The sequence below is a fragment of the Pseudophryne corroboree genome, unplaced genomic scaffold, assembly GCF_028390025.1.
Source record: "Pseudophryne corroboree isolate aPseCor3 unplaced genomic scaffold, aPseCor3.hap2 scaffold_1054, whole genome shotgun sequence".
NCBI lineage: Eukaryota > Metazoa > Chordata > Amphibia > Anura > Myobatrachidae > Pseudophryne > Pseudophryne corroboree.
The window spans coordinates 1-70,964 of record NW_026967681.1 but is presented as its reverse complement, the minus strand read 5'-3'; the positions used below and the strand labels follow the sequence as shown (position 1 = coordinate 70,964).

Below are 70,964 nucleotides of genomic sequence, written 5' to 3'. Positions count from 1 at the left end.
CCACATGAGAAAGCAGCAAGGATGCAGTGGCGTTAATGTTTCCTGGTGTCAACTTGTATTATTTCAGTAGACATTGAAATGAGGATGCATCTTGCTGCCTTTCCAATGAAGCAAGTTTAATTTAGTAATAGGTGAAAAACCATCCTTACAAAGGTGTTAATCAGAGACTTGGCTTTGTGGACACTTTTCAGAGAACAAATTTGTTAGCTTAAAAATAAAGCCAGAAAATTAAGAGCTGTTTAATCACTCAATTGGATTTTTCTGCCAGCATATTTTTTTTCTCTGCAACCCACTGCTAAATTGTGCTTCCTAGCTGTTTTTAATAAAATCACTGAATCAAATCTAACTCTGATTACATCAGAGAAGGCCAGGTACCCTACACAATAAGAGGGGGCTTGAAATTTTGACTTGTCTACTTAAATATCACCAAAATCTGATCACAAGGTCAATTACGTCCCTGGGTGGGATTGAACCACCAACCTTTTGGTTAATAGCCGAACACACTAACCGATTGCGCCACAGAGACACTTTGCAAAAAGTACATACTGACAAAGGCTAATAAGCATACATCTAGAACATTTCCAAGAAAAACATTAAAAAATCAATAATCTGGAGAGTTTTTGTAAGATGTTTCTTCCATCAACCAACGAATAAACACATTGGTACTTTCCCATGATGAGTGAGTGCTTCAGGATCTCTTGCACTTACATGTGCAGCAGAGTACTGCAATGGAAGCATGCTGGACCCATAACCCAGAGGTAGGCAGATTGAAACTATCCTTTGCTATATGCATTTTTTTTTGTTAATTTAAGTAATCAAAACTGGGATTGATATTTTTGCTCTTTTATTTTTACTTAAAGTACAATAACTTTTTACCATTTTAATTTGTTTTAATAGTATATTGACAGTATAGTTTTCTTTCAAAAATCCACTTAATTTTCTTTACCCTATTATTAAAATGGTAATTGACAAAAAAAACTACATTGTCACCAGAAGAGCAATACAAAATGTACAAGTGATATATTAAAATCATCTTTCCTGCTTGAATTTCAATGATGCATTGGGGCAACAATTTTGTGAGAAACATCTTCACCCTTAAATAAAGATTTTCGTAATTCCTTACCTGTGTGCTAATTAGATATCACCTTGTTTTCACATTAAACAGACTTCCACATGAGAAAGCAGCAAGGATGCAGTGGCGTTAATGTTTCCTGGTTTCAACCTGTATTATTTCAGTAGACATTGAAATGAGGATGCATCTTGCTGCCTTTCCAATGAAGCAAGTTTAATTTAGTAATAGGTGAAAAATCATCCCTACAAAGGTGTTAATCAGAGACTTGGCTTTGTGGACACTTTTCAGAGAACAAATTTGTTAGCATAAAAATAAAGCCAGAAAATGAAGAGCTGTTTAATCACGCAATTTGATTTTTTTGCCAGCATATTTCTTTTTCTCTGCAACCCACTGCTAAATTGTGCTTCCTAGATGTTTTTATAAAATCATTGAATCAAATCTAACTCTGATTACATCAGAGAAGGCCAGGTACCCTACACAATAAGAGGGGGTATGACATTTGACTTGTCTACTTAAAGATCACCAAAATCTGATAACAAGGTCAATTACGTCCCTGGGTGGGATTGAACCACCAACCTTTTGGTTAATAGCCGTACACACTAACTGATTGCGCCACAGAGACAATTTGCAAAAGTACATACTGACAAATGCTAATAAGCATTCATCTAAAACGTTTCCTAGAAAAACTTAAAAAAGTCAATAATCTGTAGAGTTTTTGTAAGATGTTTCTTCTATCAACCAACGAAGAAACACATTGATACTTTCCCATGATGAGTGAGTGCTTCAGGATCTCTTGCACTTACATGTGCAGCAGAGTACAGCAATGGAAGCATGCTGGGCCCATAACCCAGAGGTAGGCAGATTGAAACTATCCTCTGCTATATGCATTTTTTTGTTGTTAATTAAAGTAATCCAAAACTGGGATTGATATTTTGGCTCTTTTATTTTTACTTAAAGTACAATAACTTTTACCATTTTAATTTGTTTTAATAGTATATTGACAGTATTGTTTTCTTTCAAAAATCCACTTCATTTTCTTTACCCTATTATTAAAATGGTAATTGACAAAAACAAACTACATTGTCACCAGAAGAGCAATACAAAATGTACAAGTGATATATTAAAATCATCTTTCCAGCTTGAATTTCAATGATGCATTGGGGCAACGATTTTGTGAGAAACATCTTCACCCTTAAATAAAGATTTTCTTAATTCCTTACCTGTGTGCTAATTAGATATCACCTTGTTTTCACATTAAACAGACTTCCACATGAGAAAGCAGCAAGGATGCAGTGGCGTTAATGTTTCCTGGTGTCAACCTGTATTATTTCAGTAGACATTGAAATGAGGATGCATCTTGCTGCCTTTCCAATGAAGCAAGTTTAATTTAGTAATAGGTGAAAAACCATCCCTACAAAGGTGTTAATCAGAGACTTTGCTTTGTGGACACTTTTCAGAGAACAAATTTGTTAGCATAAAAATAAAGCCAGAAAATGAAGAGCTGTTTAATCACTCAATTGGATTTTTCTGCCAGCATATTTTTTTTCTCTGCAACCCACTGCTAAATTGTGCTTCCTAGCTGTTTTTAATAAAATCACTGAATCAAATCTAACTCTGATTACATCAGAGAAGGCCAGGTACCCTACACAATAAGAGGGGGCTTGAAATTTTGACTTGTCTACTTAAATATCACCAAAATCTGATCACAAGGTCAATTACGTCCCTGGGTGGGATTGAACCACCAACCTTTTGGTTAATAGCCGAACACACTAACCGATTGCGCCACAGAGACACTTTGCAAAAAGTACATACTGACAAAGGCTAATAAGCATACATCTAGAACATTTCCAAGAAAAACATTAAAAAATCAATAATCTGGAGAGTTTTTGTAAGATGTTTCTTCCATCAACCAACGAATAAACACATTGGTACTTTCCCATGATGAGTGAGTGCTTCAGGATCTCTTGCACTTACATGTGCAGCAGAGTACTGCAATGGAAGCATGCTGGACCCATAACCCAGAGGTAGGCAGATTGAAACTATCCTTTGCTATATGCATTTTTTTTTGTTAATTAAAGTAATCAAAACTGGGATTGATATTTTTGCTCTTTTATTTTTACTTAAAGTACAATAACTTTTTACCATTTTAATTTGTTTTAATAGTATATTGACAGTATAGTTTTCTTTCAAAAATCCACTTAATTTTCTTTACCCTATTATTAAAATGGTAATTGACAAAAAAAACTACATTGTCACCAGAAGAGCAATACAAAATGTACAAGTGATATATTAAAATCATCTTTCCAGCTTGAATTTCAATGATGCATTGGGGCAACAATTTTGTGAGAAACATCTTCACCCTTAAATAAAGATTTTCGTAATTCCTTACCTGTGTGCTAATTAGATATCACCTTGTTTTCACATTAAACAGACTTCCACATGAGAAAGCAGCAAGGATGCAGTGGCGTTAATGTTTCCTGGTTTCAACCTGTATTATTTCAGTAGACATTGAAATGAGGATGCATCTTGCTGCCTTTCCAATGAAGCAAGTTTAATTTAGTAATAGGTGAAAAATCATCCCTACAAAGGTGTTAATCAGAGACTTGGCTTTGTGGACACTTTTCAGAGAACAAATTTGTTAGCATAAAAATAAAGCCAGAAAATGAAGAGCTGTTTAATCACGCAATTTGATTTTTTTGCCAGCATATTTCTTTTTCTCTGCAACCCACTGCTAAATTGTGCTTCCTAGATGTTTTTATAAAATCATTGAATCAAATCTAACTCTGATTACATCAGAGAAGGCCAGGTACCCTACACAATAAGAGGGGGTATGACATTTGACTTGTCTACTTAAAGATCACCAAAATCTGATAACAAGGTCAATTACGTCCCTGGGTGGGATTGAACCACCAACCTTTTGGTTAATAGCCGTACACACTAACTGATTGCGCCACAGAGACACTTTGCAAAAGTCCATACTGACAAATGCTAATAAGCATTCATCTAAAACGTTTCCTAGAAAAACTTAAAAAAGTCAATAATCTGGAGAGTTTTTGTAAGATGTTTCTTCTATCAACCAACGAAGAAACACATTGATACTTTCCCATGATGAGTGAGTGCTTCAGGATCTCTTGCACTTACATGTGCAGCAGAGTACAGCAATGGAAGCATGCTGGGCCCATAACCCAGAGGTAGGCAGATTGAAACTATCCTCTGCTATATGCATTTTTTTTTGTTAATTAAAGTAATCCAAAACTGGGATTGATATTTTGGCTCTTTTATTTTTACTTAAAGTACAATAACTTTTACCATTTTAATTTGTTTTAATAGTATATTGACAGTATTGTTTTCTTTCAAAAATCCACTTCATTTTCTTTACCCTATTATTAAAATGGTAATTGACAAAAACAAACTACATTGTCACCAGAAGAGCAATACAAAATGTACAAGTGATATATTAAAATCATCTTTCCAGCTTGAATTTCAATGATGCATTGGGGCAACGATTTTGTGAGAAACATCTTCACCCTTAAATAAAGATTTTCTTAATTCCTTACCTGTGTGCTAATTAGATATCACCTTGTTTTCACATTAAACAGACTTCCACATGAGAAAGCAGCAAGGATGCAGTGGCGTTAATGTTTCCTGGTGTCAACCTGTATTATTTCAGTAGACATTGAAATGAGGATGCATCTTGCTGCCTTTCCAATGAAGCAAGTTTAATTTAGTAATAGGTGAAAAACCATCCCTACAAAGGTGTTAATCAGAGACTTTGCTTTGTGGACACTTTTCAGAGAACAAATTTGTTAGCATAAAAATAAAGCCAGAAAATGAAGAGCTGTTTAATCACTCAATTGGATTTTTCTGCCAGCATATTTCTTTTTCTCTGCAACCCACTGCTAAATTGTGCTTCCTAGCTGTTTTTATAAAATCACTGAATCAAATCTAACTCTGATTACATCAGAGAAGGCCAGGTACCCTACACCATAACAGGGGGTTTGAAATTTTGACTTGTCTACTTAAAGATCACCAAAATCTGATAACAATGTGAATTACGTACCTTGGTGGGATTGAACCACCAACCTTTTGGTTAATAGCCGTACACACTAACTGATTGCGCCACAGAGACACATTGCAAAATTATATACTGACAAGGGCTAATAAGCATTCATCTAAAACGTTTCCTAGAAAAACTTTAAAAAGTCAATAATCTGGAGAGTTTTTGTAAGATGTTTCTTCCATCAACCAACGAAGAAACACATTGGTACTTTCCCATGATGAGTGAGTGCTTCAGGATCTCATGCACTTACATGTGCAGCAGAGTACTGCAATGGAAGCATGCTGGGCCCATAACCCAGAGGTAGGCAGATTGAAACTATCCTCTGCTATATGCATTTTTTTTTGTTAATTAAAGTAATCCAAAACTGGGATTGATATTTTGGCTCTTTTATTTTTACTTAAAGTACAATAACTTTTACCATTTTAATTTGTTTTAATAGTATATTGACAGTATTGTTTTCTTTCAAAAATCCACTTAATTTTCTTTACCCTATTATTAAAATGGTAATTGACAAAAACAAACTACATTGTCACCAGAAGAGCAATACAAAATGTACAAGTGATATATTAAAATCATCTTTCCAGCTTGAATTTCAATGATGCATTGGGGCAACGATTTTGTGAGAAACATCTTCACCCTTAAATAAAGATTTTCTTAATTCCTTACCTGTGTGCTAATTAGATATCACCTTGTTTTCGCATTAAACAGACTTCCACATGAGAAAGCAGCAAGGATGCAGTGGCGTTAATGTTTCCTGGTGTCAACTTGTATTATTTCAGTAGACATTGAAATGAGGATGCATCTTGCTGCCTTTCCAATGAAGCAAGTTTAATTTAGTAATAGATGAAAAACCATCCCTACAAAGGTGTTAATCAGAGACTTGGCTTTGTGGACACTTTTCAGAGAACAAATTTGTTAGCATAAAAATAAAGCCAGAAAATGAAGAGCTGTTTAATCACTCAATTGGATTTTTTTTGCCAGCATATTTTTTTTCTCTGCAACCCACTGCTAAATTGTGCTTCCTAGCTGTTTTTTTATAAAATCACTGAATCAAATCTAACTCTGATTACATCAGAGAAGGCCAGGTACCCTACACAATAAGAGGGGGTTTGAAATTTTGACTTGTCTACTTAAATATCACCAAAATCTGATCACAAGGTCAAATACGTTCCTGGGTGGGATTGAACCACCAACCTTTTGGTTAATAGCCTTACACACTAACCAATTGCACCACAGAGACACTTTGCAAAAAGTACATACTGACAAAGGCTAATAAGCATTCATCAAGAACGTTTCCTAGAAAAACTTTAAAAAGTCAATAATCTGGAGAGTTTTTGTAAGATGTTTTTTCCATCAACCAATGAAGAAACACATTGGTACTTTCCCATGATGAGTGAGTGCTTCAGGATCTCTTGCACTTACATGTGCAGCAGAGTACTGCAATGGAAGCATGCTGGGCCCATAACCCAGAGATAGGCAGATTGAAACTATCCTTTGCTATATGCATTTTTTTTGTTAATTAAAGTAATCCAAAACTGGGATTGATATTTTTGCTCTTTTATTTTTACTTAAAGTACAATAACTTTTACCATTTTAATTTGTTTTAATAGTATATTGACAGTATTGTTTTCTTTCAAAAATCCACTTCATTTTCTTTACCCTATTATTAAAATGGTAATTGACAAAAACAAACTACATTGTCACCAGAAGAGCAATACAAAATGTACAAGTGATATATTAAAATCATCTTTCCAGCTTGAATTTCAATGATGCATTGGGGCAACGATTTTGTGAGAAACATCTTCACCCTTAAATAAAGATTTTCTTAATTCCTTACCTGTGTGCTAATTAGATATCACCTTGTTTTCACATTAAACAGACTTCCACATGAGAAAGCAGCAAGGATGCAGTGGCGTTAATGTTTCCTGGTGTCAACCTGTATTATTTCAGTAGACATTGAAATGAGGATGCATCTTGCTGCCTTTCCAATGAAGCAAGTTTAATTTAGTAATAGGTGAAAAACCATCCCTACAAAGGTGTTAATCAGAGACTTTGCTTTGTGGACACTTTTCAGAGAACAAATTTGTTAGCATAAAAATAAAGCCAGAAAATGAAGAGCTGTTTAATCACTCAATTGGATTTTTCTGCCAGCATATTTCTTTTTCTCTGCAACCCACTGCTAAATTGTGCTTCCTAGATGTTTTTATAAAATCATTGAATCAAATCTAACTCTGATTACATCAGAGAAGGCCAGGTACCCTACACAATAAGAGGGGGTATGACATTTGACTTGTCTACTTAAAGATCACCAAAATCTGATAACAAGGTCAATTACGTCCCTGGGTGGGATTGAACCACCAACCTTTTGGTTAATAGCCGTACACACTAACTGATTGCGCCACAGAGACACTTTGCAAAAGTACATACTGACAAATGCTAATAAGCATTCATCTAAAACGTTTCCTAGAAAAACTTAAAAAAGTCAATAATCTGGAGAGTTTTTGTAAGATGTTTCTTCTATCAACCAACGAAGAAACACATTGATACTTTCCCATGATGAGTGAGTGCTTCAGGATCTCTTGCACTTACATGTGCAGCAGAGTACAGCAATGGAAGCATGCTGGGCCCATAACCCAGAGGTAGGCAGATTGAAACTATCCTCTGCTATATGCATTTTTTTGTTGTTAATTAAAGTAATCCAAAACTGGGATTGATATTTTGGCTCTTTTATTTTTACTTAAAGTACAATAACTTTTACCATTTTAATTTGTTTTAATAGTATATTGACAGTATTGTTTTCTTTCAAAAATCCACTTCATTTTCTTTACCCTATTATTTAAATGGTAATTGACAAAAACAAACTACATTGTCACCAGAAGAGCAATACAAAATGTACAAGTGATATATTAAAATCATCTTTCCAGCTTGAATTTCAATGATGCATTGGGGCAACGATTTTGTGAGAAACATCTTCACCCTTAAATAAAGATTTTCTTAATTCCTTACCTGTGTGCTAATTAGATATCACCTTGTTTTCACATTAAACAGACTTCCACATGAGAAAGCAGCAAGGATGCAGTGGCGTTAATGTTTCCTGGTGTCAACCTGTATTATTTCAGTAGACATTGAAATGAGGATGCATCTTGCTGCCTTTCCAATGAAGCAAGTTTAATTTAGTAATAGGTGAAAAACCATCCCTACAAAGGTGTTAATCAGAGACTTTGCTTTGTGGACACTTTTCAGAGAACAAATTTGTTAGCATAAAAATAAAGCCAGAAAATGAAGAGCTGTTTAATCACTCAATTGGATTTTTCTGCCAGCATATTTTTTTTCTCTGCAACCCACTGCTAAATTGTGCTTCCTAGCTGTTTTTAATAAAATCACTGAATCAAATCTAACTCTGATTACATCAGAGAAGGCCAGGTACCCTACACAATAAGAGGGGGCTTGAAATTTTGACTTGTCTACTTAAATATCACCAAAATCTGATCACAAGGTCAATTACGTCCCTGGGTGGGATTGAACCACCAACCTTTTGGTTAATAGCCGAACACACTAACCGATTGCGCCACAGAGACACTTTGCAAAAAGTACATACTGACAAAGGCTAATAAGCATACATCTAGAACATTTCCAAGAAAAACATTAAAAAATCAATAATCTGGAGAGTTTTTGTAAGATGTTTCTTCCATCAACCAACGAATAAACACATTGGTACTTTCCCATGATGAGTGAGTGCTTCAGGATCTCTTGCACTTACATGTGCAGCAGAGTACTGCAATGGAAGCATGCTGGACCCATAACCCAGAGGTAGGCAGATTGAAACTATCCTTTGCTATATGCATTTTTTTTGTTAATTTAAGTAATCAAAACTGGGATTGATATTTTTGCTCTTTTATTTTTACTTAAAGTACAATAACTTTTTACCATTTTAATTTGTTTTAATAGTATATTGACAGTATAGTTTTCTTTCAAAAATCCACTTAATTTTCTTTACCCTATTATTAAAATGGTAATTGACAAAAAAAAACTACATTGTCACCAGAAGAGCAATACAAAATGTACAAGTGATATATTAAAATCATCTTTCCAGCTTGAATTTCAATGATGCATTGGGGCAACAATTTTGTGAGAAACATCTTCACCCTTAAATAAAGATTTTCGTAATTCCTTACCTGTGTGCTAATTAGATATCACCTTGTTTTCACATTAAACAGACTTCCACATGAGAAAGCAGCAAGGATGCAGTGGCGTTAATGTTTCCTGGTTTCAACCTGTATTATTTCAGTAGACATTGAAATGAGGATGCATCTTGCTGCCTTTCCAATGAAGCAAGTTTAATTTAGTAATAGGTGAAAAATCATCCCTACAAAGGTGTTAATCAGAGACTTGGCTTTGTGGACACTTTTCAGAGAACAAATTTGTTAGCATAAAAATAAAGCCAGAAAATGAAGAGCTGTTTAATCACGCAATTTGATTTTTTTGCCAGCATATTTCTTTTTCTCTGCAACCCACTGCTAAATTGTGCTTCCTAGATGTTTTTATAAAATCATTGAATCAAATCTAACTCTGATTACATCAGAGAAGGCCAGGTACCCTACACAATAAGAGGGGGTATGACATTTGACTTGTCTACTTAAAGATCACCAAAATCTGATAACAAGGTCAATTACGTCCCTGGGTGGGATTGAACCACCAACCTTTTGGTTAATAGCCGTACACACTAACTGATTGCGCCACAGAGACACTTTGCAAAAGTCCATACTGACAAATGCTAATAAGCATTCATCTAAAACGTTTCCTAGAAAAACTTAAAAAAGTCAATAATCTGGAGAGTTTTTGTAAGATGTTTCTTCTATCAACCAATGAAGAAACACATTGATACTTTCCCATGATGAGTGAGTGCTTCAGGATCTCTTGCACTTACATGTGCAGCAGAGTACAGCAATGGAAGCATGCTGGGCCCATAACCCAGAGGTAGGCAGATTGAAACTATCCTCTGCTATATGCATTTTTTTTTTTGTTAATTAAAGTAATCCAAAACTGGGATTGATATTTTGGCTCTTTTATTTTTACTTAAAGTACAATAACTTTTACCATTTTAATTTGTTTTAATAGTATATTGACAGTATTGTTTTCTTTCAAAAATCCACTTCATTTTCTTTACCCTATTATTAAAATGGTAATTGACAAAAACAAACTACATTGTCACCAGAAGAGCAATACAAAATGTACAAGTGATATATTAAAATCATCTTTCCAGCTTGAATTTCAATGATGCATTGGGGCAACGATTTTGTGAGAAACATCTTCACCCTTAAATAAAGATTTTCTTAATTCCTTACCTGTGTGCTAATTAGATATCACCTTGTTTTCACATTAAACAGACTTCCACATGAGAAAGCAGCAAGGATGCAGTGGCGTTAATGTTTCCTGGTGTCAACCTGTATTATTTCAGTAGACATTGAAATGAGGATGCATCTTGCTGCCTTTCCAATGAAGCAAGTTTAATTTAGTAATAGGTGAAAAACCATCCCTACAAAGGTGTTAATCAGAGACTTTGCTTTGTGGACACTTTTCAGAGAACAAATTTGTTAGCATAAAAATAAAGCCAGAAAATGAAGAGCTGTTTAATCACTCAATTGGATTTTTCTGCCAGCATATTTCTTTTTCTCTGCAACCCACTGCTAAATTGTGCTTCCTAGCTGTTTTTATAAAATCACTGAATCAAATCTAACTCTGATTACATCAGAGAAGGCCAGGTACCCTACACCATAACAGGGGGTTTGAAATTTTGACTTGTCTACTTAAAGATCACCAAAATCTGATAACAATGTCAATTACGTACCTGGGTGGGATTGAACCACCAACCTTTTGGTTAATAGCCATACACACTAACTGATTGCGCCACAGAGACACATTGCAAAAGTATATACTGACAAGGGCTAATAAGCATTCATCTAAAACGTTTCCTAGAAAAACTTTAAAAAGTCAATAATCTGGAGAGTTTTTGTAAGATGTTTCTTCCATCAACCAACGAAGAAACACATTGGTACTTTCCCATGATGAGTGAGTGCTTCAGGATCTCATGCACTTACATGTGCAGCAGAGTACTGCAATGGAAGCATGCTGGGCCCATAACCCAGAGGTAGGCAGATTGAAACTATCCTCTGCTATATGCATTTTTTTTTTGTTAATTAAAGTAATCCAAAACTGGGATTGATATTTTGGCTCTTTTATTTTTACTTAAAGTACAATAACTTTTACCATTTTAATTTGTTTTAATAGTATATTGACAGTATTGTTTTCTTTCAAAAATCCACTTAATTTTCTTTACCCTATTATTAAAATGGTAATTGACAAAAACAAACTACATTGTCACCAGAAGAGCAATACAAAATGTACAAGTGATATATTAAAATCATCTTTCCAGCTTGAATTTCAATGATGCATTGGGGCAACGATTTTGTGAGAAACATCTTCACCCTTAAATAAAGATTTTCTTAATTCCTTACCTGTGTGCTAATTAGATATCACCTTGTTTTCGCATTAAACAGACTTCCACATGAGAAAGCAGCAAGGATGCAGTGGCGTTAATGTTTCCTGGTGTCAACTTGTATTATTTCAGTAGACATTGAAATGAGGATGCATCTTGCTGCCTTTCCAATGAAGCAAGTTTAATTTAGTAATAGATGAAAAACCATCCCTACAAAGGTGTTAATCAGAGACTTGGCTTTGTGGACACTTTTCAGAGAACAAATTTGTTAGCATAAAAATAAAGCCAGAAAATGAAGAGCTGTTTAATCACTCAATTGGATTTTTTTTGCCAGCATATTTTTTTTCTCTGCAACCCACTGCTAAATTGTGCTTCCTAGCTGTTTTTTTATAAAATCACTGAATCAAATCTAACTCTGATTACATCAGAGAAGGCCAGGTACCCTACACAATAAGAGGGGGTTTGAAATTTTGACTTGTCTACTTAAATATCACCAAAATCTGATCACAAGGTCAAATACGTTCCTGGGTGGGATTGAACCACCAACCTTTTGGTTAATAGCCTTACACACTAACCAATTGCACCACAGAGACACTTTGCAAAAAGTACATACTGACAAAGGCTAATAAGCATTCATCAAGAACGTTTCCTAGAAAAACTTTAAAAAGTCAATAATCTGGAGAGTTTTTGTAAGATGTTTTTTCCATCAACCAATGAAGAAACACATTGGTACTTTCCCATGATGAGTGAGTGCTTCAGGATCTCTTGCACTTACATGTGCAGCAGAGTACAGCAATGGAAGCATGCTGGGCCCATAACCCAGAGGTAGGCAGATTGAAACTATCCTCTGCTATATGCATTTTTTTTTTGTTAATTAAAGTAATCCAAAACTGGGATTGATATTTTGGCTCTTTTATTTTTACTTAAAGTACAATAACTTTTACCATTTTAATTTGTTTTAATAGTATATTGACAGTATTGTTTTCTTTCAAAAATCCACTTCATTTTCTTTACCCTATTATTAAAATGGTAATTGACAAAAACAAACTACATTGTCACCAGAAGAGCAATACAAAATGTACAAGTGATATATTAAAATCATCTTTCCAGCTTGAATTTCAATGATGCATTGGGGCAACGATTTTGTGAGAAACATCTTCACCCTTAAATAAAGATTTTCTTAATTCCTTACCTGTGTGCTAATTAGATATCACCTTGTTTTCACATTAAACAGACTTCCACATGAGAAAGCAGCAAGGATGCAGTGGCGTTAATGTTTCCTGGTGTCAACCTGTATTATTTCAGTAGACATTGAAATGAGGATGCATCTTGCTGCCTTTCCAATGAAGCAAGTTTAATTTAGTAATAGGTGAAAAACCATCCCTACAAAGGTGTTAATCAGAGACTTTGCTTTGTGGACACTTTTCAGAGAACAAATTTGTTAGCATAAAAATAAAGCCAGAAAATGAAGAGCTGTTTAATCACTCAATTGGATTTTTCTGCCAGCATATTTCTTTTTCTCTGCAACCCACTGCTAAATTGTGCTTCCTAGCTGTTTTTATAAAATCACTGAATCAAATCTAACTCTGATTACATCAGAGAAGGCCAGGTACCCTACACCATAACAGGGGGTTTGAAATTTTGACTTGTCTACTTAAAGATCACCAAAATCTGATAACAATGTCAATTACGTACCTGGGTGGGATTGAACCACCAACCTTTTGGTTAATAGCCGTACACACTAACTGATTGCGCCACAGAGACACATTGCAAAAGTATATACTGACAAGGGCTAATAAGCATTCATCTAAAACGTTTCCTAGAAAAACTTTAAAAAGTCAATAATCTGGAGAGTTTTTGTAAGATGTTTCTTCCATCAACCAACGAAGAAACACATTGGTACTTTCCCATGATGAGTGAGTGCTTCAGGATCTCATGCACTTACATGTGCAGCAGAGTACTGCAATGGAAGCATGCTGGGCCCATAACCCAGAGGTAGGCAGATTGAAACTATCCTCTGCTATATGCATTTTTTTTTTGTTAATTAAAGTAATCCAAAACTGGGATTGATATTTTGGCTCTTTTATTTTTACTTAAAGTACAATAACTTTTACCATTTTAATTTGTTTTAATAGTATATTGACAGTATTGTTTTCTTTCAAAAATCCACTTAATTTTCTTTACCCTATTATTAAAATGGTAATTGACAAAAATAAACTACATTGTCACCAGAAGAGCAATACAAAATGTACAAGTGATATATTAAAATCATCTTTCCAGCTTGAATTTCAATGATGCATTGGGGCAACGATTTTGTGAGAAACATCTTCACCCTTAAATAAAGATTTTCTTAATTCCTTACCTGTGTGCTAATTAGATATCACCTTGTTTTCGCATTAAACAGACTTCCACATGAGAAAGCAGCAAGGATGCAGTGGCGTTAATGTTTCCTGGTGTCAACTTGTATTATTTCAGTAGACATTGAAATGAGGATGCATCTTGCTGCCTTTCCAATGAAGCAAGTTTAATTTAGTAATAGATGAAAAACCATCCCTACAAAGGTGTTAATCAGAGACTTGGCTTTGTGGACACTTTTCAGAGAACAAATTTGTTAGCATAAAAATAAAGCCAGAAAATGAAGAGCTGTTTAATCACTCAATTGGATTTTTTTTGCCAGCATATTTTTTTTCTCTGCAACCCACTGCTAAATTGTGCTTCCTAGCTGTTTTTTTATAAAATCACTGAATCAAATCTAACTCTGATTACATCAGAGAAGGCCAGGTACCCTACACAATAAGAGGGGGTTTGAAATTTTGACTTGTCTACTTAAATATCACCAAAATCTGATCACAAGGTCAAATACGTTCCTGGGTGGGATTGAACCACCAACCTTTTGGTTAATAGCCTTACACACTAACCAATTGCACCACAGAGACACTTTGCAAAAAGTACATACTGACAAAGGCTAATAAGCATTCATCAAGAACGTTTCCTAGAAAAACTTTAAAAAGTCAATAATCTGGAGAGTTTTTGTAAGATGTTTTTTCCATCAACCAATGAAGAAACACATTGGTACTTTCCCATGATGAGTGAGTGCTTCAGGATCTCTTGCACTTACATGTGCAGCAGAGTACTTCAATGGAAGCATGCTGGGCCCATAACCCAGAGATAGGCAGATTGAAACTATCCTTTGCTATATGCATTTTTTTTGTTAATTAAAGTAATCCAAAACTGGGATTGATATTTTTGCTCTTTTATTTTTACTTAAAGTACAATAACTTTTACCATTTTAATTTGTTTTAATAGTATATTGACAGTATTGTTTTCTTTCAAAAATCCACTTCATTTTCTTTACCCTATTATTAAAATGGTAATTGACAAAAACAAACTACATTGTCACCAGAAGAGCAATACAAAATGTACAAGTGATATATTAAAATCATCTTTCCAGCTTGAATTTCAATGATGCATTGGGGCAACGATTTTGTGAGAAACATCTTCACCCTTAAATAAAGATTTTCTTAATTCCTTACCTGTGTGCTAATTAGATATCACCTTGTTTTCACATTAAACAGACTTCCACATGAGAAAGCAGCAAGGATGCAGTGGCGTTAATGTTTCCTGGTGTCAACCTGTATTATTTCAGTAGACATTGAAATGAGGATGCATCTTGCTGCCTTTCCAATGAAGCAAGTTTAATTTAGTAATAGGTGAAAAACCATCCCTACAAAGGTGTTAATCAGAGACTTGGCTTTGTGGACACTTTTCAGAGAACAAATTTGTTAGCATAAAAATAAAGCTAGAAAATGAAGAGCTGTTTAATCACTCAATTGGATTTTTCTGCCAGCATATTTCTTTTTCTCTGCAACCCACTGCTAAATTGTGCTTCCTAGATGTTTTTATAAAATCATTGAATCAAATCTAACTCTGATTACATCAGAGAAGGCCAGGTACCCTACACAATAAGAGGGGGTATGACATTTGACTTGTCTACTTAAAGATCACCAAAATCTGATAACAAGGTCAATTACGTCCCTGGGTGGGATTGAACCACCAACCTTTTGGTTAATAGCCGTACACACTAACTGATTGCGCCACAGAGACACTTTGCAAAAGTACATACTGACAAATGCTAATAAGCATTCATCTAAAACGTTTCCTAGAAAAACTTAAAAAAGTCAATAATCTGGAGAGTTTTTGTAAGATGTTTCTTCTATCAACCAACGAAGAAACACATTGATACTTTCCCATGATGAGTGAGTGCTTCAGGATCTCTTGCACTTACATGTGCAGCAGAGTACAGCAATGGAAGCATGCTGGGCCCATAACCCAGAGGTAGGCAGATTGAAACTATCCTTTGCTATATGCTTTTTTTTTGTTAATTAAAGTAATCCAAAACTGGGATTGATATTTTGGCTCTTTTATTTTTACTTAAAGTACAATAACTTTTACCATTTTAATTTGTTTTAATAGTATATTGACAGTATTGTTTTCTTTCAAAAATCCACTTAATTTTCTTTACCCTATTATTAAAATGGTAATTGACAAAAACAAACTACATTGTCACCAGAAGAGCAATACAAAATGTACAAGTGATATATTAAAATCATCTTTCCAGCTTGAATTTCAATGATGCATTGGGGCAACGATTTTGTGAGAAACATCTTCACCCTTAAATAAAGATTTTCTTAATTCCTTACCTGTGTGCTAATTAGATATCACCTTGTTTTCGCATTAAACAGACTTCCACATGAGAAAGCAGCAAGGATGCAGTGGCGTTAATGTTTCCTGGTGTCAACTTGTATTATTTCAGTAGACATTGAAATGAGGATGCATCTTGCTGCCTTTCCAATGAAGCAAGTTTAATTTAGTAATAGGTGAAAAACCATCCCTACAAAGGTGTTAATCAGAGACTTGGCTTTGTGGACACTTTTCAGAGAACAAATTTGTTAGCATAAAAATAAAGCCAGAAAATGAAGAGCTGTTTAATCACTCAATTGGATTTTTTTTGCCAGCATATTTTTTTTCTCTGCAACCCACTGCTAAATTGTGCTTCCTAGCTGTTTTTTATAAAATCACTGAATCAAATCTAACTCTGATTACATCAGAGAAGGCCATGTACCCTACACCATAAGAGGGGGTTTGAAATTTTGACTTGTCTACTTAAATATCACCAAAATCTGACCACAAGTTTAATTACGTCCCTGGGTGGGATTGAACCACCAACCTTTTGGTTAATAGCCGAACTCACTAACCGATTGCGCCACAGAGACACTTTGCAAAAAGTGCATACTGACAAAGGCTAATAAGCATACATCTAGAACGTTTCCTAGAAAAACATTAAAAAATCAATAATCTGGAGAGTTTTTGTAAGATGTTTCTTCCATCAACCAACGAATAAACACATTGGTACTTTCCCATGATGAGTGAGTGCTTCAGGATCTCTTGCACTTACATGTGCAGCAGAGTACTGCAATGGAAGCATGCTGGACCCATAACCCAGAGGTAGGCAGATTGAAACTATCCTTTGCTATATGCATTTTTTTTGTTAATTTAAGTAATCAAAACTGGGATTGATATTTTTGCTCTTTTATTTTTACTTAAAGTACAATAACTTTTACCATTTTAATTTGTTTTAATAGTATATTGACAGTATAGTTTTCTTTCAAAAATCCACTTAATTTTCTTTACCCTGTTATTAAAATGGTAATTGACAAAAAAAACTACATTGTCACCAGAAGAGCAATACAAAATGTACAAGTGATATATTAAAATCATTTTTCCAGCTTGAATTTCAATGATGCATTGGGGCAACAATTTTGTGAGAAACATCTTCACCCTTAAATAAAGATTTTCGTAATTCCTTACCTGTGTGCTAATTAGATATCACCTTGTTTTCACATTAAACAGACTTCCACATGAGAAAGCAGCAAGGATGCAGTGGCGTTAATGTTTCCTGGTGTCAACCTGTATTATTTCAGTAGACATTGAAATGAGGATGCATCTTGCTGCCTTTCCAATGAAGCAAGTTTAATTTAGTAATAGGTGAAAAACCATCCCTACAAAGGTGTTAATCAGAGACTTGGCTTTGTGGACACTTTTCAGAGAACAAATTTGTTAGCATAAAAAATAAAGCAAGAAAATTAAGAGCTGTTAAATCACACAATTTGATTTTTTTGCCAGCATATTTCTTTTTCTCTGCAACCCACTGCTAAATAGTGCTTCCTAGATGTTTTTATAAAATCACTGTATCAAATCTAACTCTGATTACATCAGAGAAGGCCAGGTACCCTACACCATAACAGGGGGTATGAAATTTGACTTGTCTACTTAAAGATCACCAAAATCTGATAACAAGGTCAATTACGTCCCTGGGTGGGATTGAACCACCAACCTTTTGGTTAATAGCCGTACACACTAACTGATTGCGCCACAGAGACACTTTGCAAAAGTACATACTGACAAAGGCTAATAAGCATTCATTTAAAACGTTTCCTAGAAAAACTTAATAAAGTCAATAATCTGGAGAGTTTTTGTAAGATGTTTCTTCTATCAACCAACGAAGAAACACATTGGTACTTTCCCATGATGAGTGAGTGCTTCAGGATCTCTTGCACTTACATGTGCAGCAGAGTACAGCAATGGAAGCATGCTGGGCCCATAACACAGAGGTAGGCAGATTGAAACTATCCTCTGCTATATGCATTTTTTTGTTTGTTAATTAAAGTAATCCAAAACTGGGATTGATATTTTGTCTCTTTTATTTTTACTTAAAGTACAATAACTTTTACCATTTTAATTTGTTTTAATAGTATATTGACAGTATTGTTTTCTTTCAAAAATCCACTTCATTTTCTTTACCCTATTATTAAAATGGTAATTGACAAAAACAAACTACATTGTCACCAGAAGAGCAATACAAAATGTACAAGTGATATATTAAAATCATCTTTCCAGCTTGAATTTCAATGATGCATTGGGGCAACGATTTTGTGAGAAACATCTTCACCCTTAAATAAAGATTTTCTTAATTCCTTACCTGTGTGCTAATTAGATATCACCTTGTTTTCACATTAAACAGACTTCCACATGAGAAAGCAGCAAGGATGCAGTGGCGTTAATGTTTCCTGGTGTCAACCTGTATTATTTCAGTAGACATTGAAATGAGGATGCATCTTGCTGCCTTTCCAATGAAGCAAGTTTAATTTAGTAATAGGTGAAAAACCATCCTTACAAAGGTGTTAATCAGAGACTTGGCTTTGTGGACACCTTTCAGAGAACAAATTTGTTAGCATAAAAATAAAGCCAGAAAATAAAGAGCTGTTTAATCACTCAATTGGATTTTTCTGCCAGCATATTTTTTTTCTCTGCAACCCACTGCTAAATTGTGCTTCCTAGCTGTTTTTTTATAAAATCACTGAATCAAATCTAACTCTGATTACATCAGAGAAGGCCAGGTACCCTACACAATAAGAGGGGGTTTGAAATTTTGACTTGTCTACTTAAATATCACCAAAATCTGATCACAAGGTCAATTACGTTCCTGGGTGGGATTAAACCACCAACCTTTTGGTTAATAGCCTTACACACTAACCAATTGCACCACAGAGACACTTTGCAAAAAGTACATACTGACAAAGGCTAATAAGCATTCATCAAGAACGTTTCCTAGAAAAACTTTAAAAAGTCAATAATCTGGAGAGTTTTTGTAAGATGTTTCTTCCATCAACCAATGAAGAAACACATTGGTACTTTCCCATGATGAGTGAGTGCTTCAGGATCTCTTGCACTTACATGTGCAGCAGAGTACTGCAATGGAAGCATGCTGGGCCCATAACCCAGAGATAGGCAGATTGAAACTATCCTTTGCTATATGCATTTTTTTTGTTAATTAAAGTAATCCAAAACTGGGATTGATATTTTTGCTCTTTTATTTTTACTTAAAGTACAATAACTTTTACCATTTTAATTTGTTTTAATAGTATATTGACAGTATTGTTTTCTTTCAAAAATCCACTTAATTTTCTTTACCCTATTATTAAAATGGTAATTGACAAAAACAAACTACATTGTCACCAGAAGAGCAATACAAAATGTACAAGTGATATATTAAAATCATCTTTCCAGCTTGAATTTCAATGATGCATTGGGGCAACGATTTTGTGAGAAACATCTTCACCCTTAAATAAAGATTTTCTTAATTCCTTACCTGTGTGCTAATTAGATATCACCTTGTTTTCACATTAAACAGACTTCCACATGAGAAAGCAGCAAGGATGCAGTGGCGTTAATGTTTCCTGGTGTCAACCTGTATTATTTCAGTAGACATTGAAATGAGGATGCATCTTGCTGCCTTTCCAATGAAGCAAGTTTAATTTAGTAATAGGTGAAAAACCATCCCTACAAAGGTGTTAATCAGAGACTTGGCTTTGTGGACACTTTTCAGAGAACAAATTTGTTAGCATAAAAATAAACCAGAAAATGAAGAGCTGTTTAATCACTCAATTGGATTTTTTTGCCAGCATATTTTTTTTCTCTGCAACCCACTGCTAAATTGTGCTTCCTAGCTGTTTTTTTATAAAATCACTGAATCAAATCTAACTATGATAACATCAGAGAAGGCCAGGTACCCTACACAATAAGAGGGGGTTTGAAATTTTGACTTGTCTACTTAAATATCACCAAAATCTGATCACAAGGTCAATTACGTCCCTGGGTGGGATTGAACCACCAACCTTTTGGTTAATAGCCTTACACACTAACCAATTGCACCACAGAGACACTTTGCAAAAGTACATACTGCCAAAGGCTAATAAGCATTCATCTAGAACGTTTCCTAGAAAAACTTTAAAAAGTCAATAATCTGGAGAGTTTTTGTAAGATGTTTCTTCCATCAACCAATGAAGAAACACATTGGTACTTTCCCATGATGAGTGAGTGCTTCAGGATCTCTTGCACTTACATGTGCAGCAGAGTACTGCAATGGAAGCATGCTGGGCCCATAACCCAGAGGTAGGCAGATTGAAACTATCCTTTGCTATATGCATTTTTTTTTGTTAATTAAAGTAATCCAAAACTGGGATTGATATTTTTGCTCTTTTATTTTTACTTAAAGTACAATAACTTTTACCATTTTAATTTGTTTTGATAGTATATTGACAGTATTGTTTTCTTTCAAAAATCCACTTAATTTTCTTTACCCTATTATTAAAATGGTAATTGACAAAAACAAACTACATTGTCACCAGAAGAGCAATACAAAATGTACAAGTGATATATTAAAATCATCTTTCCAGCTTGAATTTCAATGATGCATTGGGGCAACGATTTTGTGAGAAACATCTTCACCCTTAAATAAAGATTTTCTTAATTCCTTACCTGTGTGCTAATTAGATATCACCTTGTTTTCACATTAAACAGACTTCCACATGAGAAAGCAGCAAGGATGCAGTGGCGTTAATGTTTCCTGGTGTCAACCTGTATTATTTCAGTAGACATTGAAATGAGGATGCATCTTGCTGCCTTTCCAATGAAGCAAGTTTAATTTAGTAATAGGTGAAAAACCATTCCTACAAAGGTGTTAATCAGAGACTTGGCTTTGTGGACACTTTTCAGAGAACAAATTTGTTAGCATAAAAATAAAGCCAGAAAATGAAGAGCTGTTTAATCACTCAATTGGATTTTTTTGCCAGCATATTTCTTTTTCTCTGCAACCCACTGCTAAATTGTGATTCCTAGCTGTTTTTATAAAATCACTGAATCAAATCTAACTCTGATTACATCAGAGAAGGCCAGGTACCCTACACCATAACAGGGGGTTTGAAATTTTGACTTGTCTACTTAAAGATCACCAAAATCTGATCACAAGGTCAATTACATCCCTGGGTGGGATTGCACCACCTACCTTTTGGTTAATAGCCGAACACACTAACCGATTGCGCCACAGAGACACTTTGCAAAAAGTTCATACTGACAAAGGCTAATAAGCATTCATCTAGAACGTTTCCTAGAAAAACTTTAAAAAGTCAATAATCTGGAGAGTTTTTGTAAGATGTTTCTTCCATCAACCAACGAAGAAACACATTGGTACTTTCCCATGATGAGTGAGTGCTTCAGGATCTCTTGCACTTACATGTGCAGCAGAGTACTGCAATGGAAGCATGCTGGGCCGATAACCAAGAGGTAGGCAGATTGAAACTATCCTCTGCTATATGCATTTTTTTTTAATTAAAGTAATCCAAAATTGGGATTGATATTTTAGCTCTTTTATTTTTACTTAAAGTACAATAACTTTTACCATTTTAATTTGTTTAATAGTATGACAGTATTGTTTTCTTTCAAAAATCCACTTAATTTTCTTTACCCTATTATTAAAATGGTAATTGACAAAAACAAACTACATTGTCACCAGAAGAGCAATACAAAATGTACAAGTGATATATTAAAATCATCTTTCCAGCTTGAATTTCAATGATGCATTGGGGCAACGATTTTGTGAGAAACATCTTCACCCTTAAATAATGATTTTCTTAATTCCTTACCTGTGTGCTAATTAGATATCACCTTGTTTTCACATTAAACAGACTTCCACATGAGAAAGCAGCAAGGATGCAGTGGCGTTAATGTTTCCTGGTGTCAACCTGTATTATTTCAGTAGATATTGAAATGACGATGCATCTTGCTGCCTTTCCAATGAAGCAAGTTTAATTTAGTAATAGGTGAAAAACCATCCCTACAAAGGTGTTAAACAGAGACTTGGCTTTGTGGACACTTTTCAGAGAACAAATTTGTTAGCATAAAAATAAAGCCAGAAAATGAAGAGCTGTTTAATCACTCAATTGGATTTTTTTGCCAGCATATTTCTTTTTCTCTGCAACCCACTGCTAAATTGTGCTTCCTATCTGTTTTTATAAAATCACTGAATCAAATCTAACTCTGATTACATCAGAGAAGGCCAGGTACCCACACCATAACAGGGGGTTTGAAATTTTGACTTGTCTACTTAAATATCACCAAAATCTGATCACAAGGTCAATTACATCCCTGGGTGGGATTGAACCACCTACCTTTTGGTTAATAGCCGAACACACTAACCGATTGCGCCACAGAGACACTTTGCAAAAAGTTCATACTGACAAAGGCTAATAAGCATTCATCTAGAACGTTTCCTAGAAAAACTTTAAAAAGTCAATAATCTGGAGAGTTTTTGTAAGATGTTTCTTCCATCAACCAACGAAGAAACACATTGGTACTTTCCCATGATGAGTGAGTGCTTCAGGATCTCTTGCACTTACATGTGCAGCAGAGTACTGCAATGGAAGCATGCTGGGCCGATAACCAAGAGGTAGGCAGATTGAAACTATCCTCTGCTATATGCATTTTTTTTTAATTAAAGTAATCCAAAATTGGGATTGATATTTTAGCTCTTTTATTTTTACTTAAAGTACAATAACTTTTACCATTTTAATTTGTTTAATAGTATATTGACAGTATTGTTTTCTTTCAAAAATCCACTTAATTTTCTTTACCCTATTATTAAAATGGTAATTGACAAAAACAAACTACATTGTCACCAGAAGAGCAATACAAAATGTACAAGTGATATATTAAAATCATCTTTCCAGCTTGAATTTCAATGATGCATTGGGGCAACGATTTTGTGAGAAACATCTTCACCCTTAAATAATGATTTTCTTAATTCCTTACCTGTGTGCTAATTAGATATCACCTTGTTTTCACATTAAACAGACTTCCACATGAGAAAGCAGCAAGGATGCAGTGGCGTTAATGTTTCCTGGTGTCAACCTGTATTATTTCAGTAGATATTGAAATGACGATGCATCTTGCTGCCTTTCCAATGAAGCAAGTTTAATTTAGTAATAGGTGAAAAACCATCCCTACAAAGGTGTTAATCAGATACTTGGCTTTGTGGACACTTTTCAGAGAACAAATTTGTTAGCATAAAAATAAAGCCAGAAAATGAAGAGCTGTTTAATCACTCAATTGGATTTTTTTGCCAGCATATTTCTTTTTCTCTGCAACCCACTGCTAAATTGTGCTTCCTAGCTGTTTTTTTTATAAAATCACTGAATCAAATCTAACTCTGATTACATCAGAGAAGGCCAGGTACCCTACACCACAAGAGGGGGTTTGAAATTTTGACTTGTCTACTTAAAGATCACCAAAATCTGATAACAAGGTAAATTACGTCCCTGGGTGGGATTGAACCACCAACCTTTTGGATAATAACCGAACACACTAACTGATTGCGCCACAGTGACACTTTGCAAACGTACATTCTGACAAACGCTAATAAGCATTCATCTAGAACGTTTCCTAGAAAAACTTTAAAAAGTCAATAATCTGGAGAGTTTTTGTAAGATGTTTCTTCCATCAATCAACGAAGAACATTCAAGCTGATTTGTTGCAGCAGCTGGGCACTGTAACAGCTCCAGAGCTGCTCTGTAAGGCAACTAAAAGGGTGTGGGCCCTGCAGCACTACCTGTAGTTCGCATTGTGCGTTGGAAGGCACAAAGTAAGCAGACGGAAGAAGTCAGGATAGTGCGCAAGGGCATAGAAGGGAGCGGCTCAAGAAAAGAGAAGTGGAAACAGACAGCAAACTAGGCTGGAGAAAGACCTGAGACAAAGAGATCTGAATTATACGAGAGCCGACCAGGGGAAACACAAATTATGCAGTCGAGTTTCCCACATTTGGGGAAATCGCTGGAGCAGCACACACAGAGTGCAATGGGTGAGCCTTGCCCTGGGAGAAGCACCTTCATGATCATAGTATCTCACCTGGCAGGTAAGTAGGAGTTGGGCAAGAGCTGAGGAGGGTCGCTGCTCGGGCAACCCCCTGTCAAGTGAAGGAGATCCAACTGAGGCAGCACAAGAGAACTCTCGAAAGAAGAACAAGGCTAGAGGAAGATCTGAGACACAGAAATCTGGCTTTTACCAGAGCTGACCAGAGGAAAGCACAAACACAGTCCCCCACTACCACAAATAATGCAGTCGAGTTTCCCACATTTGGGGAAATCACAGGGGTCAGCATACCCAGAATGCAATGAATGAACCTCACCCTGGGAGAACAATCTTCATGACCATGGTATCTCCTATGCAAAATAAGTATGATTTGGGATAGGGCTGGGGAGGGCCGCTGCTCAGGCACATCTCTGTCAAGTAAAGGAGATTCAACTGAGGCAGCACAAGGGAACTCTCATCTGGGGACAACAACTGCAGGTAGAACACATATTTTCAGATGAACATGGGAGGGCAGAAGGCTGCCTAATACTGAAGCACCCCCAAACAACAAACCAAATGCAACAACTAGTACAAGCATTCCTGGGGGAAGGCCTGCAGCAGATGGATTTGCATATGGTGATGTCATCCAAGCAGTGGGTCAAAGTTGGCTTCAACCCTCGTCTGCATATGAAAAGAAAAAAGGGATGTGCAGGGCATGGCATCCTTTTGTGGCGCTTGGATGACCCTTAATTCGCATTAAACATCTCCACCCTCCTTCGGTGTGGGGCTCATGTTGGCTATGCCCCAGCCCCTGAAGCATTCAAGATGATTTCTTGCAGCAGCTGGGCACTGTAACAGCTCCAGAGCTGTTCTGTAAAGCATGTAAAAGGGTGTGGGCCCTGCAGCACTACCTGTAGTATGCATTGTGCGTTGGAAGGCACAAAGTAAGCAGACGGGAGAGGTCAGGATAGTGCGCAAGGGCATAGAAGGGAGCGGCTCAAGAAAAGAGAAGTGGAAACAGACAGCAAACTAGGCTGGAGAAAGACCTGAGACAAGGAGATCTGTATTATACGAGAGCCGACCAGAGGAAACACAAATTATGCAGTCAAGTTTCCCACATTTGGGGAAATCGCAGGAGCAGCACACCCAGAGTGCAATGGGTGAGCCTTTCCCTGGGAGAAGCACCTTCCTAATCATAATATCTCACCTGGCAGGTAAGTAGGAGTTGGGCTAGAGCTAGGGAGGGTCGCTGCTCGTGCACCCCCCTGTCAAGTGAAGGAGATCCAACTGAGGCAGCACAAGGGAACTCTCGAAAGAAGAACAAGGCTAGAGGAAGATCTGAGACAAAGAAATCTGACTTTTACCAGAGCTGAGCAGAGGAAAGCACAAACACAGTCCCCCACTACCACAAATAATGCAGTCGAGTTTCCCACATTTGGGGAAATCACAGGGGTCAGCATACCCAGAATGCAATGAATGAACCTCACCCTGGGAGAACAATCTTCATGACCATGGTATCTCCTATGCAAAATAAGTATGATTTAGGATAGGGCTGGGGAGGGCCGCTGCTCAGGCACATCTCTGTCAAGTAAAGGAGATTCAACTGAGGCAGCACAAGGGAACTCTCATCTGGGGACAACAACTGCAGGGAGAACACATATTTTCAGATGAACATGGGAGGGCAGAAGGCTGCCTAATACTGAAGCACCCCCAAACAACAAACCAAATGCAACAACTAGTGCAAGCATTCCTGGGGGAAGGCCTGCAGCAGATTGATTTGCATATGGTAATGCCATCCAAGCAGTGGGTCAAAGTTGGCTTCAACCCTCGTCTGCATATGAAAAGAGAAAAGGGGCGTGCAGGGCATGGCGGCCTTTTGCGGCGCTTGGGTGACCCTTAGTTCGCATTAAACACCCCCACCCTCCTTCGGTGTGGGGCTCATGTTGGCAATGCCCCAGCCCCTGAAGCATTCAAGCTGATTTCTTGCAGCAGCTGGGCACTGTAACAGCTCCAGAGCTGCTCTGTGAGGCAAGTAAAAGGGTGTGGGCCCTGCAGCACTACCTGTAGTTTGCATTGTGTGTTGGAAGGCACAAAGTAAGCAGACGGGAGAAGTCAGGATAGTGCGCAAGGGCATAGAAGGGAGCGGCTCAAGAAAAGAGAAGTGGAAACAGACAGCAAACTAGGCTGGAGAGAGACCTGAGACAAAGAGATCTGAATTATACGAGAGCCGACCAGAGGAAACACAAATTATGCAGTCAAGTTTCCCACATTTGGGGAAATCACAGGGGCAGCACACCCAGAGTGCAATGGGTGAGCCTTGCCCTGGGAGAAGCACCTACATGATCATAGTATCTCACCTGGCAGGTAAGTAGGAGTTGGGCTAGAGCTGCGAAGGGTCGCTGCTCGGGTACCCCCCTGTCAAGTGAAGGAGATCCAACTGAGGCAGCACAAGGGAACTCTCGAAAGAGGAACAAGGCTAGAGGAAGATCTGAGACAAAGAAATCTGATTTTTACCAGAGTTGACCAGAAGAAAGCACAAACACAGTCCCACACTACCACAAATAATGCAGTTGAGTTTCCCACATTTGGGGAAATCACAGGGATCAGCATACCCAGAATGCAATGAATGAACCTCACCCTGGGAGAACAATCTTCATGACCATGGTATCTCCTATGCAAAATAAGTATGATTTGGGATAGGGCTGGGGAGGGCCGCTGCTCAGGCACATCTCTGTCAAGTAAAGGAGATTCAACTGAGGCAGCACAAGGGAACTCTCATCTGGGGACAACAACTGCAGGGAGAACACATATTTTCAGATGAACATGGGAGGGCAGAAGGCTGCCTAATACTGAAGCACCCCCAAACAACAAACCAAATGCAACAACTAGTGCAAGCATTCCTGGGGGAAGGCCTGCAGCAGATGGATTTGCATATGGTGATGTCATCCAAGCAGTGGGTCAAAGTTGGCTTCAACCCTCGTCTGCATATGAAAAGAAAAAAGGGATGTGCAGGGCATGGCGTCCTTTTGTGGCGCTTGGATGACCCCTAATTCGCATTAAACATCTCCACCCTCCTTCGGTGTGGGGCTCATGTTGGCTATGCCCCAGCCCCTGAAGCATTCAAGATGATTTCTTGCAGCAGCTGGGCACTGTAGCAGCTCCAGAGCTGCTCTGTAAAGCATGTAAAAGGGTGTGGGCCCTGTAGCACTACCTGTAGTATGCATTGTGCGTTGGAAGGCACAAAGTAAGCAGACGGGAGAGGTCAGGATAGTGCGCAAGGGCATAGAAGGGAGCGGCTCAAGAAAAGAGAAGTGGAAACAGACAGCAAACTAGGCTGGAGAAAGACCTGAGACAAAGAGATCTGAATTATATGAGAGCCGACCAGAGGAAACACAAATTATGCAGTCAAGTGTCCCACATTTGGGGAAATCGCAGGAGCAGCACACCCAGAGTGCAATGGGTGAGCCTTGCCCTGGGAGAAGCACCTTCCTGATCATAGTATCTCACCTGGCAGGTAAATAGGAGTTGGGCTAGAGCTGGGGAGGGTCGCTGCTCGTGCACCCCCCTGTCAAGTGAAGGAGATCCAACTGAGGCAGCACAAGGGAACTCTCGAAAGAAGAACAAGGCTAGAGGAAGATCTGAGACAAAGAAATCTGACTTTTACCAGAGCTGACCAGAGGAAAGCACAAACACAGTCCCCCACTACCACAAATAATGCAGTTGAGTTTCCCACATTTGGGGAAATCACAGGGGTCAGCATACCCAGAATGCAATGAATGAACCTCACCCTGGGAGAACAATCTTCATGACCATGGTATCTCCTATGCAAAATAAGTATGATTTGGGATAGGGCTGGGGAGGGCCGCTGCTCAGGCACATCTCTGTCAAGTAAAGGAGATTCAACTGAGGCAGCACAAGGGAACACTCATCTGGGGACAACAACTGCAGGGAGAACACATATTTTCAGATGAACATGGGAGGGCAGAAGGCTGCCTAATACTGAAGCACCCCCAAACAACAAACCAAATGCAACAACTAGTGCAAGCAATCCTGGGGGAAGGCCTGCAGCAGATTGATTTGCATATGGTAATGCCATCCAAGCAGTGGGTCAAAGTTGGCTTCAACCCTCGTCTGCATATCAAAAAAGAGAAAAGGGGCGTGCAGGGCATGGCGGCCTTTTGCGGCGCTTGGATGACCCCTAGTTTGCATTAAACACCTCCACCCTCCTTCGGTGTGGGGCTCATGTTGGCTATGCCCCAGCCCCTGAAGCATTCAAGCTGATTTCTTGCAGCAGCTGGGCACTGTAACAGCTCAAGAGCTGCTCTGTAAGGCAAGTAAAAGGGTGTGGGCCCTGCAGCACTACCTGTAGTTTGCATTGTGCATTGGAAGGCACAAAGTAAGCAGACGGGAGAAGTCAGGATAGTGCGCAAGGGCATAGAAGGGAGCGGCTCAAGAAAAGAGAAGTGGAAACAGACAACAAACTAGGCTGGAGAGAGACCTGAGACAAAGAGATCTGAATTATACGAGAGCCGACCAGGGGAAACACAAATTATGCAGTCAAGTGTCCCACATTTGGGGAAATTGCAGGAGCAGCACACCCAGAGTGCAATGGGTGAGCCTTGCCCTGGGAGTAGCACCTTCATGATCATAGTATCTCACCTGGCAGGTAAGTAGGAGTTGGGCTAGAGCTGGGGAGGGTCGCTGCTCGGGCACCCCCCTGTCAAGTGAAGGAGATCCAACTGAGGCAGCACAAGGGAACTCTTGAAAGAGGAACAAGGCTAGAGGAAGATCTGAGACAAAGAAATCTGACTTTTACCAGAGCTGACCAGAGGAAAGCACAAACACAGTCCCCCTCTACCACAAATAATGCAGTCGAGTTTCCCACATTTGGGGAAATCACAGGGGTCAGCATACCCAGAATGCAATGAATGAACCTCACCCTGGGAGAACAATCTTCATGACCATGGTATCTCCTATGCAAAATAAGTATGATTTGGGATAGGGCAGGGGAGGGCCGCTGCTCAGGCACATCTCTGTCAAGTAAAGGAGATTCAACTGAGGCAGCACAAGGGAACTCTCATCTGGGGACAACAACTGCAGGGAGAACACATATTTTCAGATGAACATGGGAGGGCAGAAGGCTGCCTAATACTGAAGCACCCCCAAACAACAAACCAAATGCAACAACTAGTACAAGCATTCCTGGGGGAAGGCCTGCAGCAGATGGATTTGTATAGGGTGATGTCATCCAAGCAGTGGGTCAAAGTTGGCTTCAACCCTCATCTGCATATGAAAAGAGAAAAGGGGCGTGCAGGGCATGGCGGCCTTTTGCGGCGCTTGGATGACCCCTAGTTCGCATTAAACACCTCCACCCTCATTCGGTGTGGGGCTCATGTTGGCTATGCCCCAGCCCCTGAAGCATTCAAGCTGATTTCTTGCAGCAGCTGGGCACTGTAACAGCTCCAGAGCTGCTCTGTAAGGCAAGTAAAAGGGTGTGGGCCCTGCAGCACTACCTGTAGTTCGCATTGTGCGTTGGAAGGCACAAAGTAAGCAGACGGGAGAAGTCAGGATAGTGCGCAAGGGCATAGAAGGGAGCGGCTCAAGAAAAGAGAAGTGGAAACAGACAGCAAACTAGGCTGGAGAGAGACCTGAGACAAAGAGATCTGAATTATATGAGAGCCGACCAAGGGAAACACAAATTATGCAGTCAAGTTTCCCACATTTGGGGAAATCAAAGGGGCAGCACACCCAGAGTGCAATAGGTGAGCCTTGCCCTGGGAGAAGCACCTACATGATCATAGTATCTCACCTGGCAGGTAAGTAGGAGTTGGGCTAGAGCTGGGGAGGGTCGCTGCTTGGGCACCCCCCTGTCAAGTGAAGGAGATCCAACTGAGGCAGCACAAGGGAACTCTCGAAAGAAGAACAAGGCTAGAGGAAGATCTGAGACAAAGAAATCTGACTTTTACCAGAGCTGACCAGAGGAAAGCACAAACACAGTCCCCCACTACCACAAATAATGCAGTCGAGTTTCCCACATTTGGGGAAATCACAGGGGTCATCATACCCAGAATGCAATGAATGAACCTCACCCTGGGAGAACAATCTTCATGACCATGAAATCTCCTATGCAAAATAAGTATGATTTGGGATAGGGCTGGGGAGGGCCGCTGCTCAGGCACATCTCTGTCAAGTAAAGGCGATTCAACTGAGGCAGCACAAGGGAACTCTCATCTGGGGACAACAACTGCAGGGAGAACACATATTTTCAGATGAACATGGGAGGGCAGAAGGCTGCCTAATACTGAAGCACCCCCAAACAACAAACCAAATGCAACAACTAGTGCAAGCATTCCTGGGGGAAGGCCTGCAGCAGATGGATTTGCATATGGTGATGTCATCCAAGCAGTGGGTCAAAGTTGGCTTCAACCCTCGTCTGCATATGAAAAGAAAAAAGGGATGTGCAGGGCATGGCGGCCTTTTGCGGCGCTTGCATGACCCCTAATTCGCATTAAACACCTCCACCCTCCTTTGGTGTGGGGCTCATGTTGGCTATGCCCCAGCACCTGAAGCATTCAAGCTGATTTCTTGCAGCAGCTGGGCACTGTAACAGCTCCAGAGCTGCTCTGTAAGGCAACTAAAAGGGTGTGGGCCCTGCAGCACTACCTGTAGTTCGTATTGTGCGTTGGAAGGCACAAAGTAAGCAGACGGGAGAAGTCAGGATAGTGCGCAAGGGCATAGAAGGGAGCGGTTCAAGAAAAGAGAAGTGGAAACAGACAGCAAACTAGGCTGGAGAGAGACCTGAGACAAAGAGATCTGAATTATACGAGAGCCGACCAGAGGAAACACAAATTATGCAGTCAAGTGTCCCACATTTGGGGAAATCGCAGGAGCAGCACACCCAGAGTGCAATGGGTGAGCCTTGCCCTGGGAGAAGCACCTTCCTGATCATAGTATCTCACCTGGCAGGTAAGTAGGAGTTGAGCTAGAGCTGGGGAGGGTCGCTGCTCGGGCACCCCCCTGTCAAGTGAAGGAGATCCAACTGAGGCAGCACAAGGGAACTCTCGAAAGAAGAACAAGGCTAGAGGAAGATCTGAGACAAAGAAATCTGACTTTTGCCAGAGCTGACCAGAGGAAAGCACAAACACAGTCCCCCTCTACCACAAATAATGCAGTCGAGTTTCCCACATTTGGGGAAATCACAGGGGTCATCATACCCAGAATGCAATGAATGAACCTCACCCTGGGAGAACAATCTTCATGACCATGATATCTCCTATGCAAAATAAGTATGATTTGGGATAGGGCTGGGGAGGGCCGCTGCTCAGGCACATCTCTGTCAAGTAAAGGCGATTCAACTGAGGCAGCACAAGGGAACTCTCATCTGGGGACAACAACTGCAGGGAGAACACATATTTTCAGATGAACATGGGAGGGCAGAAGGCTGCCTAATACTGAAGCACCCCCAAACAACAAACCAAATGCAACAACTAGTACAAGCATTCCTGGGGGAAGGCCTGCAGCAGATGGATTTGCATATGGTGATGTCATCCAAGCAGTGGGTCAAAGTTGGCTTCAACCCTCGTCTGCATATGAAAAGAAAAAAGGGATGTGCAGGGCATGGCGGCCTTTTGCGGCGCTTGCATGACCCCTAATTCGCATTAAACACCTCCACCCTCCTTCGGTGTGGGGCTCATGTTGGCTATGCCCCAGTACCTGAAGCATTCAAGCTGATTTCTTGCAGCAGCTGGGCACTGTAACAGCTCCAGAGCTGCTCTGTAAGGCATCTAAAAGGGTGTGGGCCCTGCAGCACTACCTGTAGTTCGCATTGTGCGTTGGAAGGCACAAAGTAAGCAGACGGGAGAAGTCAGGATAGTGCGCAAGGGCATAGAAGGGAGCGGTTCAAGAAAAGAGAAGTGGAAACAGACAGCAAACTAGGCTGGAGAAAGACCTGAGACAAAGAGATCTGAATTATACGAGAGCCGACCAGAGGAAACACAAATTATGCAGTCAAGTTTCCCACATTGGGGGAAATCGCAGGAGCAGCACACCCAGAGTGCAATGGGTGAGCCTTGCCCTGGGAGAAGCACCTACATGATCATAGTATCTCACCTGGCAGGTAAGTAGGAGTTGGGCTAGAGCTGGGGAGGGTCGCTGCTCGGGCACCCCCCTGTCAAGTGAAGGAGATCCAACTGAGGCAGCACAAGGGAACTCTCGAAAGAAGAACAAGGCTAGAGGAAGATCTGAGACAAAGAAATCTGACTTTTACAAGAGCTGAGCAGAGGAAAGCACAAACACAGTCCCCCACTACCACAAATAATGCAGTCGAGTTTCCCACATTTGGGGAAATCACAGGGGTCAGCATACCCAGAATGCAATGAATGAACCTCACCCTGGGAGAACAATCTTCATGACCATGGTATCTCCTATGCAAAATAAGTATGATTTGGGATAGGGCAGGGGAGGGCCGCTGCTCAGGCACATCTCTGTCAAGTAAAGGAGATTCAACTGAGGCAGCACAAGGGAACTCTCATCTGGGGACAACAACTGCAGGGAGAACACATATTTTCAGATGAACATGGGAGGGCAGAAGGCTGCCTAATACTGAAGCACCCCCAAACAACAAACCAAATGCAACAACTAGTGCAAGCATTCCTGGGGGAAGGCCTGCAGCAGATTGATTTGCATATGGTAATGCCATCCAAGCAGTGGGTCAAAGTTGGCTTCAACCCTCGTCTGCATATGAAAAGAGAAAAGGGGCGTGCAGGGCATGGCGGCCTTTTGCGGCGCTTGGGTGACCCTTAGTTCGCATTAAACACCCCCACCCTCCTTCGGTGTGGGGCTCATGTTGGCAATGCCCCAGCCCCTGAAGCATTCAAGCTGATTTCTTGCAGCAGCTGGGTACTGTAACAGCTCCAGAGCTGCTCTGTGAGGCAAGTAAAAGGGTGTGGGCCCTGCAGCACTACCTGTAGTTTGCATTGTGTGTTGGAAGGCACAAAGTAAGCAGACGGGAGAAGTCAGGATAGTGCGCAAGGGCATAGAAGGGAGCGGCTCAAGAAAAGAGAAGTGGAAACAGACAGCAAACTAGGCTGGAGAGAGACCTGAGACAAAGAGATCTGAATTATACGAGAGACGACCAGGGGAAACACAAATTATGCAGTCAAGTTTCCCACATTTGGGGAAATCACAGGGGCAGCACACCCAGAGTGCAATGGGTGAGCCTTGCCCTGGGAGAAGCACCTACATGATCATAGTATCTCACCTGGCAGGTAAGTAGGAGTTGGGCTAGAGCTGGGGAGGGTCGCTGCTCGGGTACCCCCCTGTCAAGTGAAGGAGATCCAACTGAGGCAGCACAAGGGAACTCTCGAAAGAGGAACAAGGCTAGAGGAAGATCTGAGACAAAGAAATCTGATTTTTACCAGAGTTGACCAGAAGAAAGCACAAACACAGTCCCCCACTACCACAAATAATGCAGTTGAGTTTCCCACATTTGGGGAAATCACAGGGGTCTGCATACCCAGAATGCAATGAATGAACCTCACCCTGGGAGAACAATCTTCATGACCATGGTATCTCCTATGCAAAATAAGTATGATTTGGGATAGGGCTGGGGAGGGCCGCTGCTCAGGCACATCTCTGTCAAGTAAAGGAGATTCAACTGAGGCAGCACAAGGGAACTCTCATCTGGGGACAACAACTGCAGGGAGAACACATATTTTCAGATGAACATGGGAGGGCAGAAGGCTGCCTAATACTGAAGCACCCCCAAACAACAAACCAAATGCAACAACTAGTGCAAGCATTCCTGGGGGAAGGCCTGCAGCAGATGGATTTGTATATGGTGATGTCATCCAAGCAGTGGGTCAAAGTTGGCTTCAACCCTCGTCTGCATATGAAAAGAAAAAAGGGATGTGCAGGGCATGGTGTCCTTTTGTGGCGCTTGGATGACCCCTCCTTCGGTGTGGGGCTCATGTTGGCTATGCCCCAGCCCCTGAAGCATTCAAGATGATTTCTTGCAGCAGCTGGGAACTGTAACAGCTCCAGAGTTGCTCTGTAAAGCATGTAAAAGGGTGTGGGCCCTGCAGCACTACCTGTAGTATGCATTGTGCGTTGAAAGGCACAAAGTAAGCAGACGGGAGAGGTCAGGATAGTGCGCAACTGCATAGAAGGGAGCGGCTCAAGAAAAGAGAAGTGGAAACAGACAGCAAACTAGGCTGGAGAAAGACCTGAGACAAAGAGATCTGAATTATATGAGAGCCGACCAGAAGAAACACAAATTATGCAGTCAAGTGTCCCACATTTGGGGAAATCGCAGGAGCAGCACACCCAGAGTGCAATGGGTGAGCCTTGCCCTGGGAGAAGCACCTTCCTGATCATAGTATCTCACCTGGCAGGTAAATAGGAGTTGGGCTAGAGCTGGGGAGGGTCGCTGCTCGTGCACCCCCCTGTCAAGTGAAGGAGATCCAACTGAGGCAGCACAAGGGAACTCTCGAAAGAAGAACAAGGTTAGAGGAAGATCTGAGACAAAGAAATCTGACTTTTACCAGAGCTGACCAGAGGAAAGCACAAACACAGTCCCCCACTACCACAAATAATGCAGTCGAGTTTCCCACATTTGGGGAAATCACAGGGGTCAGCATACCCAGAATGCAATGAATGAACCTCACCCTGGGAGAACAATCTTCATGACCATGGTATCTCCTATGCAAAATAAGTATGATTTGAGATAGGGCTGGGGAGGGCCGCTGCTCAGGCACATCTCTGTCAAGTAAAGGAGATTCAACTGAGGCAGCACAAGGGAACTCTCATCTGGGGACAACAACTGCAGGGAGAACACATATTTTCAGATGAACATGGGAGGGCAGAAGGCTGCCTAATACTGAAGCACCCCCAAACAACAAACCAAATGCAACAATTAGTACAAGCATTCCTGGGGGAAGGCCTGCAGCAGATTGATTTGCATATGGTAATGCCATCCAAGCAGTGGGTCAAAGTTGGCTTCAACCCTCGTCTGCATATGAAAAGAGAAAAGGGGCGTGCAGGGCATGGCGGCCTTTTGCGGCGCTTGGATGACCCCTAGTTCGCATTAAACACCTCCACCCTTCTTCGGTGTGGGGCTCATGTTGGCTATGCCCCAGCCCCTGAAGCATTCAAGCTGATTTCTTGCAGCAGCTGGGCACTGTAACAGCCCCAGAGCTGCTCTGTAAGGCAAGTAAAAGGGTGTGGGCCCTGCAGTACTACCTGTAGTTTGCATTGTGCATTGGAAAGCACAAAGTAAGCAGACGGGAGAAGTCAGGATAGTGCGCAAGGGCATAGAAGGGAGCGGCTCAAGAAAAGAGAAGTGGAAACAGACAGCAAACTAGGCTGGAGAGAGACCTGAGACAAAGAGATCTGAATTATACGAGAGCCGACCAGGGGAAACACAAATTATGCAGTCAAGTTTCCCACATTTGGGGAAATCGCAGGAGCAGCACACCCAGAGTGCAATGGGTGAGCCTTGCCCTGGGAGAAGCACCTTCATGATCATAGTATCTCACCTGGCAGGTAAGTAGGAGTTGGGCTAGAGCTGGGGAGGGTTGCTGCTCGGGTACCCCCCTGTCAAGTGAAGGAGATCCAACTGAGGCAGCACAAGGGAACTCTCATCTGGGGACAACAACTGCAGGGAGAACACATATTTTCAGATGAACATGGGAGGGCAGAAGGCTGCCTAATACTGAAGCACCCCCAAACAACAAACCAAATGCAACAACTAGTGCAAGCATTCCTGGGGGAAGGCCTGCAGCAGATGGATTTGCATATGGTGATGTCATCACATCAACCCTCGTCTGCATATGAAAAGAGAAAAGGGGCGTGCAGGGCATGGCGGCCTTATGCGGCGCTTGGATGACCCCTAGTTCGCATTAAACACCTCCACCCTCCTTCGGTGTGGGGCTCATGTTGGCTATGCCCCAGCCGCTTAAGCATTCAAGCTGATTTCTTGCAGCAGCCGGGCACTGTAACAGCTCCAGAGCTGCTCTATAAGGCAAGTAAAAGGGTCTATGTGGCGCAATCAGTTAGTATGTACGGCTATTAACCAAAAGGTTGGTGGTTCAATCCCACCCAGGGACCTAATTGACCTTGTTATCAGATTTTGGTGATCTTTAAGTAGACAAGTCAAATTTCATACCCCCTGTTATGGTGTAGGGTACCTGGCCTTCTCTGATGTAATCAGAGTTAGATTTGATTCAGTGATTTTATAAAAACATGTAGGAAGCACTATTTAGCAGTGGGTTGCAGAGAAAAAGAAATATGCTGGCAAAAAAATCAAATTGCGTGATTAAACAGCTCTTCATTTTCTGGCTTTATTTTTATGCTAACAAATTTGTTCTCTGAAAAGTGTCCACAAAGCCAAGTCTCTGATTAACACCTTTGAAGGGATGGTTTTTCACCTATTACTAAATTAAACTTGCTTCATTGGAAAGGCAGCAAGATGCATCCTCATTTCAATGTCTACTGAAATAATACAGGTTGACACCAGGAAACATTAACGCCACTGCATCCTTGCTGCTTTCTCATGTGGAAGTCTGTTTAATGTGAAAACAAGGTGATATCTAATTAGCACACAGGTAAGAAATTACGAAAATCTTTATTTAAGGGTGAAGATGTTTCTCACAAAATTGTTGCCCCAATGCATCATTGAAATTCAAGCTGGAAAGATGATTTTAATATATCACTTGTACATTTTGTATTGCTCTTCTGGTGACAATGTAGTTTTTTTTGTCAATTACCATTTTAATAATAGGGTAAAGAAAATTAAGTGGATTTTTGAAAGAAAAGTATACTGTCAATATACTATTAAAACAAATTAAAATGGTAAAAGTTATTGTACTTTAAGTAAAAATAAAAGAGCAAAAATATCAATCCCAGTTTTGATTACTTAAATTAACAAAAAAAAATGCATATAGCAAAGGATAGTTTCAATCTGCCTACCTCTGGGTTATGGGTCCAGCATGCTTCCATTGCAGTACTCTGCTGCACATGTAAGTGCAAGAGATCCTGAAGCACTCACTCATCATGGGAAAGTACCAATGTGTTTATTCATTGGTTGATGGAAGAAACATCTTACAAAAACTCTCCAGATTATTGATTTTTTAATGTTTTTCTAGGAAACGTTCTAGATGTATGCTTATTAGCCTTTGTCAGTATGTACTGTTTGCAAAGTGTCTCTGTGGCGCAATCGGTTAGTGTGTTCGGCTATTAACCAAAAGGTTGGTGGTTCAATCCCACCCAGGGACGTAATTGACCTTGTGATCAGATTTTGGTGATATTTAAGTAGACAAGTCAAAATTTCAAACCCCCTCTTATTGTGTAGGGTACCTGGCCTTCTCTGATGTAATCAGAGTTAGATTTGATTCAGTGATTTTATAAAAAAGAGCTAGGAAGCACAATTTAGCAGTGGGTTGCAGAGAAAAAAAATATGCTGGCAGAAAAATCCAATTGAGTGATTAAACAGCTCTTCATTTTCTGGCTTTATTTTTATGCTAACAAATTTGTTCTCTGAAAAGTGTCCACAAAGCCAAGTCTCTGATTAACACCTTTGTAAGGATGGTTTTTCACCTATTACTAAATTAAACTTGCTTCATTGGAAAGGCAGCAAGATGCATCCTCATTTCAATGTCTACTGAAATAATACAAGTTGACACCAGGAAACATTAACGCCACTGCATCCTTGCTGCTTTCTCATGTGGAAGTCTGTTTAATGTGAAAACAAGGTGATATCTAATTAGCACACAGGTAAGGAATTAAGAAAATCTTTATTTAAGGGTGAAGATGTTTCTCACAAAATTGTTGACCCAATGCATCATTGAAATTCAAGCTGGAAAGATGAATTTAATATATCACTTGTACATTTTGTATTGCTCTTCTGGTGACAATGTAGTTTGTTTTTGTCAATTACCATTTTAATAATAGGGTAAAGAAAATGAAGTGGATTTTTGAAAGAAAACAATACTGTCAATATACTATTAAAACAAATTAAAATGGTAAACGTTATTGTACTTTAAGTAAAAATAAAAGAGACAAAATATCAATCCCAGTTTTGGATTACTTTAATTAACAAAAAAAAATGCATATAGCAGAGGATAGTTTCAATCTGCCTACCTCTGGGTTATGGGCCCAGCATGCTTCCATTGCAGTACTCTGCTGCACATGTAAGTGCAAGAGATCCTGAAGCACTCACTCATCATGGGAAAGTACCAATGTGTTTCTTCGTTGGTTGATGGAAGAAACATCTTACAAAAACTCTCCCGTTTATTGACTTTTTAAAGTTTTGCTAGGAAACGTTTTAGATGAATGCTTATTAGCCTTTGTCAGTATGGACTTTTGCAAAGTGTCTCTGTGGCGCAATCAGTTAGTATGTACGGCTATTAACCAAAAGGTTGGTGGTTCAATCCCACCCAGGGACCTAATTGACCTTGTTATCAGATTTTGGTGATCTTTAAGTAGACAAGTCAAAATTTCAAACCCCCTGTTATGGTGTAGGGTACTTGGCCTTCTCTGATGTAATTAGAGTTAGATTTGATTCAGTGATTTTATAAAAACAGCTAGGAAGCACAATTTAGCAGTGGGTTGCAGAGAAAAAAAATATGCTGGCAGAAAAATCCAATTGAGTGATTAAACAGCTCTTTATTTTCTGGCTTTATTTTTATGCTAACAAATTTGTTCTCTGAAAAGTGTCCACAAAGCCAAGTCTCTGATTAACACCTTTGTAAGGATGGTTTTTCACCTATTACTAAATTAAACTTGCTTCATTGGAAAGGCAGCAAGATGCATCCTCATTTCAATGTCTACTGAAATAATACAGGTTGACACCAGGAAACATTAACGCCACTGCATCCTTGCTGCTTTCTCATGTGGAAGTCTGTTTAATATGAAAACAAGGTGATATCTAATTAGCACACAGGTAAGGAATTAAGAAAATCTTTATTTAAGGGTGAAGATGTTTCTCACAAAATCGTTGCCCCAATGCATCATTGAAATTCAAGCTGGAAAGATGATTTTAATATATCACTTGTACATTTTGTATTGCTCTTCTGGTGACAATGTAGTTTGTTTTTGTCAATTACCATTTTAATAATAGGGTAAAGAAAATGAAGTGGATTTTTGAAAGAAAACAATACTGTCAATATACTATTAAAACAAATTAAAATGGTAAAAGTTATTGTACTTTAAGTAAAAATAAAAGAGCCAAAATATCAATCCCAGTTTTGGATTACTTTAATTAACAAAAAAAAATGCATATAGCAGAGGATAGTTTCAATCTGCCTACCTCTGGGTTATGGGCCCAGCATGCTTCCATTGCAGTACTCTGCTGCACATGTAAGTGCAAGAGATCCTGAAGCACTCACTCATCATGGGAAAGTACCAATGTGTTTCTTCGTTGGTTGATGGAAGAAACATCTTACAAAAACTCTCCAGATTATTGACTTTTTAAAGTTTTTCTAGGAAACGTTTTAGATGAATGCTTATTAGCCTTTTTCAGTATGAACTTTTGCAAAGTGTCTCTGTGGCGCAATCAGTTAGTATGTATGGCTATTAACCAAAAGGTTGGTGGTTCAATCCCACCCAGGGACGTAATTAACCTTGTGATCAGATTTTGGTGATATTTAAGTAGACAAGTCAAAATTTCAAACCTCCTCTTATGGTGTAGGGTACATGGCCTTCTCTGATGTAATCAGAGTTAGATTTGATTCAGTGATTTTATAAAAAACAGCTAGGAAGCACAATTTAGCAGTGGGTTGCAGAGAAAAAGAAATATGCTGGCAAAAAAATCAAATTGCGTGATTAAACAGCTCTTCATTTTCTGGCTTTATTTTTATGCTAACAAATTTGTTCTCTGAAAAGTGTCCACAAAGCCAAGTCTCTGATTAACACCTTTGTAGGGATGGTTTTTCACCTATTACTAAATTAAACTTGCTTCATTGGAAAGGCAGCAAGATGCATCCTCATTTCAATGTCTACTGAAATAATACAGGTTGACACCAGGAAACATTAACGCCACTGCATCCTTGCTGCTTTCTCATGTGGAAGTCTGTTTAATGTGAAAACAAGGTGATATCTAATTAGCACACAGGTAAGAAATTACGAAAATCTTTATTTAAGGGTGAAGATGTTTCTCACAAAATTGTTGCCCCAATGCATCATTGAAATTCAAGCTGGAAAGATGATTTTAATATATCACTTGTACATTTTGTATTGCACTTCTGGTGACAATGTAGTTTTTTTTGTCAATTACCATTTTAATAATAGGGTAAAGAAAATTAAGTGGATTTTTGAAAGAAAACTATACTGTCAATATACTATTAAAACAAATTAAAATGGTAAAAGTTATTGTACTTTAAGTAAAAATAAAAGAGCAAAAATATCAATCCCAGTTTTGATTACTTAAATTAACAAAAAAAAATGCATATAGCAAAGGATAGTTTCAATCTGCCTACCTCTGGGTTATGGGTCCAGCATGCTTCCATTGCAGTACTCTGCTGCACATGTAAGTGCAAGAGATCCTGAAGCACTCACTCATCATGGGAAAGTACCAATGTGTTTATTCATTGGTTGATGGAAGAAACATCTTACAAAAACTCTCCAGATTATTGATTTTTTAATGTTTTTCTAGGAAACGTTCTAGATGTATGCTTATTAGCCTTTGTCAGTATGTACTTTTTGCAAAGTGTCTCTGTGGCGCAATCGGTTAGTGTGTTTGGCTATTAACCATAAGGTTGGTGGTTCAATCCCACCCAGGGACGTAATTGACCTTGTGATCAGATTTTGGTGATATTTAAGTAGACAAGTCAAAATTTCAAACCCCCTCTTATTGTGTAGGGTACCTGGCCTTCTCTGATGTAATCAGAGTTAGATTTGATTCAGTGATTTTATAAAAAACAGCTAGGAAGCACAATTTAGCAGTGGGTTGCAGAGAAAAAAAATATGCTGGCAGAAAAATCCAATCGAGTGATTAAACAGCTCTTCATTTTCTGGCTTTTTTTTATGCTAACAAATTTGTTCTCTGAAAAGTGTCCACAAAGCCAAGTCTCTGATTAACACCTTTGTAAGGATGGTTTTTCACCTATTACTAAATTAAACTTGCTTCATTGGAAAGGCAGCAAGATGCATCCTCATTTCAATGTCTACTGAAATAATACAAGTTGACACCAGGAAACATTAACGCCACTGCATCCTTGCTGCTTTCTCATGTGGAAGTCTGTTTAATGTGAAAACAAGGTGATATCTAATTAGCACACAGGTAAGGAATTAAGAAAATCTTTATTTAAGGGTGAAGATGTTTCTCACAAAATCGTTGCCCCAATGCATCATTGAAATTCAAGCTGGAAAGATGATTTTAATATATCACTTGTACATTTTGTATTGCTCTTCTGGTGACAATGTAGTTTGTTTTTGTCAATTACCATTTTAATAATAGGGTAAAGAAAATGAAGTGGATTTTTGAAAGAAAACAATACTGTCAATATACTATTAAAACAAATTAAAATGGTAAAAGTTATTGTACTTTAAGTAAAAATAAAAGAGACAAAATATCAATCCCAGTTTTGGATTACTTTAATTAACAAACAAAAAAATGCATATAGCAGAGGATAGTTTCAATCTGCCTACCTCTGGGTTATGGGCCCAGCATGCTTCCATTGCTGTACTCTGCTGCACATGTAAGTGCAAGAGATCCTGAAGCACTCACTCATCATGGGAAAGTACCAATGTGTTTCTTCGTTGGTTGATAGAAGAAACATTTTACAAAAACTCTCCAGATTATTGACTTTTTTAAGTTTTTCTAGGAAACGTTTTAGATGAACGCTTATTAGCCTTTGTCAGTATGAACTTTTGCAAAGTGTCTCTGTGGCGCAATCAGTTAGTATGTACGGCTATTAACCAAAAGGTTGGTGGTTCAATCCCACCCAGGGACCTAATTGACCTTGTTATCAGATTTTGGTGATCTTTAAGTAGACAAGTCAAAATTTCAAACCCCCTGTTATGGTGTAGGGTACTTGGCCTTCTCTGATGTAATTAGAGTTAGATTTGATTCAGTGATTTTATAAAAACAGCTAGGAAGCACAATTTAGCAGTGGGTTGCAGAGAAAAAAAATATGCTGGCAGAAAAATCCAATTGAGTGATTAAACAGCTCTTTATTTTCTGGCTTTATTTTTATGCTAACAAATTTGTTCTCTGAAAAGTGTCCACAAAGCCAAGTCTCTGATTAACACCTTTGTAAGGATGGTTTTTCACCTATTACTAAATTAAACTTGCTTCATTGGAAAGGCAGCAAGATGCATCCTCATTTCAATGTCTACTGAAATAATACAGGTTGACACCAGGAAACATTAACGCCACTGCATCCTTGCTGCTTTCTCATGTGGAAGTCTGTTTAATATGAAAACAAGGTGATATCTAATTAGCACACAGGTAAGGAATTAAGAAAATCTTTATTTAAGGGTGAAGATGTTTCTCACAAAATCGTTGCCCCAATGCATCATTGAAATTCAAGCTGGAAAGATGATTTTAATATATCACTTGTACATTTTGTATTGCTCTTCTGGTGACAATGTAGTTTGTTTTTGTCAATTACCATTTTAATAATAGGGTAAAGAAAATGAAGTGGATTTTTGAAAGAAAACAATACTGTCAATATACTATTAAAACAAATTAAAATGGTAAAAGTTATTGTACTTTAAGTAAAAATAAAAGAGCCAAAATATCAATCCCAGTTTTGGATTACTTTAATTAACAAAAAAAAATGCATATAGCAGAGGATAGTTTCAATCTGCCTACCTCTGGGTTATGGGCCCAGCATGCTTCCATTGCAGTACTCTGCTGCACATGTAAGTGCAAGAGATCCTGAAGCACTCACTCATCATGGGAAAGTACCAATGTGTTTCTTCGTTGGTTGATGGAAGAAACATCTTACAAAAACTCTCCAGATTATTGACTTTTTAAAGTTTTTCTAGGAAACGTTTTAGATGAATGCTTATTAGCCTTTTTCAGTATGAACTTTTGCAAAGTGTCTCTGTGGCGCAATCAGTTAGTATGTATGGCTATTAACCAAAAGGTTGGTGGTTCAATCCCACCCAGGGACGTAATTAACCTTGTGATCAGATTTTGGTGATATTTAAGTAGACAAGTCAAAATTTCAAACCTCCTCTTATGGTGTAGGGTACATGGCCTTCTCTGATGTAATCAGAGTTAGATTTGATTCAGTGATTTTATAAAAAACAGCTAGGAAGCACAATTTAGCAGTGGGTTGCAGAGAAAAAGAAATATGCTGGCAAAAAAATCAAATTGCGTGATTAAACAGCTCTTCATTTTCTGGCTTTATTTTTATGCTAACAAATTTGTTCTCTGAAAAGTGTCCACAAAGCCAAGTCTCTGATTAACACCTTTGTAGGGATGGTTTTTCACCTATTACTAAATTAAACTTGCTTCATTGGAAAGGCAGCAAGATGCATCCTCATTTCAATGTCTACTGAAATAATACAGGTTGACACCAGGAAACATTAACGCCACTGCATCCTTGCTGCTTTCTCATGTGGAAGTCTGTTTAATGTGAAAACAAGGTGATATCTAATTAGCACACAGGTAAGAAATTACGAAAATCTTTATTTAAGGGTGAAGATGTTTCTCACAAAATTGTTGCCCCAATGCATCATTGAAATTCAAGCTGGAAAGATGATTTTAATATATCACTTGTACATTTTGTATTGCACTTCTGGTGACAATGTAGTTTTTTTTGTCAATTACCATTTTAATAATAGGGTAAAGAAAATTAAGTGGATTTTTGAAAGAAAACTATACTGTCAATATACTATTAAAACAAATTAAAATGGTAAAAGTTATTGTACTTTAAGTAAAAATAAAAGAGCAAAAATATCAATCCCAGTTTTGATTACTTAAATTAACAAAAAAAAATGCATATAGCAAAGGATAGTTTCAATCTGCCTACCTCTGGGTTATGGGTCCAGCATGCTTCCATTGCAGTACTCTGCTGCACATGTAAGTGCAAGAGATCCTGAAGCACTCACTCATCATGGGAAAGTACCAATGTGTTTATTCATTGGTTGATGGAAGAAACATCTTACAAAAACTCTCCAGATTATTGATTTTTTAATGTTTTTCTAGGAAACGTTCTAGATGTATGCTTATTAGCCTTTGTCAGTATGTACTTTTTGCAAAGTGTCTCTGTGGCGCAATCGGTTAGTGTGTTTGGCTATTAACCATAAGGTTGGTGGTTCAATCCCACCCAGGGACGTAATTGACCTTGTGATCAGATTTTGGTGATATTTAAGTAGACAAGTCAAAATTTCAAACCCCCTCTTATTGTGTAGGGTACCTGGCCTTCTCTGATGTAATCAGAGTTAGATTTGATTCAGTGATTTTATAAAAAACAGCTAGGAAGCACAATTTAGCAGTGGGTTGCAGAGAAAAAAAATATGCTGGCAGAAAAATCCAATCGAGTGATTAAACAGCTCTTCATTTTCTGGCTTTTTTTTTATGCTAACAAATTTGTTCTCTGAAAAGTGTCCACAAAGCCAAGTCTCTGATTAACACCTTTGTAAGGATGGTTTTTCACCTATTACTAAATTAAACTTGCTTCATTGGAAAGGCAGCAAGATGCATCCTCATTTCAATGTCTACTGAAATAATACAAGTTGACACCAGGAAACATTAACGCCACTGCATCCTTGCTGCTTTCTCATGTGGAAGTCTGTTTAATGTGAAAACAAGGTGATATCTAATTAGCACACAGGTAAGGAATTAAGAAAATCTTTATTTAAGGGTGAAGATGTTTCTCACAAAATCGTTGCCCCAATGCATCATTGAAATTCAAGCTGGAAAGATGATTTTAATATATCACTTGTACATTTTGTATTGCTCTTCTGGTGACAATGTAGTTTGTTTTTGTCAATTACCATTTTAATAATAGGGTAAAGAAAATGAAGTGGATTTTTGAAAGAAAACAATACTGTCAATATACTATTAAAACAAATTAAAATGGTAAAAGTTATTGTACTTTAAGTAAAAATAAAAGAGACAAAATATCAATCCCAGTTTTGGATTACTTTAATTAACAAACAAAAAAATGCATATAGCAGAGGATAGTTTCAATCTGCCTACCTCTGGGTTATGGGCCCAGCATGCTTCCATTGCTGTACTCTGCTGCACATGTAAGTGCAAGAGATCCTGAAGCACTCACTCATCATGGGAAAGTACCAATGTGTTTCTTCGTTGGTTGATAGAAGAAACATTTTACAAAAACTCTCCAGATTATTGACTTTTTTAAGTTTTTCTAGGAAACGTTTTAGATGAACGCTTATTAGCCTTTGTCAGTATGAACTTTTGCAAAGTGTCTCTGTGGCGCAATCAGTTAGTATGTACGGCTATTAACCAAAAGGTTGGTGGTTCAATCCCACCCAGGGACATAATTGACCTTGTTATCAGATTTTGGTGATCTTTAAGTAGACAAGTCAAATTTCATACCCCCTGTTATGGTGTAGGGTACCTGGCCTTCTCTGATGTAATCAGAGTTAGATTTGATTCAGTGATTTTATAAAAACAAATAGGAAGCACAATTTAGCAGTGGGTTGCAGAGAAAAAGAAATATGCTGGCAAAAAAATCAAATTGCGTGATTAAACAGCTCTTCATTTTCTGGCTTTATTTTTATGCTAACAAATTTGTTCTCTGAAAAGTGTTAACAAAGCCAAGTCTCTGATTAACACCTTTGTAGGGATGGTTTTTCACCTATTACTAAATTAAACTTGCTTCATTGGAAAGGCAGCAAGATGCATCCTCATTTCAATGTCTACTGAAATAATACAGGTTGACACCAGGAAACATTAACGCCACTGCATCCTTGCTGCTTTCTCATGTGGAAGTCTGTTTAATGTGAAAACAAGGTGATATCTAATTAGCACACAGGTAAGGAATTAAGAAAATCTTTATTTAAGGGTGAAGATGTTTCTCACAAAATCGTTGACCCAATGCATCATTGAAATTCAAGCTGGAAAGATGATTTTAATATATCACTTGTACATTTTGCATTGCTCTTCTGGTGACAATGTAGTTTGTTTTTGTCAATTACCATTTTAATAATAGGGTAAAGAAAATGAAGTGGATTTTTGAAAGAAAACAATACTGTCAATATACTATTAAAACAAATTAAAATGGTAAAAGTTATTGTACTTTAAGTAAAAATAAAAGAGACAAAATATCAATCCAAGTTTTGGATTACTTTAATTAACAAAAAAAAATGCATATAGCAGAGGATAGTTTCAATCTGCCTACCTCTGGGTTATGGGCCCAGCATGCTTCCATTTCAGTACTCTGCTGCACATGTAAGTTCAAGAGATCCTGAAGCACTCACTCATCATGGGAAAGTACCAATGTGTTTCTTCGTTGGTTGATGGAAGAAACATCTTACAAAAACTCTCCAGATTATTGACTTTTTAAAGTTTTTCTAGGAAACGTTTTAGATGAATGCTTATTAGCCTTTGTCAGTATGGACTTTTGCAAAGTGTCTCTGTGGCGCAATCAGTTAGTATGTACGGCTATTAACCAAAAGGTTGGTGGTTCAATCCCACCCAGGGACCTAATTGACCTTGTTATCAGATTTTGGTGATCTTTAAGTAGACAAGTCAAAATTTCAAACCCCCTGTTATGGTGTAGGGTACTTGGCCTTCTCTGATGTAATTAGAGTTAGATTTGATTCAGTGATTTTATAAAAACAGCTAGGAAGCACAATTTAGCAGTGGGTTGCAGAGAAAAAAAATATGCTGGCAGAAAAATCCAATTGAGTGATTAAACAGCTCTTTATTTTCTGGCTTTATTTTTATGCTAACAAATTTGTTCTCTGAAAAGTGTCCACAAAGCCAAGTCTCTGATTAACACCTTTGTAAGGATGGTTTTTCACCTATTACTAAATTAAACTTGCTTCATTGGAAAGGCAGCAAGATGCATCCTCATTTCAATGTCTACTGAAATAATACAGGTTGACACCAGGAAACATTAACGCCACTGCATCCTTGCTGCTTTCTCATGTGGAAGTCTGTTTAATATGAAAACAAGGTGATATCTAATTAGCACACAGGTAAGGAATTAAGAAAAATCTTTATTTAAGGGTGAAGATGTTTCTCACAAAATCGTTGCCCCAATGCATCATTGAAATTCAAGCTGGAAAGATGATTTTAATATATCACTTGTACATTTTGTATTGCTCTTCTGGTGACAATGTAGTTTGTTTTTGTCAATTACCATTTTAATAATAGGGTAAAGAAAATGAAGTGGATTTTTGAAAGAAAACAATACTGTCAATATACTATTAAAACAAATTAAAATGGTAAAAGTTATTGTACTTTAAGTAAAAATAAAAGAGCCAAAATATCAATCCCAGTTTTGGATTACTTTAATTAACAAAAAAAATGCATATAGCAGAGGATAGTTTCAATCTGCCTACCTCTGGGTTATGGGCCCAGCATGCTTCCATTGCAGTACTCTGCTGCACATGTAAGTGCAAGAGATCCTGAAGCACTCACTCATCATGGGAAAGTACCAATGTGTTTCTTCGTTGGTTGATGGAAGAAACATCTTACAAAAACTCTCCAGATTATTGACTTTTTAAAGTTTTTCTAGGAAACGTTTTAGATGAATGCTTATTAGCCTTTTTCAGTATGAACTTTTGCAAAGTGTCTCTGTGGCGCAATCAGTTAGTATGTATGGCTATTAACCAAAAGGTTGGTGGTTCAATCCCACCCAGGGACGTAATTAACCTTGTGATCAGATTTTGGTGATATTTAAGTAGACAAGTCAAAATTTCAAACCTCCTCTTATGGTGTAGGGTACATGGCCTTCTCTGATGTAATCAGAGTTAGATTTGATTCAGTGATTTTATAAAAAACAGCTAGGAAGCACAATTTAGCAGTGGGTTGCAGAGAAAAAGAAATATGCTGGCAAAAAAATCAAATTGCGTGATTAAACAGCTCTTCATTTTCTGGCTTTATTTTTATGCTAACAAATTTGTTCTCTGAAAAGTGTCCACAAAGCCAAGTCTCTGATTAACACCTTTGTAGGGATGGTTTTTCACCTATTACTAAATTAAACTTGCTTCATTGGAAAGGCAGCAAGATGCATCCTCATTTCAATGTCTACTGAAATAATACAGGTTGACACCAGGAAACATTAACGCCACTGCATCCTTGCTGCTTTCTCATGTGGAAGTCTGTTTAATGTGAAAACAAGGTGATATCTAATTAGCACACAGGTAAGAAATTACGAAAATCTTTATTTAAGGGTGAAGATGTTTCTCACAAAATTGTTGCCCCAATGCATCATTGAAATTCAAGCTGGAAAGATGATTTTAATATATCACTTGTACATTTTGTATTGCACTTCTGGTGACAATGTAGTTTTTTTTGTCAATTACCATTTTAATAATAGGGTAAAGAAAATTAAGTGGATTTTTGAAAGAAAACTATACTGTCAATATACTATTAAAACAAATTAAAATGGTAAAAGTTATTGTACTTTAAGTAAAAATAAAAGAGCAAAAATATCAATCCCAGTTTTGATTACTTAAATTAACAAAAAAAAATGCATATAGCAAAGGATAGTTTCAATCTGCCTACCTCTGGGTTATGGGTCCAGCATGCTTCCATTGCAGTACTCTGCTGCACATGTAAGTGCAAGAGATCCTGAAGCACTCACTCATCATGGGAAAGTACCAATGTGTTTATTCATTGGTTGATGGAAGAAACATCTTACAAAAACTCTCCAGATTATTGATTTTTTAATGTTTTTCTAGGAAACGTTCTAGATGTATGCTTATTAGCCTTTGTCAGTATGTACTTTTTGCAAAGTGTCTCTGTGGCGCAATCGGTTAGTGTGTTTGGCTATTAACCATAAGGTTGGTGGTTCAATCCCACCCAGGGACGTAATTGACCTTGTGATCAGATTTTGGTGATATTTAAGTAGACAAGTCAAAATTTCAAACCCCCTCTTATTGTGTAGGGTACCTGGCCTTCTCTGATGTAATCAGAGTTAGATTTGATTCAGTGATTTTATAAAAAACAGCTAGGAAGCACAATTTAGCAGTGGGTTGCAGAGAAAAAAAATATGCTGGCAGAAAAATCCAATCGAGTGATTAAACAGCTCTTCATTTTCTGGCTTTTTTTTATGCTAACAAATTTGTTCTCTGAAAAGTGTCCACAAAGCCAAGTCTCTGATTAACACCTTTGTAAGGATGGTTTTTCACCTATTACTAAATTAAACTTGCTTCATTGGAAAGGCAGCAAGATGCATCCTCATTTCAATGTCTACTGAAATAATACAAGTTGACACCAGGAAACATTAACGCCACTGCATCCTTGCTGCTTTCTCATGTGGAAGTCTGTTTAATGTGAAAACAAGGTGATATCTAATTAGCACACAGGTAAGGAATTAAGAAAATCTTTATTTAAGGGTGAAGATGTTTCTCACAAAATCGTTGCCCCAATGCATCATTGAAATTCAAGCTGGAAAGATGATTTTAATATATCACTTGTACATTTTGTATTGCTCTTCTGGTGACAATGTAGTTTGTTTTTGTCAATTACCATTTTAATAATAGGGTAAAGAAAATGAAGTGGATTTTTGAAAGAAAACAATACTGTCAATATACTATTAAAACAAATTAAAATGGTAAAAGTTATTGTACTTTAAGTAAAAATAAAAGAGACAAAATATCAATCCCAGTTTTGGATTACTTTAATTAACAAACAAAAAAATGCATATAGCAGAGGATAGTTTCAATCTGCCTACCTCTGGGTTATGGGCCCAGCATGCTTCCATTGCTGTACTCTGCTGCACATGTAAGTGCAAGAGATCCTGAAGCACTCACTCATCATGGGAAAGTACCAATGTGTTTCTTCGTTGGTTGATAGAAGAAACATTTTACAAAAACTCTCCAGATTATTGACTTTTTTAAGTTTTTCTAGGAAACGTTTTAGATGAACGCTTATTAGCCTTTGTCAGTATGAACTTTTGCAAAGTGTCTCTGTGGCGCAATCAGTTAGTATGTACGGCTATTAACCAAAAGGTTGGTGGTTCAATCCCACCCAGGGACCTAATTGACCTTGTTATCAGATTTTGGTGATCTTTAAGTAGACAAGTCAAAATTTCAAACCCCCTGTTATGGTGTAGGGTACTTGGCCTTCTCTGATGTAATTAGAGTTAGATTTGATTCAGTGATTTTATAAAAACAGCTAGGAAGCACAATTTAGCAGTGGGTTGCAGAGAAAAAAAATATGCTGGCAGAAAAATCCAATTGAGTGATTAAACAGCTCTTTATTTTCTGGCTTTATTTTTATGCTAACAAATTTGTTCTCTGAAAAGTGTCCACAAAGCCAAGTCTCTGATTAACACCTTTGTAAGGATGGTTTTTCACCTATTACTAAATTAAACTTGCTTCATTGGAAAGGCAGCAAGATGCATCCTCATTTCAATGTCTACTGAAATAATACAGGTTGACACCAGGAAACATTAACGCCACTGCATCCTTGCTGCTTTCTCATGTGGAAGTCTGTTTAATATGAAAACAAGGTGATATCTAATTAGCACACAGGTAAGGAATTAAGAAAATCTTTATTTAAGGGTGAAGATGTTTCTCACAAAATCGTTGCCCCAATGCATCATTGAAATTCAAGCTGGAAAGATGATTTTAATATATCACTTGTACATTTTGTATTGCTCTTCTGGTGACAATGTAGTTTGTTTTTGTCAATTACCATTTTAATAATAGGGTAAAGAAAATGAAGTGGATTTTTGAAAGAAAACAATACTGTCAATATACTATTAAAACAAATTAAAATGGTAAAAGTTATTGTACTTTAAGTAAAAATAAAAGAGCCAAAATATCAATCCCAGTTTTGGATTACTTTAATTAACAAAAAAAAATGCATATAGCAGAGGATAGTTTCAATCTGCCTACCTCTGGGTTATGGGCCCAGCATGCTTCCATTGCAGTACTCTGCTGCACATGTAAGTGCAAGAGATCCTGAAGCACTCACTCATCATGGGAAAGTACCAATGTGTTTCTTCGTTGGTTGATGGAAGAAACATCTTACAAAAACTCTCCAGATTATTGACTTTTTAAAGTTTTTCTAGGAAACGTTTTAGATGAATGCTTATTAGCCTTTTTCAGTATGAACTTTTGCAAAGTGTCTCTGTGGCGCAATCAGTTAGTATGTATGGCTATTAACCAAAAGGTTGGTGGTTCAATCCCACCCAGGGACGTAATTAACCTTGTGATCAGATTTTGGTGATATTTAAGTAGACAAGTCAAAATTTCAAACCTCCTCTTATGGTGTAGGGTACATGGCCTTCTCTGATGTAATCAGAGTTAGATTTGATTCAGTGATTTTATAAAAAACAGCTAGGAAGCACAATTTAGCAGTGGGTTGCAGAGAAAAAGAAATATGCTGGCAAAAAAATCAAATTGCGTGATTAAACAGCTCTTCATTTTCTGGCTTTATTTTTATGCTAACAAATTTGTTCTCTGAAAAGTGTCCACAAAGCCAAGTCTCTGATTAACACCTTTGTAGGGATGGTTTTTCACCTATTACTAAATTAAACTTGCTTCATTGGAAAGGCAGCAAGATGCATCCTCATTTCAATGTCTACTGAAATAATACAGGTTGACACCAGGAAACATTAACGCCACTGCATCCTTGCTGCTTTCTCATGTGGAAGTCTGTTTAATGTGAAAACAAGGTGATATCTAATTAGCACCCAGGTAAGAAATTACGAAAATCTTTATTTAAGGGTGAAGATGTTTCTCACAAAATTGTTGCCCCAATGCATCATTGAAATTCAAGCTGGAAAGATGATTTTAATATATCACTTGTACATTTTGTATTGCACTTCTGGTGACAATGTAGTTTTTTTTGTCAATTACCATTTTAATAATAGGGTAAAGAAAATTAAGTGGATTTTTGAAAGAAAACTATACTGTCAATATACTATTAAAACAAATTAAAATGGTAAAAGTTATTGTACTTTAAGTAAAAATAAAAGAGCAAAAATATCAATCCCAGTTTTGATTACTTAAATTAACAAAAAAAAATGCATATAGCAAAGGATAGTTTCAATCTGCCTACCTCTGGGTTATGGGTCCAGCATGCTTCCATTGCAGTACTCTGCTGCACATGTAAGTGCAAGAGATCCTGAAGCACTCACTCATCATGGGAAAGTACCAATGTGTTTATTCATTGGTTGATGGAAGAAACATCTTACAAAAACTCTCCAGATTATTGATTTTTTAATGTTTTTCTAGGAAACGTTCTAGATGTATGCTTATTAGCCTTTGTCAGTATGTACTTTTTGCAAAGTGTCTCTGTGGCGCAATCGGTTAGTGTGTTTGGCTATTAACCATAAGGTTGGTGGTTCAATCCCACCCAGGGACGTAATTGACCTTGTGATCAGATTTTGGTGATATTTAAGTAGACAAGTCAAAATTTCAAACCCCCTCTTATTGTGTAGGGTACCTGGCCTTCTCTGATGTAATCAGAGTTAGATTTGATTCAGTGATTTTATAAAAAACAGCTAGGAAGCACAATTTAGCAGTGGGTTGCAGAGAAAAAAAATATGCTGGCAGAAAAATCCAATCGAGTGATTAAACAGCTCTTCATTTTCTGGCTTTTTTTTTATGCTAACAAATTTGTTCTCTGAAAAGTGTCCACAAAGCCAAGTCTCTGATTAACACCTTTGTAAGGATGGTTTTTCACCTATTACTAAATTAAACTTGCTTCATTGGAAAGGCAGCAAGATGCATCCTCATTTCAATGTCTACTGAAATAATACAAGTTGACACCAGGAAACATTAACGCCACTGCATCCTTGCTGCTTTCTCATGTGGAAGTCTGTTTAATGTGAAAACAAGGTGATATCTAATTAGCACACAGGTAAGGAATTAAGAAAATCTTTATTTAAGGGTGAAGATGTTTCTCACAAAATCGTTGCCCCAATGCATCATTGAAATTCAAGCTGGAAAGATGATTTTAATATATCACTTGTACATTTTGTATTGCTCTTCTGGTGACAATGTAGTTTGTTTTTGTCAATTACCATTTTAATAATAGGGTAAAGAAAATGAAGTGGATTTTTGAAAGAAAACAATACTGTCAATATACTATTAAAACAAATTAAAATGGTAAAAGTTATTGTACTTTAAGTAAAAATAAAAGAGACAAAATATCAATCCCAGTTTTGGATTACTTTAATTAACAAACAAAAAAATGCATATAGCAGAGGATAGTTTCAATCTGCCTACCTCTGGGTTATGGGCCCAGCATGCTTCCATTGCTGTACTCTGCTGCACATGTAAGTGCAAGAGATCCTGAAGCACTCACTCATCATGGGAAAGTACCAATGTGTTTCTTCGTTGGTTGATAGAAGAAACATTTTACAAAAACTCTCCAGATTATTGACTTTTTTAAGTTTTTCTAGGAAACGTTTTAGATGAACGCTTATTAGCCTTTGTCAGTATGAACTTTTGCAAAGTGTCTCTGTGGCGCAATCAGTTAGTATGTACGGCTATTAACCAAAAGGTTGGTGGTTCAATCCCACCCAGGGACATAATTGACCTTGTTATCAGATTTTGGTGATCTTTAAGTAGACAAGTCAAATTTCATACCCCCTGTTATGGTGTAGGGTACCTGGCCTTCTCTGATGTAATCAGAGTTAGATTTGATTCAGTGATTTTATAAAAACATCTAGGAAGCACAATTTAGCAGTGGGTTGCAGAGAAAAAGAAATATGCTGGCAAAAAAATCAAATTGCGTGATTAAACAGCTCTTCATTTTCTGGCTTTATTTTTATGCTAACAAATTTGTTCTCTGAAAAGTGTTAACAAAGCCAAGTCTCTGATTAACACCTTTGTAGGGATGGTTTTTCACCTATTACTAAATTAAACTTGCTTCATTGGAAAGGCAGCAAGATGCATCCTCATTTCAATGTCTACTGAAATAATACAGGTTGACACCAGGAAACATTAACGCCACTGCATCCTTGCTGCTTTCTCATGTGGAAGTCTGTTTAATGTGAAAACAAGGTGATATCTAATTAGCACACAGGTAAGGAATTAAGAAAATCTTTATTTAAGGGTGAAGATGTTTCTCACAAAATCGTTGACCCAATGCATCATTGAAATTCAAGCTGGAAAGATGATTTTAATATATCACTTGTACATTTTGCATTGCTCTTCTGGTGACAATGTAGTTTGTTTTTGTCAATTACCATTTTAATAATAGGGTAAAGAAAATGAAGTGGATTTTTGAAAGAAAACAATACTGTCAATATACTATTAAAACAAATTAAAATGGTAAAAGTTATTGTACTTTAAGTAAAAATAAAAGAGACAAAATATCAATCCAAGTTTTGGATTACTTTAATTAACAAAAAAAAATGCATATAGCAGAGGATAGTTTCAATCTGCCTACCTCTGGGTTATGGGCCCAGCATGCTTCCATTTCAGTACTCTGCTGCACATGTAAGTTCAAGAGATCCTGAAGCACTCACTCATCATGGGAAAGTACCAATGTGTTTCTTCGTTGGTTGATGGAAGAAACATCTTACAAAAACTCTCCAGATTATTGACTTTTTAAAGTTTTTCTAGGAAACGTTTTAGATGAATGCTTATTAGCCTTTGTCAGTATGGACTTTTGCAAAGTGTCTCTGTGGCGCAATCAGTTAGTATGTACGGCTATTAACCAAAAGGTTGGTGGTTCAATCCCACCCAGGGACCTAATTGACATTGTTATCAGATTTTGGTGATCTTTAAGTAGACAAGTCAAAATTTCAAACCCCCTGTTATGGTGTAGGGTACCTGGCCTTCTCTGATGTAATCAGAGTTAGATTTGATTCAGTGATTTTATAAAAACAGCTAGGAAGCACAATTTAGCAGTGGGTTGCAGAAAAAAAAAATATGCTGGCAGAAAAATCCAATTGAGTGATTAAACAGCTCTTCATTTTCTGGCTTTATTTTTATGCTAACAAATTTGTTCTCTGAAAAGTGTCCACAAAGCCAAGTCTCTGATTAACACCTTTGTAAGGATGGTTTTTCACCTATTACTAAATTAAACTTGCTTCATTGGAAAGGCAGCAAGATGCATCCTCATTTCAATGTCTACTAAAATAATACAAGTTGACACCAGGAAACATTAACGCCACTGCATCCTTGCTGCTTTCTCATGTGGAAGTCTATTTAATATGAAAACAAGGTGATATCTAATTAGCACACAGGTAAGGAATTAAGAAAATCTTTATTTAAGGGTGAAGATGTTTCTCACAAAATCGTTGCCCCAATGCATCATTGAAATTCAAGCTGGAAATATGATTTTAATATATCACTTGTACATTTTGTATTGCTCTTCTGGTGACAATGTAGTTTGTTTTTGTCAATTACCATTTTAATAATAGGGTAAAGAAAATGAAGTGGATTTTTGAAAGAAAACAATACTGTCAATATACTATTAAAACAAATTAAAATGGTAAAAGTTATTGTACTTTAAGTAAAAATAAAAGAGACAAAATATCAATCCCAGTTTTGGATTACTTTAATTAACAAAAAAAAAATGCATATAGCAGAGGATAGTTTCAATCTGCCTACCTCTGGGTTATGGGCCCAGCATGCTTCCATTGCAGTACTCTGCTGCACATGTAAGTTCAAGAGATCCTGAAGCACTCACTCATCATGGGAAAGTACCAATGTGTTTCTTCGTTGGTTGATGGAAGAAACATCTTACAAAAACTCTCCAGATTATTGACTTTTTAAAGTTTTTCTAGGAAACGTTTTAGTTAAATGCTTATTAGCCTTTGTCAGTATGGACTTTTGTAAAGTGTCTCTGTGGCGCAATCAGTTAGTATGTATGGCTATTAACCAAAGGGTTGGTGGTTCAATCCCACCCAGGGACCTAATTGACCTTGTTATCAGATTTTGGTGATCTTTAAGTAGACAAGTCAAAATTTCAAACCCCCTGTTATGGTGTAGGGTACCTGGCCTTCTCTGATGTAATCAGAGTAAGATTTGATTCAGTGATTTTATAAAAACAGCTAGGAAGCACAATTTAGCAGTGGGTTGCAGAGAAAAAAAATATGCTGGCAGAAAAATCCAATTGAGTGATTAAACAGCTCTTTATTTTCTGGCTTTATTTTTATGCTAACAAATTTGTTCTCTGAAAAGTGTCCACAAAGCCAAGTCTCTGATTAACACCTTTGTAAGGATGGTTTTTCACCTATTACTAAATTAAACTTGCTTCATTGGAAAGGCAGCAAGATGCATCCTCATTTCAATGTCTACTGAAATAATACAAGTTGACACCAGGAAACATTAATGCCACTGCATCCTTGCTGCTTTCTCATGTGGAAGTCTGTTTAATGTGAAAACAAGGTGATATCTAATTAGCACACAGGTAAGGAATTAAGAAAATCTTTATTTAAGGGAGAATATGTTTCTCACAAAATTGTTGACCCAATGCATCATTGAAATTCAAGCTGGAAAGATGATTTTAATATATCACTTGTACATTTTGTATTGCTCTTCTGGTGACAATGTAGTTTGTTTTTGTCAATTACCATTTTAATAATAGGGTAAAGAAAATGAAGTGGATTTTTGAAAGAAAACAATACTGTCAATATACTATTAAAACAAATTAAAATGGTAAAAGTTATTGTACTTTAAGTAAAAATAAAAGAGACAAAATATCAATCCCAGTTTTGGATTACTTTAATTAACAAAAAAAATGCATATAGCAGAGGATAGTTTCAATCTGCCTACCTCTGGGTTATGGGCCCAGCATGCTTCCATTGCAGTACTCTGCTGCACATGTAAGTTCAAGAGATCCTGAAGCACTCACTCATCATGGGAAAGTACCAATGTGTTTCTTCGTTGGTTAATGGAAGAAACATCTTACAAAAACTCTCCAGATTATTGACTTTTTAAAGTTTTTCTAGGAAACGTTTTAGATGAATGCTTATTAGCCTTTGTCAGTATGGACTTTTGCAAAGTGTCTCTGTGGCGCAATCAGTTAGTATGTACGGCTATTTACCAAAAGGTTGGTGGTTCAATCGCACCCAGGGACCTAATTGACCTTGTTATCAGATTTTGGTGATCTTTAAGTAGACAAGTCAAAATTTCAAACCCCCTGTTATGGTGTAGGGTACCTGGCCTTCTCTGATGTAATCAGAGTTAGATTTGATTCAGTGATTTTATAAAAACAGCTAGGAAGCACAATTTAGCAGTGGGTTGCAGAGAAAAAAAATATGCTGGCAGAAAAATCCAATTGAGTGATTAAACAGCTCTTTATTTTCTGGCTTTATTTTTATGCTAACAAATTTGTTCTCTGAAAAGTGTCCACAAAGCCAAGTCTCTGATTAACACCTTTGTAAGGATGGTTTTTCACCTATTACTAAATTAAACTTGCTTCATTGGAAAGGCAGCAAGATGCATCCTCATTTCAATGTCTACTGAAATAATACAGGTTGACACCAGGAAACATTAACGCCACTGCATCCTTGCTGCTTTCTCATGTGGAAGTCTGTTTAATGTGAAAACAAGGTGATATCTAATTAGCACACAGGTAAGGAATTAAGAAAATCTTTATTTAAGGGTGAAGATGTTTCTCACAAAATCGTTGCCCCAATGCATCATTGAAATTCAAGCTGGAAAGATGATTTTAATATATCACTTGTACATTTTGTATTGCTCTTCTGGTGACAATGTAGTTTGTTTTTGTCAATTACCATTTTAATAATAGGGTAAAGAAAATGAAGTGGATTTTTGAAAGAAAACAATACTGTCAATATACTATTAAAACAAATTAAAATGGTAAAAGTTATTGTACTTTAAGTAAAAATAAAAGAGCCAAAATATCAATCCCAGTTTTGGATTACTTTAATTAACAAACAAAAAAATGCATATAGCAGAGGATAGTTTCAATCTGCCTACCTCTGGGTTATGGGCCCAGCATGCTTCCATTGCTGTACTCTGCTGCACATGTAAGTGCAAGAGATCCTGAAGCACTCACTCATCATGGGAAAGTATAAATGTGTTTCTTCGTTGGTTGATAGAAGAAACATCTTACAAAAACTCTCCAGATTATTGACTTTTTTAAGTTTTTCTAGGAAACGTTTTAGATGAATGCTTATTAGCATTTGTCAGTATGTACTTTTGCAAAGTGTCTCTGTGGCGCAATCAGTTAGTGTGTACGGCTATTAACCAAAAGGTTGGTGGTTCAATCCCACTCAGGGACGTAATTGACCTTGTTATCAGATTTTGGTGATCTTTAAGTAGACAAGTCAAATTTCATACCCCCTGTTATGGTGTAGGGTACCTGGCCTTCTCTGATGTAATCAGAGTTAGATTTGATTATGTGATTTTATAAAAACATCTAGGAAGCACAATTTAGCATTGGGTTGCAGAGAAAAAGAAATATGCTGGCAAAAAAATCAAATTGCGTGATTAAACAGCTCTTCATTTTCTGGCTTTATTTTTATGCTAACAAATTTGTTCTCTGAAAAGTGTCCACAAAGCCAAGTCTCTGATTAACACCTTTGTAGGGATGGTTTTTCACCTATTACTAAATTAAACTTGCTTCATTGGAAAGGCAGCAAGATGTATCCTCATTTCAATGTCTACTGAAATAATACAGGTTGACACCAGGAAACATTAATGCCACTGCATCCTTGCTGCTTTCTCATGTGGAAGTCTGTTTAATGTGAAAACAAGGTGATATCTAATTAGCACACAGGTAAGGAATTAAGAAAATCTTTATTTAAGGGTGAAGATGTTTCTCACAAAATTGTTGACCCAATGCATCATTGAAATTCAAGCTGGAAAGATGATTTTAATATATCACTTGTACATTTTGTATTGCTCTTCTGGTGACAATGTAGTTTGTTTTTGTCAATTACCATTTTAATAATAGGGTAAAGAAAATGAAGTGGATTTTTGAAAGAAAACAATACTGTCAATATACTATTAAAACAAATTAAAATGGTAAAAGTTATTGTACTTTAAGTAAAAATAAAAGAGACAAAATATCAATCCCAGTTTTGGATTACTTTAATTAACAAAAAAAATGCATATAGCAGAGGATAGTTTCAATCTGCCTACCTCTGGGTTATGGGCCCAGCATGCTTCCATTGCAGTACTCTGCTGCACATGTAAGTGCAAGAGATCCTGAAGCACTCACTCATCATGGGAAAGTACCAATGTGTTTCTTCGTTGGTTGATGGAAGAAACATCTTACAAAAACTCTCCAGATTATTGACTTTTTAAAGTTTTTCTAGGAAACGTTTTAGATGAATGCTTATTAGCCTTTGTCAGTATGGACTTTTGCAAAGTGTCTCTGTGGCGCAATCGGTTAGTGTGTTTGGCTATTGACCAAAAGGTTGGTGGTTCAATCCCACCCAGGGACGTAATTAACCTTGTGATCAGATTTTGGTGATATTTAAGTAGACAAGTCAAAATTTCAAACCTCCTCTTATGGTGTAGGGTACATGGCCTTCTTTGATGTAATCAGAGTTAGATTTGATTCAGTGATTTTATAAAAAACAGCTAGGAAGCACAATTTAGCAGTGGGTTGCAGAGAAAAAGAAATATGCTGGCAAAAAAATCCAATTGAGTGATTAAACAGCTCTTCATTTTCTGGCTTTATTTTTATGCTAACAAATTTGTTCTCTGAAAAGTGTCCACAAAGCCAAGTCTCTGATTAACACCTTTGTAAGGATGGTTTTTCACCTATTACTAAATTAAACTTGCTTCATTGGAAAGGCAGCAAGATGCATCCTCATTTCAATGTGTACTGAAATAATACAAGTTGACACCAGGAAACATTAACGCCACTGCATCCTTGCTGCTTTCTCATGTGGAAGTCTGTTTAATGTGAAAACAAGGTGATATCTAATTAGCACACAGGTAAGGAATTAAGAAAATCTTTATTTAAGGGAGAAGATGTTTCTCACAAAATTGTTGACCCAATGCATCATTGAAATTCAAGCTGGAAAGATGATTTTAATATATCACTTGTACATTTTGTATTGCTCTTCTGGTGACAATGTAGTTTGTTTTTGTCAATTACCATTTTAATAATAGGGTAAAGAAAATGAAGTGGATTTTTGAAAGAAAACAATACTGTCAATATACTATTAAAACAAATTAAAATGGTAAAAGTTATTGTACTTTAAGTAAAAATAAAAGAGACAAAATATCAATCCCAGTTTTGGATTACTTTAATTAACAAAAAAAAAAATGCATATAGCAGAGGATAGTTTCAATCTGCCTACCTCTCGGTTATGGGCCCAGCATGCTTCCATTGCAGTACTCTGCTGCACATGTAAGTTCAAGAGATCCTGAAGCACTCACTCATCATGGGAAAGTACCAATGTGTTTCTTCGTTGGTTGATGGAAGAAACATCTTACAAAAACTCTCCAGATTATTGACTTTTTAAAGTTTTTCTAGGAAACGTTTTAGATGAATGCTTATTAGCCTTTGTCAGTATGGACTTTTTGCAAAGTGTCTCTGTGGCGCAATCAGTTAGTGTGTACGGTTATTAACCAAAAGGTTGGTGGTTCAATCCCACCCAGGGACCTAATTGACCTTGTTATCAGATTTTGGTGATCTTTAAGTAGACAAGTCAAAATTTCAAACCCCCTGTTATGGTGTAGGGTACCTGGCCTTCTCTGATGTAATCAGAGTTAGATTTGATTCAGTGATTTTATAAAAACAGCTAGGAAGCACAATTTAGCAGTGGGTTGCAGAGAAAAAAAATATGCTGGCAGAAAAATCCAATTGAGTGATTAAACAGCTCTTTATTTTCTGGCTTTATTTTTATGCTAACAAATTTGTTCTCTGAAAAGTGTCCACAAAGCCAAGTCTCTGATTAACACCTTTGTAAGGATGGTTTTTCACCTATTACTAAATTAAACTTGCTTCATTGGAAAGGCAGCAAGATGCATCCTCATTTCAATGTCTACTGAAATAATACAGGTTGACACCAGGAAACATTAACGCCACTGCATCCTTGCTGCTTTCTCATGTGGAAGTCTGTTTAATGTGAAAACAAGGTGATATCTAATTAGCACACAGGTAAGGAATTAAGAAAATCTTTATTTAAGGGTGAAGATGTTTCTCACAAAATCGTTGCCCCAATGCATCATTGAAATTCAAGCTGGAAAGATGATTTTAATATATCACTTGTACATTTTGTATTGCTCTTCTGGTGACAATGTAGTTTGTTTTTGTCAATTACCATTTTAATAATAGGGTAAAGAAAATTAAGTGGATTTTTGAAAGAAAACAATACTGTCAATATACTATTAAAACAAATTAAAATGGTAAAAGTTATTGTACTTTAAGTAAAAATAAAAGAGCCAAAATATCAATCCCAGTTTTGGATTACTTTAATTAACAAACAAAAAAATGCATATAGCAGAGGATAGTTTCAATCTGCCTACCTCTGGGTTATGGGCCCAGCATGCTTCCATTGCTGTACTCTGCTGCACATGTAAGTGCAAGAGATCCTGAAGCACTCACTCATCATGGGAAAGTACCAATGTGTTTCTTCGTTGGTTGATAGAAGAAACATCTTACAAAAACTCTCCAGATTATTGACTTTTTTAAGTTTTTCTAGGAAACGTTTTAGATGAATGCTTATTAGCATTTGTCAGTAAGTACTTTTTGCAAAGTGTCTCTGTGGCGCAATCAGTTAGTGTGTACGGCTATTAACCAAAAGGTTGGTGGTTCAATCCCACCCAGGGACGTAATTGACATTGTTATCAGATTTTGGTGATCTTTAAGTAGACAAGTCAAATTTCATACCCCCTGTTATGGTGTAGGGTACCAGGCCTTCTCTGATGTAATCAGAGTTAGATTTGATTCAGTGATTTTATAAAAACATCTAGGAAGCACAATTTAGGAGTGGGTTGCAGAGAAAAAGAAATATGCTGGCAAAAAAACCAAATTGCGTGATTAAACAGCTCTTCATTTTCTGGCTTTATTTTTATCCTAACAAATTTGTTCTCTGAAAAGTGTCCACAAAGCCAAGTCTCTGATTAACACCTTTGTAGGGATGGTTTTTCACCTATTACTAAATTAAACTTGCTTCATTGGAAAGGCAGCAAGATGTATCCTCATTTCAATGTCTACTGAAATAATACAGGTTGACACCAGGAAACATTAACGCCACTGCATCCTTGCTGCTTTCTCATGTGGAAGTCTGTTTAATGTGAAAACAAGGTGATATCTAATTAGCACACAGGTAAGGAATTAAGAAAATCTTTATTTAAGGGTGAAGATGTTTCTCACAAAATCGTTGCCCCAATGCATCATTGAAATTCAAGCTGGAAAGATGATTTTAATATATCACTTGTACATTTTGTATTGCTCTTCTGGTGACAATGTAGTTTGTTTTTGTCAATTACCATTTTAATAATAGGGTAAAGAAAATGAAGTGGATTTTTGAAAGAAAACAATACTGTCAATATACTATTAAAACAAATTAAAATGGTAAAAGTTATTGTACTTAAAGTAAAAATAAAAGAGACAAAATATCAATCCCAGTTTTGGATTACTTTAATTAACAAACAAAAAAATGCATATAGCAGAGGATAGTTTCAATCTGCCTACCTCTGGGTTATGGGCCCAGCATGCTTCCATTACAGTACTCTGCTGCACATGTAAGTGCAAGAGATCCTGAAGCACTCACTCATCATGGGAAAGTACCAATGTGTTTCTTCGTTGGTTGATGGAAGAAACATCTTACAAAAACTCTCCAGATTATTGACTTTTTAAAGTTTTTCTAGGAAACGTTTTAGATGAATGCTTATTAGCCTTTGTCAGTATGGACTTTTGCAAAGTGTTTCTGTGGCGCAATCAGTTAGTATGTACGGCTATTAACCATAAGGTTGGTGGTTCAATCCCACCCAGGGACCTAATTGACCTTGTTATCAGATTTTGGTGATCTTTAAGTAGACAAGTCAAAATTTCAAACCCCCTGTTATGGTGTAGGGTACCTGGCCTTCTCTGATGTAATCAGAGTTAGATTTGATTCAGTGATTTTATAAAAACAGCTAGGAAGCACAATTTAGCAGTGGGTTGCAGAGAAAAAAAATATGCTGGCAGAAAAATCCAATTGAGTGATTAAACAGCTCTTCATTTTCTGGCTTTATTTTTATGCTAACAAATTTGTTCTCTGAAAAGTGTCCACAAAGCCAAGTCTCTGATTAACACCTTTGTAAGGATGGTTTTTCACCTATTACTAAATTAAACTTGCTTCATTGGAAAGGCAGCAAGATGCATCCTCATTTCAATGTCTACTGAAATAATACAAGTTGACACCAGGAAACATTAACGCCACTGCATCCTTGCTGCTTTCTCATGTGGAAGTCTGTTTAATATGAAAACAAGGTGATATCTAATTAGCACACAGGTAAGGAATTAAGAAAATCTTTATTTAAGGGTGAAGATGTTTCTCACAAAATCGTTGCCCCAATGCATCATTGAAATTCAAGCTGGAAATATGATTTTAATATATCACTTGTACATTTTGTATTGCTCTTCTGGTGACAATGTAGTTTGTTTTTGTCAATTACCATTTTAATAATAGGGTAAAGAAAATGAATTGGATTTTTGAAAGAAAACAATACTGTCAATATACTATTAAAACAAATTAAAATGGTAAAAGTTATTGTACTTTAAGTAAAAATAAAAGAGACAAAATATCAATCCCAGTTTTGGATTACTTTAATTAACAAAAAAAATGCATATAGCAGAGGATAGTTTCAATCTGCCTACCTCTGGGTTATGGGCCCAGCATGCTTCCATTGCAGTACTCTGCTGCACATGTAAGTGCAAGAGATCCTGAAGCACTCACTCATCATGGGAAAGTACCAATGTGTTTCTTCGTTGGTTGATGGAAGAAACATCTTACAAAAACTCTCCAGATTATTGACTTTTTAAAGTTTTTCTAGGAAACGTTTTAGATGAATGCTTATTAGCCTTTGTCAGTATGGACTTTTGCAAAGTGTCTCTGTGGCGCAATCAGTTAGTATGTACGGCTATTAACCATAAGGCTGGTGGTTCAATCCCATCCAGGCACCTAATTGACCTTGTTATCAGATTTTGGTGATCTTTAAGTAGACAAGTCAAATTTCATACCCCCTGTTATGGTGTAGGGTACCTGGCCTTCTCTGATGTAATCAGAGTTAGATTTGATTCAGTGATTTTATAAAAACATCTAGGAAGCACAATTTAGCAGTGGGTTGCTGAGAAAAAGAAATATGCTGGCAAAAAAATCAAATTGCGTGATTAAACAGCTCTTCATTTTCTGGCTTTATTTTTATGCTAACAAATTTGTTCTCTGAAAAGTGTCCACAAAGCCAAGTCTCTGATTAACACCTTTGTAGGGATGGTTTTTCACCTATTACTAAATTAAACTTGCTTCATTGGAAAGGCAGCAAGATGTATCCTCATTTCAATGTCTACTGAAATAATACAGGTTGACACCAGGAAACATTAACGCCACTGCATCCTTGCTGCTTTCTCATGTGGAAGTCTGTTTAATGTGAAAACAAGGTGATATCTAATTAGCACACAGGTAAGGAATTAAGAAAATCTTTATTTAAGGGTGAAGATGTTTCTCACAAAATTGTTGACCCAATGCATCATTGAAATTCAAGCTGGAAAGATGATTTTAATATATCACTTGTACATTTTGTATTGCTCTTCTGGTGACAATGTAGTTTGTTTTTGTCAATTACCATTTTAATAATAGGGTAAAGAAAATGAAGTGGATTTTTGAAAGAAAACAATACTGTCAATATACTATTAAAACAAATTAAAATGGTAAAAGTTATTGTACTTTAAGTAAAAATAAAAGAGACAAAATATCAATCCCAGTTTTGGATTACTTTAATTAACAAAAAAAATGCATATAGCAGAGGATAGTTTCAATCTGCCTACCTCTGGGTTATGGGCCCAGCATGCTTCCATTGCAGTATTCTGCTGCACATGTAAGTGCAAGAGATCCTGAAGCACTCACTCATCATGGGAAAGTACCAATGTGTTTCTTCGTTGGTTGATGGAAGAAACATCTTACAAAAACTCTCCAGATTATTGACTTTTTAAAGTTTTTCTAGGAAACGTTTTAGATGAATGCTTATTAGCCTTTGTCAGTATGGACTTTTGCAAAGTGTCTCTGTGGCGCAATCGGTTAGTGTGTTTGGCTATTAACCAAAAGGTTGGTGGTTCAATCTCACCCAGGGATGTAATTAACCTTGTGATCAAATTTTGGTGATATTTAAGTAGACAAGTCAAAATTTCAAACCTCCTCTTATGGTGTAGGGTACCTGGCCTTCTCTGATGTAATCAGAGTTAGATTTGATTCAGTGATTTTATAAAAAACAGCTAGGAAGCACAATTTAGCAGTGGGTTGCAGAGAAAAAAAATATGCTGGCAGAAAAATCCAATCGAGTGATTAAACAGCTCTTCATTTTCTGGCTTTATTTTTATGCTAACAAATTTGTTCTCTGAAAAGTGTCCACAAAGCCAAGTCTCTGATTAACACCTTTGTAAGGATGGTTTTTCACCTATTACTAAATTAAACTTGCTTCATTGGAAAGGCAGCAAGATGCATCCTCATTTCAATGTCTACTGAAATAATACAAGTTGACACCAGGAAACATTAACGCCACTGCATCCTTGCTGCTTTCTCATGTGGAAGTCTGTTTAATGTGAAAACAAGGTGATATCTAATTAGCACACAGGTAAGGAATTAAGAAAATCTTTATTTAAGGGTGAAGATGTTTCTCACAAAATTGTTGACCCAATGCAACATTGAAATTCAAGCTGGAAAGATGATTTTAATATATCACTTGTACATTTTGTATTGCTCTTCTGGTGACAATGTAGTTTGTTTTTGTCAATTACCATTTTAATAATAGGGTAAAGAAAATGAAGTGGATTTTTGAAAGAAAACAATACTGTCAATATACTATTAAAACAAATTAAAATGGTAAAAGTTATTGTACTTTAAGTAAAAATAAAAGAGACAAAATATCAATCCCAGTTTTGGATTACTTTAATTAACAAAAAAAAAATGCATATAGCAGAGGATAGTTTCAATCTGCCTACCTCTCGGTTATGAGCCCAGCATGCTTCCATTGCAGTACTCTGCTGCACATGTAAGTTCAAGAGATCCTGAAGCACTCACTCATCATGGGAAAGTACCAATGTGTTTCTTCGTTGGTTGATGGAAGAAACATCTTACAAAAACTCTCCAGATTATTGACTTTTTAAAGTTTTTCTAGGAAACGTTTTAGATGAATGCTTATTAGCCTTTGTCAGTATGGACTTTTGCAAAGTGTCTCTGTGGCGCAATCAGTTAGTATGTACGGCTATTAACCAAAAGGTTGGTGGTTCAATCCCACCCAGGGACCTAATTGACCTTGTTATCAGATTTTGGTGATCTTTAAGTAGACAAGTCAAAATTTCAAACCCCCTGTTATGGTGTAGGGTACCTGGCCTTCTCTGATGTAATCAGAGTTAGATTTGATTCAGTGATTTTATAAAAACAGCTAGGAAGCACAATTTAGCAGTGGGTTGCAGAGAAAAAAAATATGCTGGCAGAAAAATCCAATTGAGTGATTAAACAGCTCTTTATTTTCTGGCTTTATTTTTATGCTAACAAATTTGTTCTCTGAAAAGTGTCCACAAAGCCAAGTCTCTGATTAACACCTTTGTAAGGATGGTTTTTCACCTATTACTAAATTAAACTTGCTTCATTGGAAAGGCAGCAAGATGCATCCTCATTTCAATGTCTACTGAAATAATACAGGTTGACACCAGGAAACATTAACGCCACTGCATCCTTGCTGCTTTCTCATGTGGAAGTCTGTTTAATGTGAAAACAAGGTGATATCTAATTAGCACACAGGTAAGGAATTAAGAAAATCTTTATTTAAGGGTGAAGATGTTTCTCACAAAATTGTTGACCCAATGCAACATTGAAATTCAAGCTGGAAAGATGATTTTAATATATCACTTGTACATTTTGTATTGCTCTTCTGGTGACAATGTAGTTTGTTTTTGTCAATTACCATTTTAATAATAGGGTAAAGAAAATGAAGTGGATTTTTGAAAGAAAACAATACTGTCAATATACTATTAAAACAAATTAAAATGGTAAAAGTTATTGTACTTTAAGTAAAAATAAAAGAGACAAAATATCAATCCCAGTTTTGGATTACTTTAATTAACAAAAAAAAAAATGCATATAGCAGAGGATAGTTTCAATCTGCCTACCTCTCGGTTATGAGCCCAGCATGCTTCCATTGCAGTACTCTGCTGCACATGTAAGTTCAAGAGATCCTGAAGCACTCACTCATCATGGGAAAGTACCAATGTGTTTCTTCGTTGGTTGATGGAAGAAACATCTTACAAAAACTCTCCAGATTATTGACTTTTTAAAGTTTTTCTAGGAAACGTTTTAGATGAATGCTTATTAGCCTTTGTCAGTATGGACTTTTGCAAAGTGTCTCTGTGGCGCAATCGGTTAGTGTGTTTGGCTATTAACCAAAAGGTTGGTGGTTCAAATCCCACCAAGGGACGTAATTAACCTTGTGATCAGATTTTGGTGATATTTAAGTAGACAAGTCAAAATTTCAAACCTCCTCTTATGGTGTAGGGTACCTGGCCTTCTCTGATGTAATCAGAGTTAGATTTGATTCAGTGATTTTATAAAAAACAGCTAGGAAGCACAATTTAGCAGTGGGTTGCAGAGAAAAAAAATATGCTGGCAGAAAAATCCAATCGAGTGATTAAACAGCTCTTCATTTTCTGGCTTTATTTTTATGCTAACAAATTTGTTCTCTGAAAAGTGTCCACAAAGCCAAGTCTCTGATTAACACCTTTGTAAGGATGGTTTTTCACCTATTACTAAATTAAACTTGCTTCATTGGAAAGGCAGCAAGATGCATCCTCATTTCAATGTCTACTGAAATAATACAAGTTGACACCAGGAAACATTAACGCCACTGCATCCTTGCTGCTTTCTCATGTGGAAGTCTGTTTAATGTGAAAACAAGGTGATATCTAATTAGCACACAGGTAAGGAATTAAGAAAATCTTTATTTAAGGGTGAAGATGTTTCTCACAAAATTGTTGACCCAATGCAACATTGAAATTCAAGCTGGAAAGATGATTTTAATATATCACTTGTACATTTTGTATTGCTCTTCTGGTGACAATGTAGTTTGTTTTTGTCAATTACCATTTTAATAATAGGGTAAAGAAAATGAAGTGGATTTTTGAAAGAAAACAATACTGTCAATATACTATTAAAACAAATTAAAATGGTAAAAGTTATTGTACTTTAAGTAAAAATAAAAGAGACAAAATATCAATCCCAGTTTTGGATTACTTTAATTAACAAAAAAAAAATGCATATAGCAGAGGATAGTTTCAATCTGCCTACCTCTCGGTTATGAGCCCAGCATGCTTCCATTGCAGTACTCTGCTGCACATGTAAGTTCAAGAGATCCTGAAGCACTCACTCATCATGGGAAAGTACCAATGTGTTTCTTCGTTGGTTGATGGAAGAAACATCTTACAAAAACTCTCCAGATTATTGACTTTTTAAAGTTTTTCTAGGAAACGTTTTAGATGAATGCTTATTAGCCTTTGTCAGTATGGACTTTTGCAAAGTGTCTCTGTGGCGCAATCAGTTAGTATGTACGGCTATTAACCAAAAGGTTGGTGGTTCAATCCCACCCAGGGACCTAATTGACCTTGTTATCAGATTTTGGTGATCTTTAAGTAGACAAGTCAAAATTTCAAACCCCCTGTTATGGTGTAGGGTACCTGGCCTTCTCTGATGTAATCAGAGTTAGATTTGATTCAGTGATTTTATAAAAACAGCTAGGAAGCACAATTTAGCAGTGGGTTGCAGAGAAAAAAAATATGCTGGCAGAAAAATCCAATTGAGTGATTAAACAGCTCTTTATTTTCTGGCTTTATTTTTATGCTAACAAATTTGTTCTCTGAAAAGTGTCCACAAAGCCAAGTCTCTGATTAACACCTTTGTAAGGATGGTTTTTCACCTATTACTAAATTAAACTTGCTTCATTGGAAAGGCAGCAAGATGCATCCTCATTTCAATGTCTACTGAAATAATACAGGTTGACACCAGGAAACATTAACGCCACTGCATCCTTGCTGCTTTCTCATGTGGAAGTCTGTTAAATGTGAAAACAAGGTGATATCTAATTAGCACACAGGTAAGGAATTAAGAAAATCTTTATTTAAGGGTGAAGATGTTTCTCACAAAATCGTTGCCCCAATGCATCATTGAAATTCAAGCTGGAAAGATGATTTTAATATATCACTTGTACATTTTGTATTGCTCTTCTGGTGACAATGTAGTTTGTTTTTGTCAATTACCATTTTAATAATAGGGTAAAGAAAATTAAGTGGATTTTTGAAAGAAAACAATACTGTCAATATACTATTAAAACAAATTAAAATGGTAAAAGTTATTGTACTTTAAGTAAAAATAAAAGAGCCAAAATATCAATCCCAGTTTTGGATTACTTTAATTAACAAACAAAAAAATGCATATAGCAGAGGATAGTTTCAATCTGCCTACCTCTGGGTTATGGGCCCAGCATGCTTCCATTGCTGTACTCTGCTGCACATGTAAGTGCAAGAGATCCTGAAGCACTCACTCATCATGGGAAAGTACCAATGTGTTTCTTCGTTGGTTGATAGAAGAAACATCTTACAAAAACTCTCCAGATTATTGATTTTTTTAAGTTTTTCTAGGAAACGTTTTAGATGAATGCTTATTAGCATTTGTCAGTATGTGCTTTTGCAAAGTGTCTCTGTGGCGCAATCAGTTAGTGTGTACGGCTATTAACCAAAAGGTTGGTGGTTCAATCCCACCCAGGGACGTAATTGACCTTGTTATCAGATTTTGGTGATCTTTAAGTAGACAAGTTAAATTTCATACCCCCTGTTATGGTGCAGGGTACCTGGCCTTCTCTGATGTAATCAGAGTTAGATTTGATTCAGTGATTTTATAAAAACATCTAGGAAGCACAATTTAGCAGTGGGTTGCAGAGAAAAAGAAATATGCTGGCAAAAAAATCAAATTGCGTGATTAAACAGCTCTTCATTTTCTGGCTTTATTTTTATGCTAACAAATTTGTTCTCTGAAAAGTGTCCACAAAGCCAAGTCTCTGATTAACACCTTTGTAGGGATGGTTTTTCACCTATTACTAAATTAAACTTGCTTCATTGGAAAGGCAGCAAGATGTATCCTCATTTCAATGTCTACTGAAATAATACAGGTTGACACCAGGAAACATTAACGCCACTGCATCCTTGCTGCTTTCTCATGTGGAAGTCTGTTTAATGTGAAAACAAGGTGATATCTAATTAGCACACAGGTAAGATATTAAGAAAATCTTTATTTAAGGGTGAAGATGTTTCTCACAAAATTGTTGACCCAATGCATCATTGAAATTCAAGCTGGAAA

General features: G+C 37.3%; 21 non-coding genes and 1 pseudogene across 21 annotated transcripts; 1 reads left to right on the top strand and 21 right to left on the bottom strand.

Annotated features, from left to right (window-relative positions):
• Positions 1 to 24,278: 24,278 nt before the first annotated feature.
• LOC134988359 (U1 spliceosomal RNA) lies at positions 24,279 to 24,441 on the bottom strand. Its single transcript, XR_010193843.1, has one exon. It is a non-coding gene; the product is annotated as a U1 spliceosomal RNA (small nuclear RNA).
• A 152-nt stretch (positions 24,442 to 24,593) lies between these two features.
• Positions 24,594 to 24,757, bottom strand: LOC134988346 (U1 spliceosomal RNA). The gene has a single exon (XR_010193830.1). It is a non-coding gene; the product is annotated as a U1 spliceosomal RNA (small nuclear RNA).
• Positions 24,758 to 25,428: 671 nt separating this feature from the next.
• On the bottom strand, positions 25,429 to 25,591 carry LOC134988360 (U1 spliceosomal RNA). Its single transcript, XR_010193844.1, has one exon. It is a non-coding gene; the product is annotated as a U1 spliceosomal RNA (small nuclear RNA).
• Positions 25,592 to 25,743: 152 nt separating this feature from the next.
• LOC134988345 (U1 spliceosomal RNA) lies at positions 25,744 to 25,907 on the bottom strand. The gene has a single exon (XR_010193829.1). It is a non-coding gene; the product is annotated as a U1 spliceosomal RNA (small nuclear RNA).
• A 671-nt stretch (positions 25,908 to 26,578) lies between these two features.
• Positions 26,579 to 26,741, bottom strand: LOC134988356 (U1 spliceosomal RNA). Its single transcript, XR_010193840.1, has one exon. It is a non-coding gene; the product is annotated as a U1 spliceosomal RNA (small nuclear RNA).
• A 152-nt stretch (positions 26,742 to 26,893) lies between these two features.
• Positions 26,894 to 27,057, bottom strand: LOC134988350 (U1 spliceosomal RNA). The gene has a single exon (XR_010193835.1). It is a non-coding gene; the product is annotated as a U1 spliceosomal RNA (small nuclear RNA).
• A 671-nt stretch (positions 27,058 to 27,728) lies between these two features.
• LOC134988361 (U1 spliceosomal RNA) lies at positions 27,729 to 27,891 on the bottom strand. The gene has a single exon (XR_010193846.1). It is a non-coding gene; the product is annotated as a U1 spliceosomal RNA (small nuclear RNA).
• A 152-nt stretch (positions 27,892 to 28,043) lies between these two features.
• LOC134988341 (U1 spliceosomal RNA) lies at positions 28,044 to 28,207 on the bottom strand. Its single transcript, XR_010193826.1, has one exon. It is a non-coding gene; the product is annotated as a U1 spliceosomal RNA (small nuclear RNA).
• A 673-nt stretch (positions 28,208 to 28,880) lies between these two features.
• Positions 28,881 to 29,043, bottom strand: LOC134988358 (U1 spliceosomal RNA). Its single transcript, XR_010193842.1, has one exon. It is a non-coding gene; the product is annotated as a U1 spliceosomal RNA (small nuclear RNA).
• Positions 29,044 to 29,195: 152 nt separating this feature from the next.
• On the bottom strand, positions 29,196 to 29,359 carry LOC134988347 (U1 spliceosomal RNA). Its single transcript, XR_010193831.1, has one exon. It is a non-coding gene; the product is annotated as a U1 spliceosomal RNA (small nuclear RNA).
• Positions 29,360 to 30,057: 698 nt separating this feature from the next.
• Positions 30,058 to 30,193, bottom strand: LOC134988363 (U1 spliceosomal RNA; annotated as a pseudogene).
• Positions 30,194 to 30,345: 152 nt separating this feature from the next.
• On the bottom strand, positions 30,346 to 30,509 carry LOC134988351 (U1 spliceosomal RNA). The gene has a single exon (XR_010193836.1). It is a non-coding gene; the product is annotated as a U1 spliceosomal RNA (small nuclear RNA).
• Positions 30,510 to 31,180: 671 nt separating this feature from the next.
• On the bottom strand, positions 31,181 to 31,343 carry LOC134988353 (U1 spliceosomal RNA). The gene has a single exon (XR_010193838.1). It is a non-coding gene; the product is annotated as a U1 spliceosomal RNA (small nuclear RNA).
• A 152-nt stretch (positions 31,344 to 31,495) lies between these two features.
• Positions 31,496 to 31,659, bottom strand: LOC134988349 (U1 spliceosomal RNA). Its single transcript, XR_010193833.1, has one exon. It is a non-coding gene; the product is annotated as a U1 spliceosomal RNA (small nuclear RNA).
• A 671-nt stretch (positions 31,660 to 32,330) lies between these two features.
• On the bottom strand, positions 32,331 to 32,493 carry LOC134988354 (U1 spliceosomal RNA). Its single transcript, XR_010193839.1, has one exon. It is a non-coding gene; the product is annotated as a U1 spliceosomal RNA (small nuclear RNA).
• Positions 32,494 to 32,645: 152 nt separating this feature from the next.
• On the bottom strand, positions 32,646 to 32,809 carry LOC134988343 (U1 spliceosomal RNA). Its single transcript, XR_010193828.1, has one exon. It is a non-coding gene; the product is annotated as a U1 spliceosomal RNA (small nuclear RNA).
• Positions 32,810 to 33,480: 671 nt separating this feature from the next.
• On the bottom strand, positions 33,481 to 33,643 carry LOC134988362 (U1 spliceosomal RNA). The gene has a single exon (XR_010193847.1). It is a non-coding gene; the product is annotated as a U1 spliceosomal RNA (small nuclear RNA).
• Positions 33,644 to 33,795: 152 nt separating this feature from the next.
• Positions 33,796 to 33,959, bottom strand: LOC134988348 (U1 spliceosomal RNA). Its single transcript, XR_010193832.1, has one exon. It is a non-coding gene; the product is annotated as a U1 spliceosomal RNA (small nuclear RNA).
• A 646-nt stretch (positions 33,960 to 34,605) lies between these two features.
• On the bottom strand, positions 34,606 to 34,768 carry LOC134988357 (U1 spliceosomal RNA). The gene has a single exon (XR_010193841.1). It is a non-coding gene; the product is annotated as a U1 spliceosomal RNA (small nuclear RNA).
• A 152-nt stretch (positions 34,769 to 34,920) lies between these two features.
• On the bottom strand, positions 34,921 to 35,084 carry LOC134988342 (U1 spliceosomal RNA). Its single transcript, XR_010193827.1, has one exon. It is a non-coding gene; the product is annotated as a U1 spliceosomal RNA (small nuclear RNA).
• Positions 35,085 to 35,755: 671 nt separating this feature from the next.
• LOC134988352 (U1 spliceosomal RNA) lies at positions 35,756 to 35,918 on the bottom strand. The gene has a single exon (XR_010193837.1). It is a non-coding gene; the product is annotated as a U1 spliceosomal RNA (small nuclear RNA).
• A 23,857-nt stretch (positions 35,919 to 59,775) lies between these two features.
• TRNAN-AUU (transfer RNA asparagine (anticodon AUU)) lies at positions 59,776 to 59,849 on the top strand. Its single transcript has one exon. It is a non-coding gene; the product is annotated as a tRNA-Asn (tRNA).
• Positions 59,850 to 70,964: the final 11,115 nt, after the last annotated feature.